The following is a 72,089-nucleotide window of genomic DNA, read 5'->3' as shown; positions in this document are numbered from 1 at the left end:
ACTGCACCGGCTCCGCCGGGGCCAGGCCGAAGGGGCAGGGAAGCAGACGCCACCCGTCTCGCAGCCGCCCAGAACCCGTGAAAGGCTTCAAAGCGCCCTTGAGATGGGCGACCCAGGGACAACGAAACCCGCTGTGCTGGAGCTGGTAAGCAGATCTTCATCTTTTTGTTACCTTTTGCATTTAATTGCGCTGCATGCCCAAGTGGCTGCAGTACTCAAGAGCTCAGCAAGAGTGGTTTCCTTGTTCCCTGGGTCACGTATCCGGTGTGTATGGCTGGCATCATGACCACCGTCCACCACTCCATTTGGCAGGTTGGCGCTCCAGCGGCGGTCTCCCGCCCTGAGTGCCCAGCTGTGGCACAAATCCGCCCCCGATGTGACAGTCTCCACGGGTCACGAGGACAGGCCTCTTCCCCCCCATCCCAGGCTGTTCCGGGGGTGGTCACAAGGAGCCAGGTAAGTGCTTCGATGTCCTCGGACTCAGCACGGCCACGACGTGATGTGGCACCTCGAGCTCCGCCCCGCCGCGAGGCCCCACCTGCCGGTACATCCGATGACATTGTCCCTTTGGTCCTCCTTGCGCAGAACTTGGACGCATGGCTTGCGCCTTCCAGTCCGTCACGAGGGCTGGTCAGGACCGTCTGACTCGGCTGCGCGATTCACTTCCCTGGGCATCCGCCCAGGTTCAGCGGTGTCCACTTCACCTTGGTGAAAGACGAAAATGCTGCTACCTTGCGCGGAGATCGCTACCCTCCTACGGAAGGACGCGATAGAACCTGTCCCTCCAGCCGAGATGAAGAAAGGGTTTTACAGCCCCTACTTCATTGTACCGGAAAAAGCCGGTGGGTTGCGGCCAATCTTGGACCTGCGAGTACTGAACCGGGCTTTATACAGACTCCTGTTCAAGATGCTGACGCAAAGACGCATTCTAGCGAGCGTCCAGCATCAAGATTGGTTTGCGGCGGTAGACCCGGAGGATGCGTACTTTCACGTCTCGATCCTTCCTCGACACAGACCCTACCTGGGGTTCGCGTTTGAGGGTCAGGTGTATCAGTACAAAGTCCTCCCTTTCGGCCTGTCCCTGTCTCCTCGCGTCTTTACGAAGATTGCGGAGGCTGCCCTTGCCCCATTAAGGGAGGTGGGCATTCGCATTCTCAACTATCTCAACGACTGGCTAATCTTAGCTCACTCTCGAGACGTGTTGTGCGCACACAGGGACCTGGTGCTCTCACACCTCAGCCGACTAGGGCTTCGGGTCGACTGGGAAAAGAGCAAGCTCCTCCCGGTTCAGAGCATCTCTTTTCTCAGTTTGGAGTTGGACTCAGTCTCCTTGACGGCGCGCCTTACGAACGATCGCGCCCAGTCGGTGCTGGCCTGTTTGAAGGCGTTCAAACAGAAAACAGTGGTTCCACTGAAACTTTTTCAGAGGCTCCTGGGGCATATGGCATCCTCGGCGGTGGCCACCCCGCTCGGGTTGATGCATATGAGGCCGCTTCAGCACTGGCTCCAGACTCGAGTCCCGAGACAGGCATGGCGCCACGGGACACCACGTGGCCATTACGTCAGTCTGTCACCGTCTTTTCAGCCCTTGGACCGACCTCTCGTTTCTACGAGCAGGTGTTCCCCTAGAACTGGTCTCCAGGCACGTCGTGGTCATGACAGACGCCTCCAAAACGGGCTGGGGCGCTGTTTGCAACGGGCACGCAGCCGCCGGCCTCTGGACGGGTCCACGGCTGCGTTGGCACATCAACTGCCTCGAGTTACTGGCAATTCTGCTCGCCCTACGGAGGTTCCGGCCATTGATCCAGGGCAAGCACGTGCTAGTTTGGACGGACAGCACGGCAGCGGTAGCATATGTCAACTGCCAAGGCGGTCTGCACTCCCCCTGTATGTCACAACTCGCCCGCCGTCTCCTCCAACGGAGTCAGCAGCACCTCAAGTCGCTGCGAGCCACTCACATCCCGGGCAACCTCAACACTACGGCGGACACGCCGTCACAACAGGTTACCCTCAAGGGAGAGTGGAGACTCCACCTTCAGGTGGTCCAGCTGATTTGGAGTCGATTCGACAGGCACAGGTGCACCTGTTCACCTCCCAAGAATCCTCCCCACTGCCCGCTCTGGTACGCCCTGACCGAGACCTTCCTTGGCGTAGACGCGCTGGCACACAGCTGGTCCCCTGGCATTCGCAAATATGCATTTTCCCCCAGTGAGCCTGCTTGAACAGACCCTGTGCAAAGTCAGGGAGGACGAGGAGAAGGTCGTCCTGGTAAGCACCCTACTGTCCCGCCCAGACATGGTGCTCGGACCTCACGCTCCTCGCGACAGCTCCCCCCGGGCAAATTCCCCTGAGGAAGGACCTTCTTTCTCAGGGAAGGGGCACCATCCGGCACCCACGCCCTGAACTCTGGAATCTCCATGTCTGGCCCCTGGACGGGACGCGGAAGACCTAAGCTGTCTCCCACCTGCGATGGTAGACACGTTCACTCAGGCTAGGGCTCCCTCTATGAGGCGCCTGTATGCCTTTAAGTGGCGTCTGTTCACTAAGCGGTGTTCTTCCCGTCGGGAAGACCCCCAGAGATGCGCAGTCAGATCAGTGCTTTCCTTCCTGCAAGAGAGGTTGGAAGGGAGGCTGTCCCCTGTTCCCTGGTTGACTTCCTCCGAGCCCTGTGGCAGTCGAGTTTTCGGAGAGACTCGCTGCCGGCCCAGTACACGTGCTAAGAGCCCGGTTCTGGGGTAGGTGCTCCGCATGTGGCGGTTCCCTGTAAGGCTAACCCCATGCGATCTATATCTTCCGCTAATTCATTCCCTGCTGGCAAACTGCATCTTCCTTGGGCAGAGCCCCTCTGCCCCAGTCTCCATGTTGTAGTAACTCCTCCCTCATTGGGCAGGATCTACCTTGAAGGCTCTCCACATGGTTGGAAAGACCATGTGATGTATTCTTCCACTTAAATATCCCCCCCCCTCTCTTGGGGCGAGGTGTGGTCTCCGCGGTGTCCTCCCCTTGGGAGGGACACCCCCCGACTAGACCTGGTGGCCCAGTCGGATAATCCCCCTTCTTTTTTAGGGAGTGGAAAAAGAGAATGGGGAAAGAGGCCACCACTGGGTTAAGCCTGTCTCTATCTTTGGGTAGTCGACTTGTCCCCAAAAAGGGCCGTTCGACACTCATAACTGTGTTGGGGGAGGTTACGTGTCGACCTGGTGTGCTGGCTATGAGGCACACAGCAAGTCTGCCCACAGCACACTGCCAGTTCACGTAACACCGTTCAGCCTTGTGGCATTTTGTATAGGGACCCCTAGTGTCACTACATCGACACCAATGTCGAGTGAGTGACAGATAGGGAACGTCATGGTTACTGGTGTATCCTCCGTTCCCTGATGGAGGGAACGAGACGTTGGTCCCTCCTGCCAAAACGCTGAACTACCCGCTGAAATGGCCGGACCTTATATCGGCTCCTCAGCGTAAAACCTGAAAGAGTGGTTGCATACCAGCTCCTTTTATACCCGTATGTTCGGGGGAGTGGCATGCAAATACCACTTGCCAATTTTCATTGGCCTTTTATCAAAGACCAGAGGTGTCTCGGGCTCCCAAGAGTGACCCCTAGTGTCACTACATCGACACCAACGTCTCGTTCCCTCCATCAGGGAACGGAGGTTACACCAGTAACCATGACGTTTCTATACACAATTTGTGAGACAGGATTACATAACAGAAGAAAATCTATAAAACAAACAACATCCAATAGGCAGAATAAACACAACGAACATGTAGATTCATCTGCATAACTGTCCCGAAGGTGCTCCAGCCTCTAGCGGTACCATCATATACACAAAAAACCCCCCACAAAAAACATTCAGTTTCCTCGGACAGTCAAACGAATGTTCAGTGAGCCGGCTGTTCATGAGTGCAGCAGATGACCTAATCCTTCCAATGTCCTGCAAAAAATACTCCCCAAAACAAACTCCAGCCAATAGAAGATATAAACCCAAAGAACGTTCAGATTCATCCACACATTTCCGAAGGAGCGTCACTCCACAAAACAAACTCCAGCCGCTAGGTGGAACCAACACAAAAAGAAACAAAAAAGGCGCCCAGTTTCCTCAGACAGTCAAGTGAATTTTCAGTGAGTCTAGCTCACTTGCTGCAACGTGAGAATCACATAATAGCTTACTCATTCCATTGACTTTATGAAGGACAATTCTTGCTGTGGGCATGTAAATATTTTTCGACCATCCTTAGTATCTATTCTCAATTTGGCTGGGAACATCAGTGCAAAAGCAACCTTCCGCTGATGTAAGAGTTTCTTGCATTCCTTGAATCGATCACGTTTCTCACTTGTTGAATTCACAAAGTCTGTGAACAAGAACATTTTGTGGTTCTTCCAAGAAAGCCTTCCTTTACTCCTCGCCTCGCGTAACACGAGATCTTTATCGGATGATCTCAGAAATTTGGCCAGAATTGATCGGGGCCTGTCTCCCTCAGTGGATCTCTGAGCCGGAACCCTGTGAGCTCGCTCGATTTCCAGCTTATGGCCTGCTATGTCAAGCAGACTCGGAAAGAGCTCATCTAGGAATTTAACCATATCTCTGCCTTCTTCGTTCTCAGGAATTCCAACAATTCGGACGTTGTTTCGCCGATTACAATTTTCAAGGTCTTCCATTTTTTCCCAAAAGTGTTCCAAATCTATCTTGGTCGCTAGCATGTTAGCAGCTAATTCCCTCTCCAATGACTCCAGATAATCTGTTTCTCGACGTCCCCTATTCTTGTAACCATATCAATGAGTTTCGTCTCCACGGAAGTGATCGATCGACATATTACAGCAAGATCCTCCAAGTCTGCTATGACCTTCCTCAGCACCACCGACATGCTGGACAGTTGACGCTAAATCTCTCCTGCCGCACCGTCCAAACCGAGTCCTTGGTCTGTAGCCCTGTCTGGGGTATCAGCTTGAGCACGTAAGTGTCTTTTAATGTCTCCAGAGCCCGAGGATTTTGAATTCTTTGGCATATTGTCTTCATAGAACAGTTATGGAACAGGGTGTATAGAATCTCTCCGGTATATGACACAAAAAGTATTAAAAACTAGCAAAGTGCGCAAAGCTCACCATTCACACGTCCGACCCTCGCATGGTACCACACAACTCTCAGTGGCACTTTTACTAAATGTACAATTATCTTCCACTCTAACTTTAAGTCGTTGTACCACAAGTGTCTTGACTGGGTATGCTTGATGTACATGATATATGAAACCTCCTTTACTTTGTTTGTAATACAATACTTGTGAGGAGTCAACCATATTGTACTCCAATCAAACAGTTTTTTTAAACAGAAAGTTCCATTTAGCTGTAACAGCAAGTATACCTTTTGTTTGAAAAAGGGAACGTAAAATAAAAATATTATTACACCCATAACTTAAAAAATCTTTGCCGTGCAACCTAATGCAGTAAGTAAACTCTTCAACTGATTCTAATAAAAGATTATTGTCATACTAAAAGTCTGTCATCCTAGTGTTTGTTTGGATAGGGAACCTAAGGCCACCATTACTCTCTGAGCTTTTTTCCATTTCTGATGACCGATCGGAGCCAAAATCTAACATTTTAGCTGCTTCTTTCAATGGATCTATGCAAAAACACTACAGTCTAGCTAGATTTGAGTACTTTGGAATAAATTCCATGCAGTTTTGAGGAGGAATAAATGCCAAACCAGCAGGAGCGCATATTCTGTGTTTGGACTCATAACAGCTATAGGGCTAAAGATAAATGCACAGGTGCTGATCAGTGTGAATGAATGGGCTCTTTGGATCATTTATTATTTTATTTAGTGGTGTAAATAAACTATTACATAATTTATGGCAGAAAAATATGATATGTTTGTTAGAAATGAGAATAATTACTGGCTTCCACTGATAACAATTCTAATAGTGTAACCATGCATTATAAATATAATTATAATAATTATAATCTGTAATGAATTTTATATAATGTTTTGCAATAAAATAATGTGTCCTCATATGTGGTTTGAGTGGTGTTTCTGAAATGAGTTTTGCATAAAAAATTCTGAAATTAGTTTTATTTACTCCTGCACCAGTGGAGTTATGATTTCATCCTGTGACCACTTTTGGTACTGCACCTAGTAAATATTTGATAAATATGGTTATTAAATATAAAAATTATTAGTTGACTGCCACATAATGTATGATAGGCATACGGTGTCGTATTCATTGTGAAACTGTGTTTTCTTAATGGCATGAATCGCACTGAAGGCCTAGACTTAAAATGCACGGGCCACCACTGACCAAGCCTATACCATGTCATATATATATACAGGTGCATCTCAATAAATTAGAATGTCGTGGAAAAGTTAATTTATTTCAGTAATTCAACTCAAATTGTGAAACTCGTGTATTAAATAAATTCAATGCACACAGACTGAAGTAGTTTAAGTCTTTGGTTCTTTTAATTGTGATGATTTTGGCTCACATTTAACAAAAACCCACCAATTCACTATCTCAAAAAATTAGAATATGGTGACATGCCAATCAGCTAATCAACTCAAAACACCTGCAAAGGTTTCCTGAGCCTTCAAAATGGTCTCTCAGTTTGGTTCACTAGGCTACACAATCATGGGGAAGACTGCTGATCTGACAGTTGTCCAGAAGACAATCATTGACACCCTTCACAAGGAGGATAAGCCACAAACATTCATTGCCAAAGAAGCTGGCTGTTCACAGAGTGCTGTATCCAAGAATGTTAACAGGAAGTTGAGTGGAAGGAAAAAGTGTGGAAGAAAAAGATGCACAACCAACCGAGAGAACCACAGCCTTATGAGGATTGTCAAGTAAAATCGATTCAAGAATTTGGGTGAACTTCACAAGGAATGGACTGAGGCTGGGGTCAAGGCATCAAGAGCCACCACACACAGACGTGTCAAGGAATTTGGCTACAGTATTCCTCTTGTTAAGCCACTCCTGAACCACAGACAACGTCAGAGGTGTCTTACCTGGGCTAAGGAGAAGAAGAACTGGACTGTTGCCCAGTGGTCCAAAGTCCTCTTTTCAGATGAGAGCAAGTTTTGTATTTCATTTGGAAACCAAGGTCCTAGAGTCTGGAGGAAGGGTGGAGAAGTTCATAGCCCAAATTGCTTGAAGTTCAGTGTTAAGTTTCCACAGTCTGTGATGATTTGGGGTGCAATGTCATCTGCTGGTGTTGGTCCATTGTGTTTTTTGAAAACCAAAGTCACTGCACCCGTTTACCAAGAAATTTTAGAGCACTTCTTGCTTCCTTCTGCTGACCAGCTTTTTAAAGATGCTGATTTCATTTTCTAGCAGGATTTGGCACCTGCCCACACTGCCAAAAGCACCAAAAGTTGGTTAAATGACCATGGTGTTGGTGTGCTTGACTGGCCAGCAAACTCACCAGACCTGAACCCCATAGAGAATCTATGGGGTATTGTCAAGAGGAAAATGAGAAACAAGAGACCAAAAAATGCAGATGAGCTGAAGGCCACTGTCAAAGAAACCTGGGCTTCCATACCACCTCAGCAGTGCCACAAACTGATCACCTCCATGCCACGCCGAATTGTGGCAGTAATTAAAGCAAAAGGAGCCCCTACCAAGTATTGAGTACATATACAGTAAATGAACATACTTTCCTGAAGGCCAACAATTCACTAAAAATGTTTTTTTTTTATTGGTCTTATGATGTATTCTAATTTTTTGAGATAGTGAATTGGTGGGTTTTTGTTAAATGTGAGCCAAAATCATCACAATTAAAAGAACCAAAGACTTAAACTACTTCAGTCTGTGTGCATTGAATTTATTTAATACACGAGTTTCACAATTTGAGTTGAATTACTGAAATAAATGAACTTTTCCACGACATTCTAATTTATTGAGATGCACCTGTATATATATAGAGAGAGAGAGAGAGAATAAAAAATATAAGTTATACTACTCTTCTCTTTAAATCACTTTTAAATGATGGAATGAGTATCCACATCTCTTGACTTTTTTTGTATTGGACCTTCGAACCTGTGTTCTTTCTTTTGATTGGGTTAGTATTTTCTCTGTGTATAATAACAGGCTGGTGTAGTCAGCTTTCTTATTGGTATTCCCAAAAAGATAAAGATTTGCATTAGCATTCTCCATCCCCCGCTACTGCTTTATGCTTTCTCCTTTCTTCAGCTTTCTCCCTCTCTCTCTTCTCTCTGCACTTCACTACAAATAGAAAAGGAAAATCCCAAATTAGATCTCTTTTATGTCTCAATTGGTTGTTCTTGACATCAATAAGATTAAATTGATTGCAAGTGGAGAGTTTTGTTTAAGTCTCCTGTTTCTCAGATGTTTCTCCTTTGAAAAAGACCCTAGTAATCTCACAAGTCTCCTCTAGAATTTCAGAAAATTCCTCAATGTCTCAAACGTCTCATATCAAAGTGTGCAATAAAAAATGTAAGAATTCCATATGAACTCAAACATTTCTCTTCTTCAAAGACCAAAACATTTGGGCTATGCTATTCATATTAATTTCATAGCTCTATACACTTAGCATGCCTACAATTGTCATATTAGTGCCTATTTGTATTTCTCATCAGGAATTTTAGTAGAAACAACTGAAAACTCCTTTAAATGTGCTGAGATTTGAAAGAGCATATCTGAGCAATAAAATTGTCAAATAAATATTCACATGAAACTTTTGACAAATTTCTGCACTCTCTCTGTATGTGTTCAGAAAAGACTTGCAGACCCAAAGTCATTACTGATGTTTTCAATACACACTTATTACAGAGACTATAGAAAGGGAGGAGGCAGCATCAGAGAATTCGATGAATATCTATCACAAACTGTAGCAGATTAAAGGCACTTTATTCAGTAGAACAGCTTATGCAATGAGAATGAGATTTAACTGCACATATCATACACACTGCATTGTACTGCACCACACTGCACAGAAATGCAATTTCTATTGAAAGATTTCACATTGTAAATTAGCTGAAAGCACAAGATTTTCACAAAGAAGCTTAGGATGTCAAACCTGAAGCCCTCCGGTGACCAAACATAAGGACAAAGCATTAAGGAAAAAATGCCATAAAAAACCTTGAGAGTAACAGCCAAAGTTGACAAATATGAAACATTTTTGAGCCTGAAGCAAGGTTGTCTGCCTAGAATGATTACTGTTTCAAACTGCAGTAATCTCCAAAAAAAGAAACAAATCAAAAAGCATTGCATCATATAAAATGGACCATTGGGGGTGTAATAATCACAAAAACATGTTTCCACTAGGAAGTCAAAATGGTTTCATTTGCTTCAAGTGCCTCCCACCAGGGAATACTAATAAAAATCCTATCTGTATTAAATTCTGAATTAATAGCTCATTGTCAAAGTCCATATCACCTAATTAAAATGTTTGAACCTAATGCCACTGGAAGTCAAGTGGGGTCAGAAGGAAGTGCCTGCTGAAGTTCATTTATGGCTCTTGGTATACTTTGCTCTGATTCAAACTCTTATAAAACAGTTTGTGATCTTTTGGGCACAACATCATGAAGAGAATCCAAAAGAAAAAAAATGGGCTCCTCGGGATGACAGGCAAACACCAAAAATACAGTATATTCACATAAAAAAAAAAAAAGGGTAATAGAATTTCATCACCAAATAAAAACAGTGCTAACGTGTTAAGAATGTTTTGCTTATTTTCAGTTCTGCCACAAAGAAACCAGCCAGGAGGCAACCTAGAAACCACAATGGCCTGAATCCCAAACTCAACAAGCAAGTTTATGAATATATCGGAGACAGCGAGGTGACACGAAGGAGCTAAATTTATCTTGCAACTAACACCCTATTTTGCATAGAGCCCATCTCAAAGCCTTTGCACACAGCGCCCAGTAGTAACATTCAGCTCTGTGTGGCTCCACCTAACACGAAAGAAAAAGAAGGGAAACAGTCGACACAATGATCATTCCCTTTTTCACAGGCTTATTTTAGAACTCACTTTTGTGTCCCTCAGCCATGCAATGAGGGATAACCTTTGGGTTCCCGCAGGATCCAAAATAAAGATGCCAATTCTCATTACTGTCACACAGAGTCACACAGCAAGACACTTCTTTAAAATCTGTTGTGTAGGTTTATTTACTGTAGAAAATCGGCACCAGGTGTTCTGGGCTTCTCTTGCTAATTAACGGTGTGCTGATGTTTTTTTTTTTATTATTGTTTTACATTTATTTAATTACCAACCTCACCTTTTTAATTGAATCTCATTAGTGATTGGGCCAGATCCTCTGGATTTTGGTTATAAGCAGCTCATTACCTGTTGTTGACAGGTAAACAGGCAGGAAAGACTGGTGTTTGTTGTTTACATTGGAAAATAAATAAATTAATAAATACATATAGAAAGCCAAAGGGGATTCCTTGTGTTATAATCAGACTGATCTCACAGTGAAATCGAAAACAGTGGGTTGACTTTTCTTTAGGTCAAATTGGTCTGTACTTGCCAAAATTCGAAACGCTGCCCCCAGTGGCCAAAGCAGTAAGTGTTGTTGGGCGTATGGGCACGTGTCATCTCCGTTTTCTGGGAGAAATGTCCACGGAGGGGCGGCAAATACTAGTTATGAGTGGAAAGGAATACATATTTTATAAACTATACCCACCAACCCAAACACCAAACCTAAACCATCAGGGGAGTAAAAATGTCATGTTAGAGGGAAAAATGCAACCTCTGAATCATGATCATCACTGATTATGTGAACGCGATTACTTCCTGGTTTCAATGCAGTATCTTAAACCAAGGTCTCCCACGTTGCTGACGCAACATGCTTCCAGTTGCGCCACAGGGGAAGTTAAACACACTGGAGCCGATGCACACAAGTCGGCATAATGTGGTCGATCTTAGTAACGGAAGTATTAGAAACAACATGCCGACCTCCCGTGTGATCATGTTGCAATAATCAACACACCATTGTGTTGGCACTCATATTCCTTTAGGTGAACTCTAATAAATTCCACATAAATTTCCCAATAAACTCCACATAAACCCCATATACCAGTATGATTTTCTTTCTTATGAGGAACACAAAAGAGGTTTTAGCCTGCCACTCAGTGTCGGCACTACAGGGGGGCACCCGGGGAGCCATGCCCCCCACTTTGACCACTGTCGTTTTAGTGTAGTAGGTGGAACTTTCAGGACGGTCCCTTCAGACGCACCATAGGCGAATACACAATGAACTTCAAACATAAAACTACCCTGCATAGAATTAACGGTCAGTCCATGAAAAAGTCTCGTTAATAGAAGCAAAAAAAGAAAAGGAAAACAGATGAAAATAGTGTCATACAGTACAAAGGGTTAAGATAATCAAATCACAAAATAAGATGTGCCCCATGTGCATACAGTCTTCATACACTTACATGCAATTTCTCACTCCTAAAAACAAGCTCCTTGAGCTCTTTATCACTCTGTAGCGAAGTTCACACCAGCAGAAGCCGTGTAAGTAAATTATATTTGTTTATTAAGCTATATTTAGCCTAAAATGTACAAAGTATCAATCCTCTTTGTCTTCGATTTTCCTGAATTTTTTGTTTGTTTGTTTATCTAATTTTATTTTAGTCTATTTTAACAGAAGACAAAAGAATATTCAAATAAAATGGCTAATAGCCTATTAACTGCTTGTCTTCATTACAAGGGAAAAGAGGTGATGTTAATTTCAGAGCTAAAAGGAAATTGTTGTCCAGAGGCCACCCAAAATATGATTTAAAAGAACTTTTCACTTAGTAAGGAAAGATCATTTTGCTGTCATCGGTGGCTAATTTCTGATTTCAGTAGATAAGAGGTGAACGTATCGACTTTTATAATGTATTTGCGGAAATTCTCAAGGCGGGACACATAGAATTAGTGTTCAAGTAACGGTGGGAATACATTAAAAAATATGTGTTAAGGACTATAGGTCATAGCAGTTGCATCGCATTATTCCTGATTAGTCTGATATGTGGGTATGATTTGGTGAACTGAATTGACTGCTGTGATGGATTACATAGGCTAGTTACTGTATATGGTGCATTTAGGATTTTGACTCCTAAACTATTTTGCAAAAGGCTCTGGACTGATCTGGGTCCCAATAATGAAATCTTGATCTTAGTTTTTAAGAGCATTTTCTATGATAAATTTTACAAAGGTTAGTTATTTTTTACGTGCCTTTTCCCATAAACATGCAAGGACGTGCTTTAAGTGCTTCTTGAGTTGCTGTCCGTGTGCGAGGTTCTGAAATGCTGCTGCTCGTCAGTGTAACTTAATTATATTTGTGCGTAACTTTATAAACATTTGTAATTGTGCGTAACTTTATAAACATTTGTAATTTACCTTGCCGGAAATGTTTATACACATTTAACCTAATTAATTGCACAATTACATATTGTTTTGCAATAATTTTGTGTAGAACGATCTATTTATTTTACACAATCACTACTGCATCAGTTGTGCTTTTTTAATATTTCGTTTCCACAAATTGCTCTGTTGGCCGAGATGAAAGTTTCCAGGATCAGTGAAGACAGCAGAGGCCCTGTGTATGGTCAAGCATTAATTGAATATAACGAGGTTCACCGTTATTGCGGAGCGCAAAATAAGGAGACGTGTGGAAGCTGTGACATTCACCAATAAAAGGGACTGCTCTTCACTCCCAAAAGTGATAACGGTAACAGCAACACAATATGTGTGATACTACACAATGCGTGGTGTGGGCGAGAGCGCCCTTGGCTGTCAGAGATGAAGAGGAGACAAGGATGAAGAGCCAATATACAGACGATTTTCGAGCACGGCAGCAAGTTACTGACATTTTCCTTCTCTCTCTGACATATGTATAATGATATTAAATGATCATACAGTTTAGCTATCACAGAGTCTGCTTTAAATAAATAATTAAGGGGTGCGGAGTATCAGATACTGTATATCTATATGCATTTATATGCACTTTGTTCGCCCAGTGAAAAGCATTGTTCGTTGTTGGTTGCTTCAAAATGTGGCCCCCTCTGAAATTCCACATGCCCCCCCATATATTTCATCCTGGCACCGACTCTGCTGCCACTGTGAACAAATTTCTCTCACTCATGAATGTGCAATGAACGTCAAGGTTTTAAAGGAAAAATTACTTCAATTCCAGGTAGTTTTCACAAAAACCTATTTTTATTGTAATTTTGGGTGCTTTTTTAAGCTGTAAAGTGAGGCACAATCCAATGCCATAAAAAGATGGGGGCAGATCTTCTTTAAAATATCTCCTTTTGTGTTCCACAGAAAGACATACAGGTTTGGAACAACATAAAGTTTAATTAATAGAGTAAATTATAACAGGTTTTTAATTTTTGGGTGAGCAATTCCTACGAATTTAGAGGCGTTGTAGCTTTGTGGTTATGTTTCTGCTGTGTTCTCTGAATCATTCTTACAGGGTGTTGCTTAAATTCATGCATTGTACATTACTTTAAATCAATGTTAATAATAATTTTAAAAACCATGGGTGACTGGCTGAATATTACACAAACCTCTCCATTCTGCATTGGGGTGGCTGATAAAGTCTGAGCAGGACAGTTATCAAGAGCACTGAATGAGTCGGCAATTACAGTGATTAGCAATGAACTGCCAGCCATTTACTTCCAATTAGTTGAAAATCTGTGTGTAATGAGAGAGACAATGTAGAAAAATTATACAAATTGTGAATATTAATGCCAATTTGAGACTGTACTATATATACACCGCTCAAAAAAACTAAGGGCACGTAATTATCACAGTATAACACCAAGTCAGTTAAACTTCAGGAAAATCAATCTGTCCAGTTAGGAAGCCTAAGCGATTGTGAATCAGTGTCACCTGATTTGTTGCAAATGAAAGTGACAACACGTGCACTGGAGAGGCAAAAGCAAGACAACCCCCAAAAAGGGATGGTTTTGCAGGTAGTGGCCACAGACAATTGCTCTCCCCTTATCCTTCCTGACTGATTCTTCTCTAGTTTTGCATTTTGCTAGTGTTCTTGTCACTACTGGTAGCATGAGGCGGTACCTGCAGCCCATTCAGGTTGCACAGGTAGTCCAGCTCCTCCAGGATGGCATATCCATATGTGCCGTCGCAAGAAGGTTTGCTGTGTCTCCCAGTACAGTCTCAAGAGCATGGAGGAGATACCAAGAGATGGGCCGTTACACAAGGAGAGCTGAACAGGACCGTAGAAGGGCATCAACCCAGCAGCAGGACCGGTATCTGCTCCTTTGTACGAGAAGGAACAGGAGGAGCACTGCCAGAGCCCTACAAAATGACCTCCAGCGGGCTACTGGTGTGCATGTTTCTGACCAAACTGTCAGAAATAGACTCCATGAGGGTGGCATGAGGGCCCGACGTCCTCTAGTGGGACCTGTGCTCACAACCCAGCACCGTGCAGCTCGATTGGCATTCACCAGAGAACACCAGAATTGGCAGGTCTGCCATTGGTGCCCCGTTCTCTTCACAGATGAGAGCAGGTTCACACTGAGCACATGTGACAGACATGAAAGAGTCTGGAGATGTCATGGTGAACATTATGCTGCCTGCAACATCATCCAGCATGACCGGTTTGGCAGTGGGTCAGTGATGGTCTGGGGAGGCATATCCTTGGAGGGTCGCACAGACCTCCACGTTCTAGCCAATGGTACCCTGACTGCTGTTAGGTACTGGGATGAAATCCTCAGACCCACTGTCAGACCTTACGCTGGTGCAGTGGGCCCTGGGTCCCTCCTGGTGCAGGACAATGCCCGGCCTCATGTGGCCAGAGTGAGTAGGCAGTTCCTGGATGACGAAGGCAAGTTGGAACACCCTGTGATTTCAAATGTTTACTTTGATTTTTGTGTGAGTTTGAATCCAGCCCTCAATCGGTTGGTGATTTTGGTTTCCATTGACCATTGTTGCGTCATTTTGTTCTCAATGAATTACTCAATGTACAGTAAAGATTTTGATCTTCAATATATTTCGTTCATCGAGATCCGATGACGACATCGAGCTTTACACTGATAGCGTAATTTGTTTCATCAGAACGTGCGTAGAGGACGTGATTCCGACCAGAACAATACGGATCTATCCGAATCAGAAACCATGGATTAATAGTGATGTTCGCACGGCACTTAATGTGCGGACCTCCGCTTTTAATTCCGGGAACGCGGAGGAGCATAAACAAGCCTGCAAACGCCAGTACAGGAGCAAGATTGAAGGACAGTTTAACACCACCAACTCTAGAAGCATGTGGCAGGGAATTAACATCATCACGGACTTTAAAGGGAATAAAAACTCTGCCATGAACACCGCTGCCTCTCTACCGGATGAGCTAAATACTTTTTATGCTCGTTTCGAGGGAAATAACACCGCCCTCGCGGAGAGAGTTCTCGCGGCTGAAGCTACAGAGGTTAGTTCACTCTCCGTCTCTGTAGCGGATGTAACCTGATCCTTCTGAAGGGTGAATATCCGCAAAGCCGTGGACCCAGACGGCATTCCGGGCCGCGTCATCAGAGCGTGCGCGAACCAGCTGGCTGGTGTTTTTACGGACATTTTCAACCTTTCCCTCTCTTTGTCTGTAGTCCCCACATGCTTTAAAACATCCACCATTGTGCCTGTTCCAAAACAATCAAAAATCACTTGCTTAAATGACTGGTGTCCTGTTGCTCTGACCCCCATCATCAGCAAATGCTTTGAGAGACTAATCAGAGATTACATCTGCTCTGTATTGCCTCTCTCTCTTGACCCGCTGCAGTTTGCTTACCGCAACAACCGTTCCACTGATGATGCCATTGCATCTACAATACACACTTCTCTCTCCCACCTGGAAAAAAGGAACACTTATGTGAGAATGCTGTTTGTAGACTACAGCTCAGCATTCAACACCATAGTGCCCTCAAAGCTAGATGAGAAACTCTGGGCTCTGGGCTTAAACAGCTCGCTGTGCAGCTGGATCCTGGACTTCCTGTCAAGCAGATGCCAGGTGGTTAGAATAGGCAGCAACATCTCCTCATCACTGACCCTCAACACTGGAGCCCCACAGGGCTGTGTTCTCAGCCCACTCCTGTATTCCCTGTACACACATGACTGTGTGGCAATACATAGCTCCAATGCCATCATTAAGTTTGCTGATGATACGACGGTGGTAGGTCTGATCACTGACAATGATGAAACAGCCTACAGAGAGGAGGTGCACACTCTGACACACTGGTGTCAGGAGCACAACCTCTCCCTCAACGTCAGTAAGACAAAAGAGCTTATGGTGGATTTCAGAAGAAAAGACAGAGAACACAGTCCCATCACCATCAATGGAGCACCAGTGGAGAGAGTCAGCAGCTTCAAGTTCCTAGGTGTCCACATCACTGAGGAACTCACATGGTCCATCCACACTGAAGTCATTGTGAAGAAGGCTCATCAGCACCTCTTCTTCCTGAGATGGCTGAGGAAGTTTGGAATGAACAGCCACATCCTCACATGGTTCTACACCTGCACTGTAGAGAGCATCCTGACTAGCTGCATCTCCGCCTGGTACGGCAATAGCACCGCCCACAACTGCAAAGCACTGCAAAGGGTGGTGCGAACTGCCAGACACATCATCGGAGGTGAGCTTCCCTCCCTCCAGGAAATATATACAAGGCGGTGTGTGAAAAAAGCTCGGAGGATCATCAGAGACTCCAGCCACCCGAGCCATGGGCTGTTCTCACTGCTACCATCAGGTAGGTGGTATCGCAGCATCAGGACTCGCACCAGCCGACTCCATGATAGCTTCTTCCCACAAGCAATCAGACTTTTGAACTCTTGATCTCCCACAATCAAATACATCAGCACTGCACTTTATTACCCTTACTCTTATATCTCACACCGGACTGTCATAAATTATATTATTATTATATTATATTATCTTATATCTTATATCTACTTATATTATATTATAACAACTGACTATCAACCGACAGCCTGAATGTCAATACAGTACAATACTGTACATTCTATATATATATACTTTTTTATATATTTTTATTTTTTATTTTTATTGAATAATGTGTATCTATGATGTGTATTGTATACTGTACAGTGTATGTTATTATTTGTATATTGTTGAGTGTAATTATGTGTATATCAGATGTTTAAATTGTGCTGTGTTAATTTGATGTTATTGTAGATTGGTATACGTCTCATCACTGTCACGACTGCTATGTTGATCGGAACTGCACCCAAGAATTTCACACACCATTGCACTTGTGTATATGGCTGTGTGACAATAAAGTGATTTGATTTGATTTTATTTGAAGTTCTCTCCCATGTGAAAGTAGCTAGAGGAATTTAGGACAGTCATTCACCTGTGGGGGAATATTCTTCTAATTAATGTCGAGATTGCTGATCACTTACAAAACTCTGCTGCAGGGTGCAGTTCTTAGATGCTTAATTTCAAATAAATGGAGAGCAAATTAAGGAGAATCTTTAAATACTTCAGTGTGTTAAACACTATCATTTGTGTAACGTCACTTACACACTGATTGTCTTTTTAAAGCTATAAATCAGCATCTAACACACAAATCAACTGCAATCTAAAATGCCACACTATATAATATTGATTAACTCATGAATAAATTGACCCCTCAATGTTTTTATCACAAATTGATTACAATTAAACCATATACTGCATATAGACCATATCTCACAGTTTTGTTGCTCATAGTATTGAATATTGTACATTGTGTTGTATTGTTTTGTGTATTGTATTGCATTGTTTCTCACAATATGCATAGTTGCACATTCACACTCTCTTTTTTATGTCCTACATACTGTACATGCTGTATACTACAATTGCCACCAGTTTCGTCATTCTATTTTCTTTTTTATTCTATTATAGTGCCAAAAATAAATAAATAACTATGCCAAGTTGCCAACACTGAAACTGAGAAAAACGACTTCAAAGTGTTTTAATTGTTTGGCCAAATGTGTTGTATGTACACATATGTAATGTATTGATTACGTCTGTTCATAAATTTGAGTATAGCTAAGCCAAACCTGTTGGTCACAGGACAGATTATAGTCTAAAAGACTATGTTACTATGTTTTGCCTTTGAACTGCTGTATTCTATTCTATCTATTCTATTCTAAATGCAAGTGATGCAATAAACTTCTTTTTATCTTTTTTGCTCCAGATGTAGATTCGCTTTTCAAATAAAACATCATACACAGTCTTTTGGGCTCTGCATTGAAGAGTAAAGATCTGTTCTTTAAAGCACACCTTTTCAGATGAGTGTTGCTATTTTTCTCTCTGACAATCATAATGTAGCAAAAAGCGAGTATGGAGGGAAAAGAGCAAGCTGTTATTGCTGGGTGTTTCCCGAGACCAGAATCATCACTGAATTCCTCTGCTGAGATGTGTTTGGCATTTTTTACATAGATGTCTGCAGACTAATTGTTCAACATTTAAAGGAATAAAACACCCACACAGAAAACCCCCAACAAAAGTCAAAGGCATTGTGATGGCTTCTCAGCATACCAGAAATCTTAAAAATTAAAATTCTGTCATCATTTACTTACCTTCAGAAACCATTCACTGAATGGAAAAAGATGGAATGAAGGTAAATGGTGACTGAGGCTGTCATTATGCCAAACATCAACTTTTGGGTTCCATGTAAGAAAGAAAGTCAGTATGAGTTTGAAACAGCATGAAGTTAAATTACAGAATTCTAATTTTTGGGAGAAATATCCTTTTAACACAGGTTGATAATTGCTTGATAATGTGGCTTCAACCTAGCCTAATATTATGGGGCTTTTCCACTGCACAGTACAGCTCGACTCGTCTCTGCTCGCTTTTTTGCGGGTTTTCCACTGTGAATAGTACCTGGTACTTTTTTTAGTACCACCTCGATCGAGGTTCAAAGCGAGCCGAGCCAATAATAAATGTGATGTCAAAACCCTGCAGATCACTGATTGGTCAGTGAAAATCATCATTGCTATCATTGCTATAAGCTAGATGGCAGGTTAGCTTACCCTCATGCTAACACAGTGATGTCCTCGTCTGCGCTTTGGTGTATGATTTCCCAAACTCTCCTGTTTTTTTTAGCGGTATATTGTCTTGCTGCCGTCAGCCAATTTTGAAACAAAGTTTGTTGTCTTGCTGTGAAAAACAGCCACATGCCGAGAATCAAGAACACCTTTCTTTCGATATCCCCCATTGCTCCTTTGTTGTGTGTTTGTTTCGTGTTTAAGATGATGTCAGTAGAGGTGGCGCAACTATGACGATCAGCCTATAATCCCACCCACGTTGAGGCTGCACTACACTGCAGTGGAAAAGCAAGCTCAGAAAAGTAAAGCGAGCAGAGTCGAGTCGAGTCGAACCGTAACATGCAGTGGAAAAATGCCATTAGAGCCATGAGGTTGTTTTCTCAGTGGTATGCGAGAGAGAGTTTTGAATGGTTGAATTTGTTTAAATTAACGTTTGCTTGTCCACACTTTGCAAACATTGCAGGACTGAACTGCTGCGAGACTTAGCATTGCACTCAGATGTCCTCCACTCAATAACAGGCATCAATACCACCAATGTGTGCTAATGAAGTCTCCGTGAGACACTAAAGATTTGACCCTTTACTTTTTATTTAAGTTTTCTAGTATTAATGGCACTCTCGCAGCATGCTGCTCTCCCTCACTTGGAAATAAAACCTTTCGAGCTTGTTATGGTCAGGAAACTGGTCACTACGTAGAGGATCTGTTGTTATGGCAACACTTATCACTTCCATAACGACACAGTGCTCTCCATTATTGGTGGGGGTTCAACAAATTAAATGGTTATAAAGAGTAATACAATATGTGCAGCTTTCCACTAGGGCGGAACCAACAGGATAATGTTGAATAAATATCTGTTATGTTCACAAAATCTCTGCCTCTGTCTCCTGAGTAAAAAAGAAAAAAAGAAAAAGAAAAAAAAAGAATCACCCACACACGACCATCATCAATTTCACTTATAATGCCATGCCTATATTAGGAAGAGAGAAACAGAGAAAGAGGAACAAATGAAAGAAAGAGACATGTACCTCTGACCTTTTTTCTTCTTCTTTTTCTTTCCCCTCTCTCCTCTCAGACTTTCCAATATCAGGCCTGTTTCACCCAATTGAAAGAACAGGAAATTAATGCACCTATATCACAGGCTAATAACACAAAAACAGTGATAGCAGCCTGGCCAAAATAGTCCATTTAGACGGCACCGAGTCAAGCCACTACAAGCTCTCTCACACTCAGAACATTCACGTCCTGGCCCACCTCACATTCAGCTAGGTGAGCTTTCTTCCTTTTTAACAGATATACAGTAAATAGAGGTATTTGTGCAGAGCTTATCCTGGCTAGCTTTAATTAAAAAATATATAAAAAGCACCATTTTGAAAAATGGTTCTCAACTGGTTTTGCTTTAGGACAGCGGTCACCAAGTGGCCACCCTACTCATTCCAAAAATTGTGCATCACAGAACAGTAAACAGAAATGCCTCTTAAATCATACATTAAAATGTATTAATGTAACCTTTTTCAAGGATGAGGGTGTGTCATGAAACCAGTTGTCAGTGCCGGGCGGATTACTTGTGAATTGTAATCTGATACTGATTACAAATTCCATGACAAAAAATGCAATCAGTAACGTAACCTAGTAGATTACATTCTTGGGTTAATTTTAAATGCATAAAACAATAGCAACATTACGAACATTAATGACCAAAAAATCAACAGCAATGACTTTTCTAGGTCAAAGCTTTCATCTAAACACACTAAAGACTTTTAACCCTTACTGCTTACTTATAGTCCATCACCTATTCCAAAGCTAAAAGATATTATCTTTTGAACACAGAAAAGTTCTACGTAGTCACACAGGAACATTTGTGTCACATTTTATGTCAAGTTTAATGCAGTGAACTCCACTGCATCAGCAGCAACTGTATAGCGATGTGCTTTGTTCCATATTGCTGCACATTTTGCAGTTGAACTACTTTGTACCCTGCTTGCAGGACCCTTAGAGATGGCATCAACTAGATCCTTTGAAGCAATTATGTTCAATGTGTGAGGTTGGGATACAGAAGTTTTTCAAGGTTAAATGATCAGATATACAGTATGCAGCAGGCTGACAAACATATGAACATAGTTAACCCTGACCCAACCATGCCATCTAGTGCACATCCAGCAATGTTACGAATTTTGTGCTGTAAAGTCTTTGCTGATGCATATCACCTCACTTGGTTATTTAGAATTTAGCATATGGTGTTTTTTTTTTTTTTTTTTGTTTTTTACTATATCAATTTATATTGTTTTTACTATATGCTCTCCTACCATTCTGATGCTTTTCCTAAAGGCGCAAAGGTGGTAAAGGACGTGAGTAACTAGTTTGTGGATTGCAACTTTGGGTTACCAGCCCAGATCTTTAACCATCATGACCACCACTTGACTACCTCCTCCTCATTTATCACCTTTAAAAAAGCCAAGTCAAACCCATGTGATGTAAGTATTAGAATGATTGAACTATATTGTAACTACATTACATATTTAGTCCATTCATTGAAATAACTAGTAATGTACAGAAAATCTTCTCAAAACCTGTAATTAAGAGCAAATGCAATTTTATCTACTATCTGCAGATACTGCAGGACTAAACCACTGAAACTGGGCACAAGGGCTAAACTCAGCACAGAATAATCCATTCGAATCAGATCTATGTTCTTCAATGGCACTTTGCATGAATTGGATAAAAAATAGGGCCTGAAATTCTTAAAAAAAAAATCACCATTTGTGCAGCAAATGTTGAAAGGAGATCTATTACTAAGTATGGGTTAGCTAGTTTAGGGCCAAATTTGGGCTGTATAATGAAAACTGAAAAATAATTGTTTTTATAATATTATATATATATATATATATATATATATATATATATATATATATATATATATATATATATTTCTAATTGTTGTTACAATAATTTTAGTAACAGGGTTAAATGGTCGAGCATTACAATGTTCTGCCTTTTTATTTTGGAAATATGTTACAATCTCAAATTTGAATAAAAACTGGGAAAATAAGATTATTTACTTATCTTCACTGCATTCTGTGGAAAGAGTTTTTCTGTGGGTGTCACAGAAATTGCACTGTGGGAAAATCATGCAGTAACCGGGTTGTACACATGGGATTTGTACATGGGAAACTAATGCTAAAAAAAAAAAGGTAATGGGATACCAGAGTGCATCCTGTTCCTGGAAAGTGCCCACTTACAAGCATCAGTGCCACAAATGTGTGCTAATAAAGCCTCAGCGAGCCAGTAAATATTTGACACTTCGCTTTCCTTTAAATTGTCCATTACTAATGGCACTTTAGAAGCAAACACCTCTCCTATGCTTGGAAATAAAACTTTTTATACTTGTCACAAGGCCAGTTGCAATGAAAACTGCTGCTGTTATAGCAACACAAGGAGACAGCAATACAATGTAAAATTTCTTTAATATTATAAACCAGCATAGCATTTATTACAGAAAATATACAAGTCATAAACTATAACTCTCAATATATTATACTAAAAATAAACAAAGCTTCAACAAAGCTATGCATTTTACAGGTAGACATGGCACCTGAGATCACAAATGGTCTCTGTCTATATATCTGTTAGACATTTCTTTAGCAGTCATGATATCTTTAAACATGTTTTAAAACCATGAGCTTCTTTATCTGTTCAGAGTTTTGGCCACAGAAACTATGGTAAATCAGCATTACAAAGAGCACAGATGACAAGAACATATCCTAACTTCACATTTATCCGAAAAATTAAACTATTTAAATTCTAGTTCATCTTTTACACAACCTGAGACAATTAAAGTATATGTTGAAGAAAAAAACTGTAACAGTCCCTGAATAACAATAAAACCAATTTGATCTCCAGATTCTAAGACTTTAAATTTAAATTCAAATGTAAGCATTTGGTCCTTTGAACATCGGCATAACAGGGTTTCCTGAAGTCTAAAGCACAAAACTATTCATTACACAATAAGACCATTTAACAAATACCTGATTAAAAAAAGAATAGCCCGAAGTTAAAAACTTCTATTATGCACAACCTTTTTCCAGAAGATCTTACTCGTTACCAATAAATCCCTCTTTGATTTTTCACGTTATTGTTAGAAAACAAAATCTTAATGAGTTTGTTTTATCAGCCTTGTATCATCACGCATCATCATCTGAGAATTTACATTTAGCGTATACAATAAGCATAACCACAGACTTGACCACACACAAGGAGCCAACCACTAAATAAGCGATGCCCAAGAAATTGTTCTTCCCTCCCATCCAGGACACTATGCTGAAGACCACCTTCTTATGTCCATCAAAGCTCAGTACTGGGTAGTCTGGAAATGACTTGGTTAAGGAATAAAACATGCTTTACTTATTCATGCTACACATTTAAGTGTTAAACAAAGCCAAGACAACCACTTCTATTGCAGCATGAAAAGAGACAGTGAGGTTTTCTCAATATTTGCATAGCAGCTCCTTCTGAAATAAAGCTTTACCTAAAGATCTCAACAGCTCCTTTGACTGTCATGCCATTTCACCAATTCACCAAGATAAACACATGCAGAGATGTCATAACACTGTAGGACAGAGCTCTAGCCCTGCCGGAATTGAGAAACAGCCTAAGCATTATTAAACTTAATAAAAAGTTAAGTCAGAGCTTCTGCTTATGTTACTGCTGTTAAAGCATGTTGCTTTTGACTTGCTGAACGATTCTGAGGAATAGAGAATTCTGTACACAAAGTCAGCTGAAAAAGGAGGTCTTGATATGAAGTTAAGAAAAACTAATAATAGCCAGGGTTACTGATTACAGAATACATGCAGTAAAATGTCATTTGTAACGTATTTCATTAGATTACTCAAGGTCAGTAACATATTCTAAATACTTTGGATTACTTCTTCAGCACTGGTAGATTTTTTCACATGTTTTGACTATAAAAACTCTGCCAGTACAGTAAGACAAAATACACGTTAAAAATATATTCTCTGAAAAACCTAAATATCTTATGCAGTGTTGTTTCTAAAACAAGATTAATCTAATTGATCTTGTTTTAAGGATTTTTAGATATTTTTACAGGAAAACAATACAAAAATTATTATCAAGAATACAATTTTTGCCCTAATATCAAAGGTCTTACTAGGAAAAAGAAATTATGATCCAACGTGAATTTTCTTGATAAAAGAAATATGATCCTGCCTGGTAACTTGTGCATGTAAAATGGCTAGAAATAGCATTTTAGATAGATAGATAGATAGATAGATAATTTATTTGTCCTCAACGAGGAAAATTTGTTTCCACTGAAACAAATTTAGCTTAGCATAAAGCTGACAATTTACACAAGGTTTATTTCTATTTCTTCTGCTCCAAACTTACTTCAAACTTATTTCTCTGTCTGCTTTATGAATGTAACACATAAAGTGTTTCACCGCTGTTTAAATTAACTTTGGATCGCATCATTTATATGTATAAATGTTTTCCATCTGAAAGGACTAAATATTAAATGAAACAAATGACAATAAAATGCAAAGTAATCTCTTCAGTAATCAAAATACTTTCTGAATGTAACTGTATTCTAAATACCAATGATTTAAATTGTAACTGTAGTGGAATACAGTTACTTATATTTTGTATTTTAAATACGTATTCCCATTACATGCATTTCGTTACTCCCCAACCCTGACAATAGCTATTATTTTTTATTTAAGGAACAGAAATGTCCCACCTTCGTGTCATTACAAACCAGCGTAACTTTCTCCTGTGGAACACAGAAGTTAAATTTGTGAGGAATATCCTGGCCACTATTTTTCATATAATGAAAGTGAATGAAGACTGGGCCAGTCAAGCTCCAAAATTACAATAAAGCACCATAAAAGTGGTCCATATGATTCCATTTCCCACTACATTCCAAGTCTTATAGGATAGTGATTATGAGAAATGCTGAAGTTTTGTTTTTTGTTCTTTTGTACTGAAGCTTGACAGCCTCAGTCCTCACTCAGGATATTCTTTAAAAATATACCTTTTTCTGTTCGATAGAAATTGGGGCGTAAATAATGACATCATTTTTATTTTGGGTGAACTACTCCTTCAAAGATGATAATTCGATTTTTACTCTTAAATGAGTTTTGATTTTTATATGAAGGATACTGTAATGGATTGTCAGAGTAGTCCTCTGCAAGGAGGCCTGCAGCATAGTCACCTTCTGTAATTCGCTGGTAGAGCTTCCTGGACTGAGGGAGCACTGCCTTCCTCATCCACACAAGAAAGTCCTGGTTCAGGAAGCGGGTATTGTTCGGGTCTACAAGGTCCAGTGCATACGCCACCTTGGGCCAGTTCATGGGCTTCACTGTACCTGTAAATCAGTATTAATAAAGACAAAGAATCCAAGTTCCAGTCCAAAAAGGGCATAACTACTTTTGCATTATTGCTAAATGTAAGAATACTTACCATCAAAAGCACTTGAAAAGTACTTGTTCACGGGCGAAGGGTTCATGTACTTTATATTGTAATCCATCCACCAGGAGATTCCTTTCCAATTAAGTGGCACCTCCTTCTTTGTACCATTGATTAATTGGTAAAGCTCAAATGGATCTTTCCACAAACAATAAAATATTAATAATGCCAGAGTAGGGGGCCTGGGTAGCTCAGTGAGTATTGACGCTGACTATCACCCCTGGAGTCGCGAGTTCGAATCCAGGGTGTGCTGAGTGACTCCAGCCAGGTCTCCTAAGCAACCAAATTGTGCATGGTGATTGTGGAAAGTAGCATGTGGTGTCATGCACAGCGGTGTCATGCACAGCGAGCCACGTGATAAGATGCGTGGACTGACTGTCTCAGAAGTGGAGGCAACTGAGGCCTGTCTTCCGCCACCTGGATTAAGGTGAGTAACCGCGCCACCACGAGGACCTACTAAGTAGTGGGAATTGGGCATTCCAAATTGGGAGAAAAGAGGATAAAAAAAATAAAATAAAATAAAAAAAATAATAATAATGCCAGGGTAAATTTTACATAAGACCATGAATGAGCATTAAATAGATACATTAAGGCTCAATTTACACCTGTTTTTAACATTTATCTTTGGCGATCTGGTCACAAGGCACTGGGCGAGACAGCTTGTCGTTTATACCTGGTTTATTTACATGTGTCTCAAATGCATCTGCTTTGGCCACTTGTAATTGGATTTCAAGGGAGGCATCTCTGAATTTGTGACTACTTTTAATCTCACTGCAAAAAATTTTTTTTTTTTAAATTTAAATGTTTAAGTGGAATGCTATTTTTTTTTATCTTAGTCACATTGATGTTAGTCAGGCAAACTAAAAAAGTTCAGTGAAGTCTTGTGCATGTACAGTAGATATGTGCTTTTCTAAATTTGTCATATCTGATGGTGCTTTTAACCAAGACATGGTAGCACTTTATTTTACAGTACTGTTTTACATTTGAGTACTATATAATTAAAAAACTACAGTAATTACTAGGTACTAACCATAAACCTAACCCCAAACCTAACCTTAACCCACATTAGGTACATGTAGTTAACTAATATTACACAGTACTTTCTTTGGTAAGTACACTGTAAATATACTGAAAATACATGTACTGTAAAATAAATTGAAACCCAAGACACTTTTCGGTAGCACTTTATTTTACAGTACTGTTCCAAATTTACGTACTATATAATTGGAACAACTATAGTAATTTCTACCTGCTTTACCAAAGTACTCCAGAGTGCAGTCTGTACGATGGGGCGTGGCGACACATTGGGGCGGGGAAACACGTGTAGCTCCGCCCACCTCTGATTTAATTGGTTTATCCACCTTATTCCTGAACATAGAAGAGTTCCAAGGTTCACCTGTTTTCAATTTCCAGTCTCCAGTGTTTTCACCCACATCAGCATTTTTTCTTAGCAGAAAAAGTATTACATTTGAATAAATTGTCAAAAAACATGTGACTCTATAGCGCCTATACTTCACAGAGTCGAATTTGTTTTGTTTTTTTTGACAGTGCCTCACCTTAATAGATGACATGAAGCAATGGTCCGAGGTTAGTTACGTTAATATCATTAGCTACTTTGAGTTATGACAGCCAACAACTGTACAAGTTGAGCGTGAAATTCATATTTACACCAAATAACACTTAAATGGTTGTTGTTCTCCATCTGGATCACTCGTTTCGGTTAGTTTTACATTGCGTCTCGAGACCAGAAACAGAAAACAGGCGATTAGAATCATAATGGCGCTGCCCATTGGTTTCTCAGGAAAACTGTGGATACAGCAGAGCTTTTTGGTGTATGGAGTTGAGAAGTGTCATGCTTTTAAGCTAAGCATACACAAAAGGAGACTAGAGTCTGGTTTTACATAAATCATTACGTCGGTGTATTACTGAATGATAATAAAGAGCAAAAAGAAAAAGAAGAGAAAGCGCTAATAACCAGCACAGTTTCTCTTAATTATAAGCAAATGTGACATTCAGAGCAGAATTCAAGTTATTTCAGTGCAGTATCTGTAACTGAGATTCTAATGTGCATGCATGCCTCTCATATCTGTGTCCCTCATGTTGATATCAGACACACTGAATAATTTCGTGAAGTTCTTGTGCATGTTCATGCATTCGCTTTTTAAAATGTTTCGATTGTGCGCTTATACTCACGTAACCGCCAAACCGTAAATGCTTGTTGTTGTTGTTTTTTTGGTTTTTTTTTATGCAGCGCTCCGCTGCTGTGGCACAACGAGCCCAATGCTGAATGTGTTTGAAGTGGACAAATCTAAAAACAGTTTGGACCCCGTTACAGCTGTCTTTAGTGTCGTCCCGTTTCAAACGGATCGCCCCAAAACACATCTTAAAATTACGATAACGAAATTAATTCACAAACTGTCAACAAACATGAAAAGGCTTGTGCCCGTTTTTGCGCTTATCTGCACCATTTGCAAAAGGTAAAAAAAATAAAAATAAATAAGAAAAACAGCTGAAAACAATAAAGATGGAGGTAGGGAGATGTGGGTGATGTTTTTATTATTATTTTTGCCTTCTCCTACCCAAAACATTGCTCCCCCCCTTAGGCATATTGACTCACCTCAATCTGGGTGGCAGAGAACAAATCTCAGTTGCCTCTGCATCTGAGACCGTCAATCTGCACATTTTATCATGCGGCTTGTTGAGCATCATTACTGCGGAGACCTAGCGTGTGTGGAGGCTTCACGCTATTCTCTGCGGCATCCACGCACAACTCACCACACACCCCACTGAGAGCAAGGACCACATTATAGTGACCACCAGGAGGTTAACCCAACATGACTCTACCCACTCTAGCAACCAGTCCAATTGGTTCACTCAGCACACCCTGGATTTGAACTTGCGACTCCAGGTGTAGTAGTCAGTGTCTTTACTTGCTGAGCTACCCAGGTCCCAAACTAATTGGATTTTTAATGCCTAAGGTCAGATAACAAATAAGTGTCATAAGGTTATTTAACAACAAAAGCTTAAAAATGAAATTAAAATAACCAACATGCTGGCCCACATACATATTGTATTAAAAGGTGAATGAGGGACACATGGGATGAGTTATGCCATAACTTTTTATTAGCACTTATTCTGCAATGAAAGTGAATTGTATTATTTTATTTGGCTTGCAATGTAGTGGACAACTTCTAATATGTCTCTTGCTGCTTCTTGAGAAAGAAAGAAAGAAATAAAGAAAGAAAGAAAAAGACTGATAAGACAGTATGGTGCTTCATATTTGCTGTGAATAACACTTAGCTAATCTATTAATATATTAACTAACACCTTGTGCAACGACAACGTCCACATATTCCCACTCCTCCTAAATCATTCCACTGTTTTAAGTTTGAACAGCCCTTTATTGTGCCGGAGCTATTCGGTATTTAGGGGCCATCTTCCAAACTGCAATCTGGGGCTGCTAGCTTTACCTGTACCGCACACACTTTTCCGCTTTGCACATGCTCCTCCCACCACTCAGATGTAATAGGTCTGATGCCGAAAAGGAAACCTGAGATGGCTACTGAGGAAATACCGTCAGTGAGTATTTATCTGAGCTAACATGGAAACTTAAAACTGCGGATGCGAGAATGTTTATTAATGTTTTTTATGCGTTTTATTCATCTTAACCAAAGCTCACAGATTACTTAAAATTAATTCAAATAAATGTAATGTATATTAATTAAGAATTATTATTATGGACAAATGTGTTTTCATTTTGCATACAGGTGAACACTGGATAAAGAAAATTTGCATAAATTGAACCTGTTTAACTGAAACAGTTGATCGATGAGATTTTCACCCAATTACCTCACTGGACAGTTTAGATCCCGCCTTCTTTACACTTGTCGTCCACTCTGATTGGCTGCATAACTCCGGCAGGGACAGGCTTTGTGTTTGGCTCTCCACAGCTGCGAGGAGGTAAATATAAATATTATTTTGATAAACAGTGCACATTATGATAACGTAATACTAATACGTATCACATTATGCACGTTTAACGTTTCAAAGTAGCGCTTTGAGTTCGTTGTAGTTTGATAATGAAGATAAAGATCTCGTGCCGCTAGCAATAGCATATTAGCTAACGAGCGTATGACCACATCAGTTATTCTCTTATCTCTTTACTGTTTGGAAATTATTAATAGTTCAGCTGCTCAATATTTGAGACAATTTATCCTTTGATGTTTTTGTACTATAATCCTTTGTTATTTCCGCTAATGAATTTGTGCAGCATTATTGTGGTTAGGTGCTAGCGCCAATAACACAATTAAACTTACAAAAATGCAGCCAGGAAACTGCTTTCTTATATTCCTTCCTGATTAAAAAAAAAAAAAAAGCTCGATCGCTTAAAATAAGGCTAGTATTAGCTTTAGTGCTTCTGAATTTGTTAGCATTTTGTGGCAGCGGTCTGATCATGATCCGTTAGTGATTGATTTAATAAAGAGAAATTGGGTATAATAGGCATATTTGGTGATTAATGTACAGTCAACGTAAATATACATAATTCACACACATCTCTCAGCTCATAGCTTAATATTTGGAGGGTCTTCATTCCTGTTGTTGAGAGCAGGTGCACACCAGTGTGAATACACCTCTGTTAACTCAGGTGCCCTAGGATAGCAGGCCATTCATTACTCTGGTATAAACTGCAAAGTCCTTGTGTGGAAAGAGTACCAGATGATGAATATGTGCATTTAATAAAATACAATATGCTCATAATTATAAAACTTGGGAATCATTTAAAGAAAGCGCACATTATGTCATTGTTTAGAATGCAGTTTCATATGTGCTGGTTTTCTTTTTGTCTTGTGGTTAAGACAGAAGATGGTTTAATTTTTAGGGTTCAGGACTTGTGCTGGCCAGGTGTCTCTCCTGTGGGTTTCTTTTGGTTCCATTACATGCTGTTTGCTTCCTATGTTCTGTGTTCACACCAGTACGGTGTTTGATTTGACATGATCAACACACATTTCTCTCACTCTGTGTCTGTGGCGTTTTTACCTCTACTAAGCTCTCCTCTACCTTCCTCATTTCAGGAGAAGTCCTTGTCATCATCTGTGATGCTGTCCATTAAGAAGTCAGACCCAGGCTCTTCCTCTTCTTCAGGGAGTAGCGGCGGTGACCGTGCCCCTGAAACCCTCTCTGCCCCTCAGGCGGGTGCAGCCGGTTCCTCTGGTCCAGGTTCTGCAGATGTGAAAAAGAAAGAGAGATCCTCACCGAGTGGAGAACCAGGCGGACCTCCTCTCTCACATCCTCCTGGACCAGGAGGGATTGATCAGGACTCTGCAGAGGGACGCAGGACCAGTCGCCGCAAGCGAGCAAAGGTAAACATCTCTGTTAGCTTGAGCTGCAGGGGAAGCCACTTTTTTTTTTCTCAAAATGTGATAAAATAGCCCTTTTTTTAGGCAAAGCGAGAACACTGCCTTGCAGTTACTGAGGAACTGTCATCACACTAAAGGCCTAGTTATACCTCTGCGTCCCTATGCAACGCATAGCTATGACGGTTATGGCGAAGCCTAAGCCGTAGCCTGATGTGCACCTCTCCAAAAATGTAATTGCGCATTGTGTTAACGCAGACCACAACAACTGTGATTGGTCTGTTTTGTGACCAGAGACCGTCCCCCAGCATGACAAAAGAAATCTGAGGTAGAGGCACATTTTGTCGAATATTATTTTAAAATCTATGCATCGCATGTATCTACTGATCTGTGATCGTGTCACACTGTAGTTGGACTTGTTTTGTTTTTCGGGAACATCTGCTGTTTTTATATTCTGTTTGAGTTTCATGAAGTTACAAGTGAAAAGACACAGCTGTTTACAACTTATAAACTCTATACTTTTTTCCCCTGGGGCTTTTACTCTATATATTTGATACGTAAGTGAAACAATATTTGTTGTATTCTACTCGAGACCTTTCCGATCTGCATGATGGTTTGACCGTATGTTTGACAGTATGGAATATAGTAAACAATCATATTTCATAAATTATGGAAATGGAACACTTCTAATTTGTCAACAAATTAAAAAGCACCTGTTAAGAGTCGCTTTGGATAAGTATCTGCTAAATGAATGAATGTAAATGTAATATTGCCTATATTTAAAATCCAGCTTTAAAACGGCACGCATTTTGTGTTGGTCAAGCGAGCAGTTATTTATTCATTTGAATGGGTTTATTTCTTCAGCACGGAGCATCAAAGAATGCCAAACTATTTGTTATTATTTAAGCGACTTAAGAGCAAGCGTACAGTGTATGACTGATTTATTTTCAATCTACATGGCAGGAAACATGTACAGTACCTAAATACAATATATTTTGATGAACTCGTTTTTAAAGATGCAGTGATTTAATACATACTTTTGAATCAATGAATGACATTGCTTATGTTTATTTATGAAATGTATAATTTTTTCAGAGATTAAGAAATTTTCTGCTAGCACTTGGCTGTTTACTTGCAGAACAATGCAGACACATCAGTGCAAAACTATAAATGCAAACCACTGCATTGGTCACCACATGGAGCATACGTTGTAAGTTCAACGCAGAAGTATAAATCGGCCTTAACGTGATTGAAAATAATTTGTGTTAAAGTTGCATCCAGTCCCCCTACTGTAAGGAGACAACAAGAATAACGCCACCCGTTAGCATGAACTTTGACCACTTAAAGGAATATTCCAGGTTCAATACAAGTTAAGCTCAGTCGACAGCAGTGACAATGTTGATTACCACAAAAATGGATTTCGACGTGTCCCTCTTTTTCTAAAAAAATAAATTAAAACAAATCTAGGTTATAGTGAAGCACTTACAATCGAATGAATGGGTTCAATTTTTGGAGGGTTTAAAGGCAGAAATGTCAAGATAATAATTTGATAATACATTTATTCTTTTTCAAAAAACATTTTTTTTTTTTTAGCTGTAAATTTGTTTAAATGAAAATTTTACAGTAATTTTAGGGTTTTAGTATTTGTTGACATTACATTGTCATGGCTATAACTTTGTATATCCAATTGTAACAACTGGATATAACTTTACACTGAAAAGTTAGTAAGTGATTTTATTACATTCATGATAAAAAACCTCTTATACTCTGCAGGATTTTTGGGCTGCTGCCTGAAAAGTTTCACACTCAAATTTAAAAGCTCCCTATTCACACATACAGTGGACTAATTTAATAAAAATTTTATAATTTTATAGATAACCCCCAATATTTTAAGAAATTATTGCAGTAATTAATAAATAACATTGTATATGTTTACAATTTTATGATAATTAAAATATATATATTATGTCTGAATTTTAAAAGCATTCTATTTCATTTCTGTGTCCTGTGCTCAAGCAAAAAGTCTTATTTCATTCCACTGGATGGCAGCAAGTACTGGAAAAATAATTTTTCCTCTATCACCTTCCATCACATTATACTGATCTTAAATGTAGGTGGTGCTCTTATGCATTTTAGCCTTCACCCATAGACAACAAGTCTTTTTTTGAAGTGCTGAGTGCTTCCATACTGTTTTATTGAATATCTTGGCTTCTGATTGTCATTGGAAAGCAGAGAATCCCAGCTTTAAACTTATGTGTAACATTTAATCTTCTATAGATGGGAATCGATTTTGCTGCTGATTTGTTTCTTATACTTTTTCTACTGGACTTCATATTTTGTACTACATTTTTTTGACAACATTGAATTATTCACCCAAGCAAGCTAACAAACAAGTAATTTATTTAACTCATTTTAAAGCTAATAACTCAAGGTAAGATTTGATATAAAGTTTGAGGCTATTTGGGGCTTACAGATCAGTGGTCAGCACAGAAAAGAGACATTTGTATTTTATGCCTTACCGAAATAAAATTTCACTATATGATATTTTTGAAAATAATTTAAACTGTGGTATTATGGCAACAAAATAAAGTCACCTACAGTCTTCAGTCACCTTCCTGAGAATGAGTGCTTTCATTTGATATATGATATGTCTATTTAAGTGCTATGTGAAGAAATTTTATTTTCATTTTAAAATTAAACTTAACCTCTAGGTTGGGGCAAATTGCGACACAAATGTTTCCAGGCCTTATTTTGTTATTTTATGTAACTAACTGCAAAAGTGATGGGGTTCTCTGAAAAGTTTAGATCCTAAGCTTTCAAATGATACCACATATGCCTAACTTATGCATCCAGGGACTTCAGTATTTTAAGTGATAAAACGGCTTGCCATATAGCGCCTCCCCTTCGCAGAGTTTAAGAGGTTACCCCAAAAAAGAAGGAATTTGGTCCAAAATTAGATGCGAGATTCTGCCTGAGTAATAAATAATGTCTCCTGTTTCACCCCAGCTGAAGTAGAACTTGGTTTTAATGGAGCTTTTATTGTGCCTCCTGCTGCAGGTGGAGTACAGGGAGATGGACGAGAGTCTTGCAAATCTTTCGGAGGACGAGTATTACTCAGAGGAGGAGAGGAACGCTAAAGCCGAGAAAGAGCGAAAGCAGGTGATTCCTCCACCTGCCCCACCAGTAGAGGAGGAGAACGACAGCGAGCCTGAGGAACCATCAGGTTTGGAGTGAACATAAGCAGCTGTGAATGTGGTTTTTGTCAAAGAATCTTTATATATTCACATGAATTTTAAGGGCTCAGATCTCTGTGTGTACGTGTACCTGTGAGCCTGGCGTCTCAATGTGTTCTCAGGTGTGGAGGGTGCCGCCTTCCAGAGCCGTCTCCCACATGACCGTATGACATCACAGGAAGCTGCATGTTTTCCTGACATCATCAATGGACCACAGCATACGCAGAAAGTATTCCTTTACATCCGGAACCGCACGGTGAGTTCACAGAGGAGTTTGACTTTTGGAGACATCAGGAATGAGTTTGTGCTACTACACAGAAGCATTTGGATGAAATTGTATAAAGCCAATTAAATTAGCAGGATCAAAGCAGACAAGTTGATACCCTGATTATAGCATAAATATTTCTTCCATAGTGGGTATTGGCAGAGATATTGTGACATTAAATATGGTGGCTATAGGAAAATCTTATATCTTTTCCAGGGTTCCCGTGGATCCTTAAAAGCCTTAAAATGTCTACATTCTGCTTTCCAAAATTTAAGGTCATAAAAAGTCTTAAATATCTTAAATGATACAACAAATGTCTTAATTTTTATTTAAAAAGGTCTTAAATTTGGGGGCGGAAAAACAGGAATCGTGATATGACCTAATGTGATTATCAAACTTCTAAAGAATACGATTTAAATAAATGCATGCGCTGCATCCTTCAGAGTGAAACATGGCACTGTTGTATTTTCTCCAAGCACGCAGGGGCTTGCGAGTGTTTTCAGCTGTTGCAGAGCAGTTCACAATCATTAAGCCATATCGGAAATATATGACAAGCTATCACTAAAGATCAACTGTTGATAATGATGATGTAGTGTTGATGAAATATGACAATGTTTACTTTTAATTGTTTATATTGTAATACGTTGTAGGTAGGGCTGGGTGTTTTTTCAGATTTTTCAGATTAATTCGAATTTGCATTTTGACAGGATTTTATTTATTTTTTTAAATCAAGAAATTGAGATACAGACCGTGCAGCAGCAAGTTATTCAGACCAGTCAAGGGGAAAGCAGCAGCACAGCATGATGAGTGATGATTCAGATAGATTGCTAATTATTGTTTGTTCTGTGATGTGTTTCAAGTGTACTGCATCTATAGACAACGTTTGGCAAGCGATCATTTTCACAAACTTTGCTAGTTGAATTGTAATGATAAATTATATCATATTGCTGCGTTGCTCAATGTGAACCTCTAGAGGGCGTGTCATTATCTGCAATAAGGTCTTAAAAAGTCTTAAATATGATTTTAAAAACTCTGCAGCAACACTGTTTTCTCTAATGTTCAGCTTCAGCTCTGGTTGGACAACCCCAAAGTCCAGCTGACTTTCGAGGCCAGCGTGCAGCAGCTAGAAGCACCATACAACAGTAAGTTTCTTTCTTTCTTTTTTAAAAAAAATAATAATTAAAAAAAACATTATTACATTTACAGACCATATGCATTTACAGAATTGTATTTGTTAAAGTAACTGCATATGTAGAGTATATGCATACTTTAACTTGGTAGTGTCATGTGTTTCTCACCACAGGTGATGCTGTCCTGGTGCACCGTATACACAGCTACCTGGAGAGACATGGGTTTATCAACTTCGGCATCTACAAGAGAGTAAAGCCTCTGCCAAGTAAATGCAATGAGCTATTATAACAGAAGTTCTCTAGAGATTTTAATATTCAAACTCTTAGCCCAAAGCCATTGCAGATAACAGGATGGCAGCAGTACAAATTCTTTCAACCATGTTTCATTTATTGGCATACAGGAGATGGCAGCCTGTTTACAACATTTTAAATAAGCTAAGGACGCATGCAAAGACAGACAGGATAGCCACTCCAAACAAGACAAGCTTTTAATGTACTCTATTTTTCTGTGTCCTAATTATACACTTTTATGTTATTGTAGCAAAGAAGACAGGAAAGGTGATAGTAATTGGAGGCGGGGTGTCAGGGTTGGCAGCCGCACGACAACTGCAGAGTTTTGGAATGGATGTAACTGTTCTGGAGTCGAGAGTGAGTACTAACTGCAAAGATATACACTGATGCATTCAACACAGCTGAGACTGAAGTTTTAATTTCTTTTACAAACCTTGATCTTTGTAGGATCGTGTTGGAGGACGAGTGGCCACTTTCCGAAAAGGGAACTATGTAGCTGACCTGGGTGCTATGGTGGTGACTGGTCTAGGTTAGAAATATCATATCTTCTCCCCAGGAGGTGGCACTGTTTACCATGTTAAAGAGTCATTTGTTGAGCCAAGTATGTGTCCGCAGCATTATGAAACTCCTTTGTGTGTATGTGTCTCTCAGGTGGAAACCCGATGGCAGTAATCAGCAAACAGGTCAACATGGAGCTGGCCAAGATCAAACAGAAGTGTCCGCTCTATGAGGCCAATGGACAGGCTGTGAGTACACCTGGAACGTATATGAAACTCAAATAGAGACGCATCACTTTTGGTTCATGCACAGAACTGATGCATGTACTCAAATATTCTGATCTTATACATACAGGAATATAGTCAACTATATTAACGGTGTCATATTTTGATCTTCATATTTGTAGATGTGTATGTGTGCTTGCATGATATACAAATGCAGGTGTCTTATAGACCACATTAGACAATCTTTCAATTAAGTATACTTTATAAATCTCATTTATAATAGATTGTTTTGCTAAATCCTCCCATTCTCTTCTAATTGGCATCCCAACAGTGTTTAAAGTCAAACTTTAATAGAAATAAATAAATAAAGAAAAAATCTAATACTCTCTTTTATTTCCCTCACCCCCTTGATGGATTGCCCTGGTTATAAAGGGAGAGCGCTGCACAAGTGTAAGTACCTGTTTATAATACAATATATCATGTGTAATAAGAGAAATTGTCGTAATGGAGTTATCTGTTTTTAAGCACATATTTGGAGGAAACCCCCAATAATAAGAGTGTATTCAAAAGAAGTTTGTGGCTGCATATATTTTTTTTTAATATAGGGCACTTTACAGTTGGATAACAACAGCTCATCCTGGAAATAAATACCTGTTGAACTGTGCTTTCGTAATACATTCTATTCCTGTAAATGTGTGATGTCACCTGTCTGCATTGTTTGAAGATACAGCTAAATTTATGAATTATTGAACTCCATGTCAATTGGTGGCAGTTTTGTTTCTCAGGGAAAATGAGTCTCCATGTCTTTTTTCAGTCTCATATTGTTATTTTTGGTTTGCTGACATGTGCACTGAAATATACTTACCCTCATGTTCATTCATTCATTTTGCAGTGAAAGAGGATACTTCAAAAACACTATACTATAAAAGTCGTCCGTAGGACTTGTGCACTATAATACACGTCTTTTAAAGCCATGCAAGAGCAGTGTGTGAGGAACCGAATTAAATGTAATGTTCACTAAAAAAAATTTTTTTTTAATATAGTCAATGAAAAAATTTTTCACTTCTTCCTAAGATGAACACCAAGAAATATTAAACTAAACATAAATATGGGCTTTTTCTTTTTTTAATAATGGCATTTAAAGGGATAGTTCACCCAAAAATGAAAACTCTCTCATTATTTACTCTTTGATATCCCAGGTGTGTATGAATTTCTTTCTTCACCAGAACACATTTGAAGAAAAATAGAAAAATATCTTAGTTCAGTAGGTCCTTAAGATGCAAGTGAATGGAGATTTCTCTTTTGATGCTCCAATAAATCACAGACAGTCAGCATAAACGTCATCCATGCGACATCAGCTGTTACATTAATGTCTTTTTTGATGCGAAAAATATAAATATTTAAGTACTTTTCTGGGTGAACTATCCTTTTAAACAATGAGTGTAGTTTTGTGGAGGATTATCATCCACGCTGATTTTATGAATGAACTCTGATTGGTGCTCACTGAATGTTTGTAACACTGCTGAAGGTCCCTAAAGAGAAGGATGAGATGGTAGAGCAGGAGTTTAATCGTCTGTTAGAGGCCACATCGTACCTCAGCCACCAGCTCGACTTCAACTTTCTCAACAACAAACCTGTGTCTCTGGGACAAGCCCTGGAAGTTGTCATTCAGTGAGTTGAATAGAGTGTGAATCAGAGTATTGGAGAACTGAATCTCAGTCAATAAGCAATACTAGTAATTTAAAACAAAAGAAAATTAGTTGATAGTTGGGTATAACAGTGTGGCATTAACATACTGCTCTTATGCTTTGTTCAGGCTGCAGGAGAAACATGTGAAAGACGAACAGATTGAACACTGGAAGAAAATTGTGAAGACTCAAGAGGAGCTCAGAGATCTTCTCAACAAGGTAATCATTAAGAGTACTCTTTCCATTTTTCTCATCTCACTTATAGGAAGGGTCCCAAAGTTATGGAATCTATAAATATTAGGGAATTTTTAAATCGTAATTACCAGTCATTGAAAAGTAACCAAAATAAGTAAAATATTACTAATTTCATGGAAAGGTCGTGGTACTTTTTATAGTAGATATAATGTTTTATAATTCTGCTCTAAAATACTTAATTGGCTAGATATTGGTCTTTGTTAGTGCTTGTGTAAAGTAAAACATGCTTCCAAGCAAGCTAGCATGATAACATCAGTCTGTTCTAACATCATATGTACACTAAAAGTAATCATTTAAATTTATTAATTCAAACAATTGTTACCTGACATACAAATAGAAATATGCCCAGCAATCTCTGTAAAATAATTTCTAAAATGGTCCTTATCCAGAAACCATGAACGAACATGGGTGGGAACCCTGTACCAAGGTTATAATGGTTTTACATTTGTAATTTATTTTTTATTTCTATTTCATTTTAAATTTTACGCTCCAATTTAGTTTAGTTTTCTTTTTGTTTGTTAGTTCTTTGTTAGTTTTAGTTTTTTAATATTTTAGTTTAGTTTTAGTTTTTCATTACATTTAGTTTTTATTTGAGTTTTTATATCAAGTGATACATATAGAATGGGGAAATATAGCTGGACACCATAATGTACAGTTTGTAAATAATACTTATTAAAAATCTTCATATTAATAAGACCAACTGAATTTCGTTACTGATATTACAGTAGAAGAAAACCGCAAAGTCCACTTTAATGGATTTGACATGAGAAAGTAAGTCTTGTCGCAACTCTGAAAACTGAATATCAAACAAAACTCTATACCAATTCCAAATGAAATGTAAAACAAATCATTTATTGACGGTTAAGACTGAATGAGTGAAAAGACTGTGTGTGAGAGCGAGCGAGCGAGAGAGAAAGTTAGAATAAATTATTGGATATTATATTGTATCTGTTCTCTTTGTTTTAACATCATGCAATGGCAACACAACGAACAGTCATATCCAACTGGGACACCTGGGGGTTTGCGGTGTGTGTGTGTGTGTGTGTGTGTGTGTGTGTGTGTGTGTGTGTGTATGTATATATATATATATATATACACAAACACACATGCATGTATCGCAAACCCCCCAGGCTTCTTTCAGCTTGTTGAACATGCATTTTCATTTGGGCATTTATAATTTAGTTGGATGATGACAGAGCGCCAAGCGTGTGAGTCGTTGTCATGGTACCCAGATAGATTCTGAGCGGACTGATAGAATGAAAGTATCGTTAAATCATCGTGCAATGCAATAAAATATTTTCCCTTCCCTGCAATCAATACCTGACACGATACCAAGAAGGATGTTGAGGATATTTAATTTCAAAGAAAACAAATCAGTGAGCCTAATAGCTGAAACCGGGGCATTATTAAATTTTTTAGAGAAATGACGGGACACCGGCACACACCTCGTAAAACCGAGACCGACTTCTGATCACCTTAGTTTTCTACCTGCTTTGCTTCTCTCCATGATGTACCGTAGCGATTCCCACCCGCTCTGTCTTTGCTAATGTAATGAGGGCAATAGGCCATCTTCTAATGCTATTGCTGCCTAGTGGCATCTTCATGTTAAGGTGATGGTGGGGTTAAAGGTTTAAAAACCTTTTGCAACTAAAACTAAATATTTTTTACGATTATTTTTATTTTAGTTTAGTTTTTTCAGAGCCATGAAAATGTATTTTAGTTTCAGTTCTTCTAATTATGTATCTAATTTTTATTTCAGTTTACGAAAATGTTTTTTTTACATTTAGTTTTCGTTTTCTTATTAGTTTATGATAATGAAAAAGTACAAGGATGAACTAAATTTTCTGCATGGCTGTTAATACTCTCATCAGATGGTGGCTTCTAAGGAGAAAGTGAAGGAGCTGCATCAGCAGTATAAAGAGGCCAGTGAGGTAAAGCCACCTAGAGACATCACAGCTGAGTTCCTGGTGAAGAGCAAACACAGAGACCTGCAAGCACTCTGCAAGGTAATAAAGCAAACTTTCCACATTGACCAAACAAACATGCTGCACGCTTACACATAGAAACTCTCGCACCAACTGATAGTCAGATAGATACACCGATCAGCCACAACATTAAAACCACCTTCTTAATATTGTGAAGGTCCCCCTCGTGCCACCAAAACAGTGCCAACCCGCATCTCAGAATAGCATTCTGAGATGATATTCTTCTAACCACAATTGTACTGAGTGATTATCTGAGTTACCATAGACTTTGTCAGTTCGAACCAGTCTGGGCATTCTCTGTTGAACATTCTCATCAAAGCGTTTCCGTCTGCAGAACTGCCACTCACTGGATGTTTTTTGTTTATGGGACCATTCGGAATAAATTCTAGAGACTGTTGTGTGTGAAAATCCCAGGAGATCAGCAGTTACAGAAATACTCAAACCAGCCAGTCTGGCACCAACAATCATCCATGCGATTATATAATCAGCCAATCGTGTGGCAGCAGTGCATAAAATCATCCAGATACGGGTCAGGAGCTTCAGTTAATGTTCACATCAACCATCAGAACGGGGAAAAATGTGAGCTCAGTGATTTGGAGCATGGCATGATTTTTGGTGCCAGACGGGCTGGTTTGAGTATTTCTGTAACTGCTGATGTCCTGGGATTTTCACGCATAACAGTCTCTAGAATTTTCCAAATTGCAGCCTAATACTGTCGGGACTCTCTTTTTAGCACCTACAGAGCAGAAAGTTGAATTCCTAACTGAAGTGGTCTTCACTGGTGTGATTTTAGCATGTTTATTCACATAATCACTCTCAATTTGTTTCTAGCTGCAATTGTAGCCTATTACAGGTGCTCTAACCATTTATGGTTGAAATATGAATTTCAGCACCCATTTACTCCCACCAGGGTTTGACAAGATTTTAAACATTTAATAGAGATTTTAATTTTCTTGTCTGATTGAAGCCTTGAGCATTTGCTTTCAGGTTTAATGCACCTGTAGTATTCAAAATGAAACAGCTTTATTAACGTTTTTATATAGGTAACATTGAAAGTGTACTTACCTCTCAGTAGTAAATGTTACCATTTAAAAAACAATAAAAAGGGCCACACTCAGTTGTTTTTTTTTTTTGTGTTTTTCTTTTCTTAATATACAAATGAGCACAGGCTCGCCAAAACTGGACAGATAAAGATGGCAGGCCCACTGCAGCCTCAGCTTTCTGTTCTTGGCTGACATTGGCTGTTTTTTGTTTTTGGCACCATTTTGTTTTTATGAGTAAACTCTAGAGACTGTTGTGTGTGAAAATGACATGAGATTAGCAGTTACAGAAATACTCAAACCAGCCCGGCACCAAAAATCATGCCACGAAATCAATGAGATCACATTTTTTTTCCCCATTCTGATGGTTGATGTGAACATTAACTGAAGCTTCTGACCCATATCTGAATGATTGTATGCACTGCTCTCACTGCTGCCACACGATTGACTCATTAGATAATCACATGAATAAGCAGGTGTACAGATGTACCTAATAAAGTGGTCGGTGAACGTATAGCTGCATCAGAAAACAGGAAAATGCTGCCTTCAGAGGCTGTATTTGGAGGCGGGATGAAAATAAGGTGCTTTTCAAACAGCTGTCAGTTAAGCCATTAAATGATTAAGTAGCAAGTCAGCTGCCTACATTTCAGATGCAGCCATTGTCTCTTTTAAAGAAGTAATGAAAGCAACAGAAATGTATACCTACATGTGTAATTTCCGTTCACCTTGGTGAAAGTGCATCCAGGAGCTTTGTGTGGGCAAATAATACAAGCTATTGTGTGTAACTGTGCTTGCTGTGGACTTCGTGTGATTTAAAAACTGGTTCCTGCAGACTATGTTAACTGACACACAGAGAAACCATGGCAGGATATTTTAGAGCTGTGTGATGTGGCTGAAGGGGAGGATTTTACTTTAAATAGTCCTGGGTAGCTGAGTGAAAGGCTTATCCATTTAGAGGGATGACTCTGCCCTCTGGGACGAAACCACCACTACTGCTGCCCTCAGCCGTTCAGGGAAAGGGTGCACACATCTGGAAACCTCACACTCAGGTGCTGGCAAGAAAGAGTCAAGTCTGAACTATCTACCTTTATTTTAAGTTTTGTACATTTGCCTGATGATAATTCATCTGCAGGTGATTTCATACATTTGCATCCTTTGTTTAAATGCATCTAGATATGTAAGCTTGAATTTGGGAGTTATTGCATTCCAAAATGTTAGGCCACAATTCATAACTCAGCATGTACATGTTGCATTCTCAGTGCTTCCACTGTAAGAGGCGCTATAGTCTCTGATGATAGTTTGAAGAGAATCCTGCTGAGCAATTTAGTTGAAGCCAATATTTTCATATAGCTAGCTATCTGAATAACACATCCGTTTCAATGACAGACAATTTAAAAGTAACTCTGTAGCCCCCTTTGAGTACTGTGGTAATGCATGAGTGCACATTAAGAACATTAAACTGGACTGCATGCTTGCAATGCCATGGCTATGCATTCACGTTTACGTGCTTGGCTTACTAAGTTTACAAATACGTTACAACTTTGGACTATCTCCTGTTGAACAAATCACTAATATCCTCTATAAAACATGCATGCAAGTGCTCTGATCTCTCTGGTGCCTTTCTTCCTGTGCAGGAGTATGATGAGCTGGTGGAGATGCAGGTCAAACTAGAGGAGAGACTGCAAGAGCTGGAAGCCAACCCACCCAGGTAAGCAAATAAAACCCATTCAGGTTAACAAACACAGTGATTACTGTGATAACATAAACATACTGTCCCTGTCTAGCCTCCCAAATGGAATACAACAACATTCTTGTTCTCTTTCTTACTTTCTTTCTTAGTGATGTATATCTGTCTTCGAGAGACAGACAGATTCTTGACTGGCACTTCGCCAACTTGGAGTTTGCCAATGCCACTCCTCTCTCCACGCTCTCACTCAAACACTGGGATCAGGTACATCACATCCACATTAAAAGGCAGATTTGTTGTGTCTCAAAGAATTAATAGTAAGATACCTTGAATGTATGAAGTCATAATTACAAAAAAATCTTGATTCTACAATTTGTATTTGTTACAGTTAAACTGTGGGCATCTATGCAGTCAGCTTAACTGCCTCTTTTCTCTCTGTTTGTGCAGGATGATGATTTTGAGTTCACTGGGAGTCACCTAACTGTGCGGAACGGATACTCATGTGTTCCTGTGTCACTGGCCGAGGGCTTGGACATTAAACTCAATACTGCAGTTAGGCAGGTCCGATACACATCCTCTGGTGAGTCAGTCACGCCAACAACTCCTGTATGTGTGGATTTGTTCATGTTTGTTTATCTACGTTTATGACCATAATTCTTCTCCATCTCAGGTTGTGAGGTGATAGCGGTAAATACTCGCTCTACCACTCAGACGTTCATTTATAAGTGTGATGCTGTGTTGTGCACTCTTCCTCTGGGAGTGATGAAGCAGCAGCCGCCAGCCGTACAGTTTGTGCCCCCCCTGCCTGAATGGAAAACTGCTGCCATCCAGAGAATGGGCTTTGGGAACCTGAACAAGGTGTGAATAATTCCTATTTATTCCTTTTGTGGACTCAGACAGGAGGCTGTTGATGTAATGATTAGTGATCAACCAATATGGGTTTTTTAATGGCTGATGCCAATATCCAGAGAGCAGGGTGGCCGATAAGCCGGTACAATGCCGATATAGCACACAATTTAATACAGTAAATAACAAAACTTTAACTTAGTAAAAAATAATATAAAAATAATATTGTATTTGAAATAGAAGATGGCAGTTTCTTCTGATTTCTGTTTAGTCATCAAATTTTAATAATTAATTTGCCCCTGAAAAAATTGTTAATGTATTAGGAAGAAGGAAATAACAGTACACACTGTAGTCTAGCAACCATGGATGGCATATGCGCATTAACAATCGCATTTTCTCAAAAAATACCGAATCAAATCAATTGTACATACACAGTGAATAAGACATTTACTTATAGCACACCACGTGAAGCGCTTTTACTTTGAAGTTGCATTCATGTGATCGTGCCAATTCAGCATGAGCAGCAATCTCCTGACACTTTAAACTGCTTGGATTGCCTGCTTGGATTGCCTGCTTGGATTGTCACGGAGGGACCGTCATGATTTATGAATTAGAGGATCTTTTGATCCTGATCCTGAAGTTTTGATTCTGGCTGATAGAATACGCGTTTTAGAGGTAAATAAATGAGCGCTCCACAGGATACTGGATCTGCTCAAGTTGTGTGAGGTTGGTTTATTATATCTGTTTAAACGAGATATATGCATATTTGCAGACGGTATATGATATTAGTTTTATTGATATTTGCCTTTTTATCATTAGACAAGACAGTTAAAAGTTACAGGGAACTGTTGAGGAGAGAGATGGAAAATGAAACAGACAAGCACTTTAACATTATGAGCTCAAATGCGTCTGCTGCGGCTCTGATATGCGGACCATTTAAATGAGACTGTGTTGCACACCGGTCTATTATTGTAGTAACACGATGGCACATAACAACAAAACATAACTGGTTGTTTACATGTCTCAGTTGCTTCATATGCAAGCAGCCGATTCTCAGTGCCCTCAAGAAACAAACCGGCCAAATGGGAAAATGTATCGGCCAATGACGATAATGAAAAAATTCAGAATATCGGCCAATTTATCGGTCGACCACTAGCAATGATGATAACTCTAACTTGCGCTAGCACAGAGTATTTTTATGTACTAATAAATTTAAAAATATCAGCTTTTGTGATTGCTCAAAACATGCTATTGGAGATTTGCTTGGTAGGATGCAAAGCAACAAAAACACAACATGCAAACTGCATTTGATTAAATACAAATGGAGTGTGCTAGTTATCGAGTTAACTTGAAATCTCAATCTTCTTCATCAAACTCGAAAAAGGTCTAAGCCAGCCACAGGAGTTGGGTTGGTAAGGTGAGGTCACATCTGATTTTTACATGTTGGTGTGTGTTTAATTGGTAAGTCTTAACCCCCAACCCCACACATTAAATGTCCTGGATGTGGCATCCTCCTCCTGCACTCTTTCTCCCCTTACTATCTCTCTTAGTTTAGCTGCAGCAAAAACTACTGCAGTATTATGCAATTATCATGTTCCACTTCCCCATTTCTGTCACAAGAGGGCACAGTGGGGTATTGGTTTCATTCAGAACACTGCTGTATCAGAAACAGCCGTCTGTATACAATACCCTGCACATGTTGCCTTTTTATTTGACTTGTATATGGCAAGTCAACATGTTTATGTATTAGTTTACTAGCAACAAGATGAGTGTTGCATTTAATAATGCTTTAGACTTCTCCTTGGCTTTTGAGCGCTGAGCATTGTATTTTCCTAGCTACCGGTCCTTGTAATTGCCATTGAACATGATTTGTGCACTGCATTTTAAGTCACTTTGCATAGTAAGCATCTGATAAAAGCATACATGTAATTGAGGATTTCCATTTATTGTGTTATTGCAATTTATAGGGATTAGTCTAAGTGGACTTAATATTTTAGCCCATTGGTGCAGAGCATTAGAATGCAAGTGTTATAATGGGATGTATTTACTATCCTCCATTGACCATGAGGTCAGACTAAAGCACTTTCATAGAGAGGCCTATTCTGCAGTACTAATCTGTTTCCTTCATGTCTCTAGGTGGTGCTGTGTTTTGATAGAGTGTTCTGGGACCCCAGTGTTAACCTCTTTGGACATGTGGGAAGTACGACAGCCAGTCGAGGGGAACTGTTTCTCTTCTGGAACCTCTATAAAGGTGATAATCATTTAATTGTTATTTATTTAAAGTGGTGAATCATAACTGAATTTTTGTTGATACTCAGCAGAGAATTCTTGGATTAGAGTATTTTAACGTCTGTATATAAGAGCACTGAAATTCAATAACTAAGATTCTTTAATAATAAGATAACGTGCCATTTAGAGTGAAGTCATGAACCATGGATCTTGAAACTGACCTTTTCGTGCCCTCTCAGCTCCCATACTGTTGGCTCTGATGGCGGGAGAGGCTGCTGGTATTATGGAGAATATTAGTGATGACGTCATTGTTGGCCGTTGTCTGGCAATCCTCAAGGGAATCTTTGGAAGCAGTGCAGTACCTCAGGTAAGTTCGGAATACACTAGATTAGCTTGCTTGATTATTTTTCATGTATTTCCATTCTGTTCAACAAATTCCTGTTTGAACAATAGTCGTGAGGGAAATTATCAGCCTAAATATAATGTAAAGAGTTCAGTCCTCTCTACCAATAGACATGATAAACCGGTAGAAATTTGGCAACTGTACATTTTGGATTATCGTCTATATCACGGTTATGCAAAACCGCCACCGTACGCGGTACACGTTCTGTCTGAGAAATGGAGGAGGAAGGTTGAGCAGCTTTACATGAGACAGAGAATTGAAGAAACTGGGTTTTTCAGGTACTGACCATTTTTCGTGGCCGCCCAAGCAAAATTTTGAGCTGCTGAAACAAATTACATTACATTAATTTCATGTTCTGAATATGCTTCTCATCAGACACACGCAGCTGTGTTTCACGTGACTTTCGAGTCCAGCAGGCTTCCAGATTGGACTCCACTGACACTTGCACTATTCAACCCGGTTTCTCTCTATCACGGCACAAACTTAAAAACTTGCGTGACCCATTTCAGTTCTACTGAGTTTTGAGGGGGTTTTTTTAACCTTAAAGCCCTATGGAGGAAGTCCAACATCTCAACTATATCGTTATCGTGATATAAAATTAGTGATATCGTGAAATAAGATTTTGGTCATATCGCCCACCCCTAGTCCTCTCATACCTCACTCAAACTCTCACGCGCTGAGACTCTGCAGCTCATTCCAGTGGCATGGAGTGTCTGGCTCTGCTCCAATGACAACAAACTGAGTATGTGTTCTGTGTCTTTCTTCATGGTAGCCGAAGGAGACAGTGGTGACTCGCTGGCGTGCTGACCCCTGGGCTCGTGGGTCTTACTCGTATGTAGCAGCTGGCTCGTCTGGCAATGACTATGATCTCATGGCCCAACCTATCACACCTGGTCCTGCGATACCTGGAGCTTCACAGGTGAGACAAAGTATTATTGTCATTGCTCATCAACTCTTTCCTCAAAGATGCTTGTTACGGAAACAGATGCGCTTTGAGTTTCACCATAGCTCTGTTCCAAAACCTAGTGAGCTGCCTCCCTGCCTACATGAGCTTCTAAGGCAGCTTTGTAACTGTCATGGAACCTCATAAGCAACCGATTTGGCTCTCTGCATGATAGACTCGACTCGAATTAATTTCAGTATAGTTTAACATTAGCATGTTTCCAAGCTAAAGACGTAAAGTATTACTTATTTATACAGTAAGTATAAGTCAGTCTTTAGGAGGCAGCATAATCAAGGTGCCTTCCTTTTGAAACAGCCTATAATGTGCCTATAATGTTTAAAAAGGCTGCCTCTGTAGGCAGTCTCAAGATGGAGTAATTTCAAATGTTGATTAATGTTAGGTTTAAGATTGAGGTATATGAATTGTACTAATTGTGTGTGTTTTGCAGCCTGTTCCACGTCTGTTCTTCGCGGGTGAACACACAATCAGGAACTACCCTGCTACAGTGCATGGCGCTTTGCTGAGTGGGCTGAGGGAGGCAGGGAGGATTGCTGATCAGTTCCTGGGGGCCATGTACACTATGCCACGGCAAGCCACTGCCAACCCAAACCCACAGCCCTCCCCCAGCATCTAATACACCTCTAAATCCAACTCATGATGCAGGTAGAGAGAGAGTGATTAGGGATAGTCAGTGAAAACGTGTCTTGGTAGATAAAGAAGGGGAGGGTCAAGTGAGGACACTGGGTGACTCCTTAGACTGGGAATGTGTGTGCAAGTGTGTGTTTATGGGAGTTTGTCTACGTGTAAGAACATGCCTTTGGGAAAATCATTCACTAATCTGAAAGCTGGATCTGGGATTTAAAGGAACCTTTTATTTAGTTCCCTCCTGCTTGGTATTGCTTCACTGGCTTAAGTCTGGGTCAACTATAGTGTAAAAGGACAAGTGGATTGTCACAGAAGAATTTCCAAGAATGTCGGAATTTGCATGGAATGTTCGTCTGGTTTGCTCCCCAGTAAGACACAAAAGGACAGAGAATATTATTTATACTCGACTCATCTGCACTCTTGACCTTAGTCACAATGTATCATATGTTTCAAGTCAGAGCATTAAAATGATAACAGTTTGAAGAGGCTCCTTGGTGAAGGACTCAGCTGGCCAGGAGATGGACAAGAATATGTCAATTGAAATCCAGTTATTTTGATGCATGCTGTCAATCCATTCTCTTTTATTTTTTCAAAATAAAACAAAAGATGAAAAAAAAAAAGACATTGTCATAATTGTGACTTTACGTTGTCCTTTACATCAGAGTAGGTATCATAGCTTGCCTTTATTTAGCTTTTGTTGCTTGAATGCTTTTTTTCTTTCTTTTTTTTTAAGGAAAACTGTATTAGCTGGACTGGTCTGTTTTGGTTTAAATGTTAGAACAGATTTGTTTTTTGTTTTTTTAGCATTCTAAAGTTTTATTTGTTTAATTATGATCATTTCGATCCTTTTTATATATATATTTTTTTTTAATTAAAATTATTATGAACTCTGTTGCTTGCACCTTATCTTGGTCTTTATGTCCTATGGTTCTTTATTTGTGGTGTACTCTTGAATAAGAATGTGTTCTGCATGAGTGAGGTGAGGTCAGAGGTTAACACTCTGGATGACTCATTTACTCTCTCATGTGATTGTTTCTGCCTTTTAATGTTTTTTATCCTCTCATGCTGATGTTGATATTGTCTTTTCACTAACCTGCTTACTTTTAACTGCTTGTCTTTGTCCCATTTTTAAGCTTTTTCTTTAGTTGTCACGGACATGGCCCTCTCTATGTCTACTTGCCAATTTTATCCTTAGTTTCTTCAGTGTCTTCACATCATACTGGCCCTGAGGGCTTCTTGGCTCCTCTTCCATGCTCTGTTGTTGCTATAATCTCTCCAGGCCTCTGGCCTTGGCCCCAGTTTATGTGGTGTGGGTCCTGGCAGCTGCAATATTGTGGGAGTCTGAGGGACCAGAGCTGATATTAGCCCCAGCAGTTTGGTTTGTGATTAGAGCCTTGTGCAGCCTACACCATAACCATATTCTAGTTTATAAAGCTGCAGTTGTCCAGTATGGTTTTGATAATAGGAGCATTAAGTTAGTTTACCACCAAGCCGAATCTCCCCCGATCACATGTATTTCATATTATGGTATTTAGTGAATGCTTTTATCTTAAGCTGTTAACTGCAGGCAAATTCAGAACCCTCAAGTCCCCCCAGAGTTCAAGATTTAGTGACTTTCCTAGAGCCACAACATTAACTGCTAGAGCAGGAAATTGTGTGAGCTACACAGCCACAGGACAGACTTCAGAATCTGTGTGAAATCTGAAATCAAAATTTATTTTATCGCCTTGACAATTACAACTTGCAATTGATCTCTTATTCAGAATTTTAACACCTTTGACATTCCATAACATTTTCAAACATTCCTGGATGCCCGTAAGTTAGGGATCTTTGATGAATATTTCATTCTGGGTATCATACTTGATTTCTGATGTACGGAAGCCCCGGATTGTTTTTTTTTTTTTTTTTTCTTCTGTTGCACAAAAAGTTGTGCGAGTTGTTTTATGTCTCTGAAATGAAAACAATTAAATACATTTTTTTTTTTTAATTCTCTGCACAAAAATGATTTCATGGCTTCTGATAGTGGCACCTGGTGGCTGAAGTTGGTATAATGCTAAATATTATATCTATATATATATATATATATATATATATATATATATATATATATATATAAAAATGCTAAGGCTCAGAAAGGCACTAAGAAACGTACATTTTCACCTTGCGGTACAGGGCTTCCTTACTGATGCACAGGTATTGCTGTAACTCTGATTTGAGTAGGTATGAGCAAACTCAACCCTGACTCACTCTGTTCACAGGCAGATGTTACGCTTTATCACCTACACACTAAATCAAATGAATATGCCCTTCACACAGAAACCCACACACATGGAGATATACACAGACTTCACATGGAATTAAGTTCCCACATATATAAATACAGATGCTCTTATACAACACCCCCACACTAAAGCACTCAAAGTAAATAAAAAATTTAAAAAAAAAATTATTTCCCAGTGACCTTTTCTAACTTTTGCTTATGTTTTACACATCATGTGTTTTTAAAATGCTTAGATATCTCTTCATTTTTGCCGATACATTTTCTAGAAATGGAAAAAGGTAGTGACTTCACTGTCTAGACTTTTCTCAGATATCCAGTCTGTCAGAGAATTTGAATTTCAAAGAACTGTCCCATTAGGCTGAGACAATTTTCAGTCTTGGAACAGGATTAATGCTCTAGGGGCTGTTTCAGGGATTTTGACAAACTAAAGTCATTTCTAATCCCAAATGAACACACTTTAGTCTGGTTTAAAGAACCTTCATTTTTAAGAGTGCACACCTAACATAAAATGTATCCATTGTTGCTCATCTTGAATTTCTAACAGTGACAAGATTAATAAATCTGGCTTTACATTGAGAAAATGTTCTGGCAGTTTAGGAAATTTAAACTTAAAAGGTGTAATCCTTTAAGTAAAAATATTTTTCATGTTTTTTTCTGTCTACCATCTGTCAACTTATCAAAATACTTGATATTCAAATACATTTTAATATGCAAAAACACACAAAAAACTGTTAAAAACTGATTGCTTTTTATTTTTGCTGGAATACATATAGTCTGCAGTTCAGCCTTAAGAGATTTCTAGCTCCATGAATGAAAAATAAGCTGAAACATGCACAAATATTACAGTACAAAGGCGCAGGACTGAAACACAAAGTGTATTATTGCTGACACTGAGAGACAATGCATTGAGCACGTTCACCTGTGTCCTCAATGCAGGTTCATTTTATACCAGCTTGCCATTTACAAACACTGCTTTATCCACATAAAAACCCCCCTCACTTTCACGTGTTTGAAGGTGTAAACAAATATTAATGTACTTTAAGCTTGTTGAGTGTGTTACAGCAAGATGTGTTTGTATCGGTGTGCGTTTTAACGCCTGAAATCGGTCTTTGGCAGCGCTTTTAATACGGCACAGGAGATGAATGAACCTTGAATGAATAAGAGGGACAACAGAAAGCCACAGTCTGAGCGGATAATGAAAGATAAGGTGCTGTCAAGGAGTGATTATCCCAGCGGAACAGTACAGTACAGTACAGAACTTTACAGAGCCTCTGGCTCAACATACCCATCTATGCATGTTTTAAGAAACAAATCACACAAAGACTTCCCTTAAAATGGTGGGGAAAAAAACAGCTGTCAAATTTATGAAGCTGGTGCATTAACACATTTAACAGAGTCTGCTAACTTTAATAGTTTATCCAAACTAAAAAAAAAGAAAAAGGAAATTAATATTTCAAATTCACTCTCCAGGAGCCAAATAAAGTACACATCAACAAAACAAGCAAGCGATAAAGAAATAAATTGAAAGGAAAATAAATCTTAACATTTAAACACGGCCCACTTTACAAAATGACAAAATATTTTTTAAACAATACCTATCCAACTGTCGTTTTTGAAATAAGATTGTTATTCAAATGAAATAACATTGGCAGAAAAAGTAAAAAAAAGATCTTTACCCTTTTAATTTCATGCTTTTGCAAAGCGGTGCGTTTCATTGTAAACTGGAAAAATACCTTGGAATGATTTTTAGCTCATTACGTGTTGACTGAAAAAAATAAATAAAAAGAATGATTTAAATTCCAATAAAACACTTTATAGTCTTTACAAATCTGACAGTTTACCTCCCCACCAGAAAACTTGAGGAGTTGTCTCAAAATCACTATAATTTAACTTATTCTGTAATTTAATCTTGGCCAGTGCAAAAACACAATGTACATTTTATATATATATTCATATATTTTATGGCTGTTAATTCACTTAATTGGGGGGTTTTATTACACAAATCTGAGAAGACAAAATCCATAGAGGTCAAGGAAAGGGGCAAAAAACAAATTTAAATTAAGTGCTGGTTAAGTGCAGATTCTGGTGTGTGATATTTCATGACACCATTGCCCTTAATTTACAGCAGAGGCCTTTGAGCTCACACAGCAGGCATTCCACAGCAAAGCCTTAACATTTTCTCTTCTGTACACTATTGCTTAGAAATAACATTTATAAAATTATTACAACTAATTAATTTAATAAGGCTTTGAAAAATATACCTAAATATACCTAAAATGTACACAGAAGTGATCTTAAATGCATTTTCATGACTTGTTCGGTTTACCTTAGAGATAATTCGCTCAAAAAAGCTAATTCTATCATTTACTCACCCTCATGCTGTTCCAAACCCGACTATCTTTCGTGAAACACAATGGGAAATGTTAGGCAGAATGACAGCCTCAGTCACCATTGTGTGAACAAAAAAAAACAAAAAAAGATGCAATGAAAGTGAATGGTGTCTGAGGCTGTCATTCTGCCTGACATTTATTGTGTTCTATTACAGAAACAGGGTCATACGGGTTTGGAAGTACATTAGGGCAAATACATGATGACAGAATTTTCATTTTGGGGTGAACTATCCATTAACTAAACAATATGTAAAACCGGCTGACAAACAAGGCCGCACTGCGCTATATTGCCTTTGATCTGCTTGTATTTTCATAGAATCTGTTTCTGAGATGTGTAACCAAACCTCAGTGATTATTTCAACAGAGAGATGAAGCTACGGACAACAGTCGAGGAATGAAAATCAGACACACGTGTTGCACGGCACATTGACACATATTTGTAAATGGGGTTAAGAAAGGTGGAAGACTTCCTAGAGAATTGGGGGTACAGTGCTCTCTCTTTCTGAAACCTGACTCGAGCTACAGTTTCTGACAGCTTCAACTGCAGCAATGACCTCTGAACTGCAGCCAACCTGGGAGCCGTATATCAGGCCTGCTGCCGCTGCTTTAGCAGCCAATAAAACTGCTTTAAGGACCAGCGGATTGGATTACAACAGTCCAGAGCAATGGGGTATTCTGGGAAAACAAGGGTATAGATACAGGAGCCAGCATGTGCACTTCAACCCAAGACCTCTGAACAGGAAGTCAGAGGTGAAGTCTGGGATATGCATTTGGAGAGCATGATGATGACACACATTTGTTGCCTGAGTTTTACTGAGTAGAACAAAGCATAGCAGAGGCAACATTTGTGAAGTAAAAAGCCAAATTGCTGCCTCAAGTCAAATGAGTTATTGAACTTAGAGAAATGCATAGAAAATATAACAAATGCTGTACGACTAGCTTGAAAATGAAAATTATTTTGAGAAATATGGTTTAAAAGGTTAGTTCACCCAAAAATCTAAAAGTTGTTCCAAACCCATATTACTTTCTTTTGTGGAAAACAAAAAAGAGATGTTAGGCAGAATGTTAGCCTCAATCACCACTCAATTCCACTGTATAGAAAAAGATCTGAAAGTGAATGGCGACTGAGACTAACATTTCAGCCTAACATCTCCTTTTGTGTTCCACAGAAAAAACAAAGTCATATGGGTTACTCTCGTAAATTAATTATGACAATTTTCATTTGTGGGTAAACCATCTCTTTAAAGTTTTAGATTTATTGTTTGGCCACATCAATCATGTCTATTGTTTCTGTCTTCGAGTCATCATCCACACCAAAACAGAGTAAAACGTACAATAAATTCAAGGTTGTGAGGACCAAATATGACCCGTTTTTAAAATGATCTAGTCTGTTTTCATTTTACTTATAAGAGTGTTTTAATGATTTAAGTGCAATTACAAATTCAATAGAATGACTTAAATAAAAAGGAAATTAAGCAAAAGATATTTCACTTTTTTGTTTAAAAGAATCCATCCAGCCCAACCCAGAGGGGTGCATGACTATACAGGACATACAGGAGTGCAGGATCCAGAACTGACCGTGATGTTCTTTTCAAAGCTGTAAACGAGTGAGACACTGCAAAGATAGGAAACTTGACACCACATGAGCATCAAAACCCCCCGAAACAACATTACACATACAGCATCAGATTAAAACAAATACTAAAATATCTCACATTCCAATGAAATTGGAGATTGAAATAACTGATGATTGTGGTCAACATCAAAAAGAGCAGTTTCAACCATGACGCAGCATCAGATAAAAGAGATCAATACAAACTATAAAGAGCCGAGATATTGACTGTTAGAGGACAAGAGGAATCTGAGCCTGAATGAGAAAATAAATCATTGACTGCTTTTCAACAGTCTCTCAAATCCCATGAACCAAACCTGAAGTTTAAAAACTTTTACCTAATGGGAACAGTACAAGACATTTGAACTGCAGCAGTTCTATTTAATAATATTTCAGCAGGTTCTAAAGGCATGACAACAAAATGATGGGCATTCCAATTATTTTCTTTTCATTTCTGATAGTCAGGCCATTTATCCAGGCAGAGGCATTCCTAAGTGAAGCATTCTGGATCCTTTGTGGTGTCATGCTACCCACCCTCAAAGCTCAACAAGCTCTACAGCTGCAATAACATATGAAAATGCAACCAGTCTAGGGGTTGATTCACATTGCACATTACTCCACTGACTGACATGGACCTGCAAAATCCCAAACACTGGTTTTCTGTGACTGAGTGCTCAGCACACGCTAAGAGTTCAGATCAATGTCTTTCTGTGCAAAGTTTGCGAATAGTCACAAAGTGGCTATAAGGAGTCCACTCTGAAGATCCTCCAAAAATGTCCAGCATTTGGGCTAATCCCATTTAGCTACCCTGATGTTCTATACAAGGTCACCACCATGGACCAATGAGTTCTACATGATTTGATTCTTCTCCAATGGTTTAGAATCCAAAGTCAGCATCCCTTCGGAGCTTCTGATGCAGAGAAGGGAATGCATGCAGATGTGTTTCCCAGCTATTGAGAAGAAACTTTTGTCATATGGCACCCATTTAGATGATTCTGTGAACACATTATATGTGGGTGGTGGGGACCATCAAATCCAGTTAAAGAGAAAATGAAAAAGTATGAAAAAGAAAAACTACTGACAACAGATGAAATGAGAAAATATCAGAATTGATTTCATCAGATACAAGGAGCACATTGCAAATTAGACTAAATAAATTAAACAAAAAGGATGGAAGGATTTGGCATTTATATGTATACTAAACACCTCTAGTCCTAGCATGAACTCCTTAAATGTGGTTTGATTATGAAATTAGCACTACTGGCTCTTAGAACACAGCAAAAAATAATATGCATGCTGTGCATTTTAAATTATGTGTACACCACCGATCAGCCACAACATTAAAACCACCTGCCTAATATTGTGTAGGTCCCCCTCATGCCGGCAAAAGAGCGCCAACCCGCATCTCAGAATAGCATTCTGAGATGCTATTCTTCTCACCACAATTGTACAGAGTGGTTATCTGAGTTACTGTAGACTTTGTCAGTTCGAACCAGTCTGGCCATTCTCTGTTGACCTCTCTCATCAACAAAGCGTTTCCATCTGCAGAACTGTCGCTCACTGGATGTTTTTTGTTTCTGGCACCATCCTGAGTAAATTCTAGAGACTGTTGTTTGTGAAAATCCCAGGAGATCAGCAGTTACAGAAATACTCAAACCAGCCCATCTGGCACCAACAATCATCCATGCGATTATCCAATCAGTCAATCGTGTGGCAGCAGTGCAGTGCATAAAATCATGCAGATATGGGTCAGGAGCTTCAGTTAATGTTCACATCAACCATCAGAATGTGGAAAAAAAGTGAGCTCAGTGATTTGGACCGTGGCATGATTGTTGGTGCCAGATGGGCTGGTTTGAGTATTTCTATAACTGCTGATGTCCTGGGATGTTCACGCACAACAGTCTCTAGAATTTACTCAGAATGGTGCCAAAAACAAAGAAAATCCAGTGAGCGGCAGTTCTGCAGATGGAAACGCTTTGTTGATGAGAGAGGTCAACAGAGAATGCCCAGACTTGTTCAAACTGACAAAATCTACGGTAACTTAGATAACTGCTCCGTGCAATTGTGGTGAGAAGAATATTATCTCAGAATGCTATTCTTAGATGCGGGTTGGCGCTGTTTTGGTGGCACAAGGGGGACCTACACAATATTAGGCAGGTGGTTTTAATGTTGTGGCTGATCGGTATATGTATATTAGTGTTTGCAAGTTGATTCACTTGATACTCAATCAGTTTTGTGGAATAATCCCAATAATTTCCTGAATTAACAAACAAGTTGCAAAAAAAAAAAAAGAAGTACAAAAATAACTAAACATGAGACTGTCAAACTAAACGAAACACCATGAGCTGTTATTTGCTGCTTATGAAAACAAAACATGAAACAAAGTTTGGACATCTACCAAGACCTGTGGCCCCATAGAGGTCTTCGTAGGTTTCTCATAATGATGATAAATACCAACAGTAACCCACAACTGCCCTCCATGTCTTCCTGTGGTCAAACCAACACTAAGACAGTCACATGTCCCAGTGACTCTCCCTTGTCTTGTCTGACGACTTTACTACACTATGAGAAGCAGAAGAGGACTCATTGCTGTAAGAACATGTGACTTCTTTTCCCACCAGGAAGTGACAGCAGGAAGACAGTAAAGTCATACAGGTGTGGCTGGTGTAAGAGGGAAGGCTGGAGGTTCCAAGAGGTCACTTAGATCAACCTGGAAATCGTTCATGCTGATGAGTCTTTTTAAGGCATGGTGTAACGGATGGAAAAGACGAGGTGAGCTTCATTCCTTGTGCACAGGAGATGTTTTAAACACATACAAACACACTTTAGGTCAAGACTCATTAATATGAGAGTAATTAGTTTTCATATTGCTTAGTTCTGACACAGAATCCTCCAAGGTGTCTATAGCATTATATAATTTTAAATGAATAACGAACAGGCTAAAAGTCAAATCCACCGAAGTGAAGATTTCTACAAATAAACCACATACCTCTGTAGTTGGAATTGTGGGTAATCTGGGTCAGTTGTCTAAATGGCGGCTCGACCACGGTTGGCTTCCATCATCTGTGCGACCCCTACTGGACCACGCTCCTTGATTCCCAGACCTCTCGTACGGGTTCACTTCACCTGTGGGCTGTCTCCTCCATGAAGACGAAGCAGGCTCTCTATCATCTGCAGACTGAGTGAAAATACAAAATAAATAAATAATAAATACAAAAAATACCAAAAATGTTATTACAGTATACTGATTACTAGGAATGTCATAAAATATCAATACTTCGATTTTTTATGCGTTTTTTTATGCATCGATATATTAACATTAGCTGACATATAAATTAGAAGCCTAATTTGTTTGCTTTCCAATTCACTGGCAGTTGGCCTTCCGTTTAATGTAGTCTGACATAATAGGTTTGGGGGACCACAAGGGGGTGATATAACATTTTCTGTACATAATACTGAGCACATTAATGCAGTGCAAGTGGCAGTCCAAAGTTTTGAATCTAGTCACCAAACACACAAAAGTTACGAAGGCTTTTGTACTTCTTCAAGAATGAACAAAGTGACGTTGATGAGTTTGCAGTTTACTGTATAAAACTGGTGTAACTGTGCAACCTGAACAATTAGAAATGGCGATGTTTATTATGCAATTTATCTGTATGTAGCCTTGAATAGGTTTCATTCAAGCTGTCAAACCACAAAAATACATACTTGTAACTGTAAATACATTGTGTAGGCTATATGAAAGGTACATATACACAATATATCATACAGGGATGGCTAGAGAAAATAATCTATGTTTTTTGATAATGATATTGATAATGGGTCGAATTTAATTAACAACAATGCGAGTTGCGCACCTTGGTGCTTGAGAATTTTGAGCAGTCTCCGGAGTCATAGCTGGGCGCCACCAACAGACAGAAGAGACACTTCATAGAAAATAATTGTTTCTAATTTTAGAACATGCCATGTGTTCCGCCAGATGCGTCCGATATGCAACCTCCTTTAAGTTTCCCTGCCGCTCACACTTTACCAAAGTTGTGTTGAGTATGAAGATAGTTTGTAACGATTAGCTATATTTATGTGAAAATGCTAATATACAGCTCACTGAGCACTTTTTTGGGAACACTATATTAATACTGCGTAGGGCCTCCCTTTGCTCTCAAAACAGCCTCAATTCTTCGTGACATGGATTCAACAAGAAAAATTCCTTTGAGATGCTGATCCAAGTTGACATGATTGCATCACGAAATTTCTGCAGATTTGTCAGCTGAACACTCATGCTGCAAATCTCCCGTTCTACCTCATCCCAAAGGTGTTCTGTTGGATTCAGATCCGGTGACTGGGAAGGCAACTGAAGAACAGTGAACTCATTGTCATGTTCATGAAACCAGTTTGAGATGACTTTTGCTTTGTGACATGGTGCATTATCATGCTGGAATTAACCAATAGAAGATGGGTAAAGTGTGGCCATGAAGGGATGCACATGCTTAGCAACAATACTCAAATCGCCTGTGGCATTCAAGCGATGATTGATTGGTATTAAAGGGCCCAAAGTGTGCCAAGAAAACACTCCCCACATCATTACACCACTGCCACCAGACTGTACTGTTGACACAAGGTAGTTCGGTCCATGGATTCATGCTGTTGGCACCAAATTCAGACCCTATATCCGTGTGCCTCAGCAGAAATCGAGATTCATCAGCGCAGGGTATATTTTTCCAGTTTTCAACTGTCCAGTTTTGGTGAGCCTGTGCCCACTGCAGCCACAGCTTTCCTGCATCATTTTCATTTTCTACCAAAAATAGTTTTTCTATCATGTACAGACTAAGTTCTCTTTGTTATTTTTCATTAAATTTGAGCAGAAATTTAAGAATTAAACCAAAATCATATCAGACATATGAGAGGAGAGAAAATAGAAAGACCACAGAGCAAGTCCTTATATAGAACCACTATTGTCTCTTATTTTTTTAACCATGAATGTGGAGACTTTACACAGCCAACTTAATGGTTTATGACGTCAGTTAAAAAAGTTCCCAAATGAGGCAGCAGGATATGCCACACACTGCTTTGGAATTTCGTACACAGCAGACAGATGCTAATTGTCCATAATAGGGCTTGAGGCCTGCTGGGATACGAGAGGTGGGTGTACAGGAAGCCAGTTACGATGCCTAGACTGCCAAATGGGAAGGCGCAACCTTGCAACTTCCTGTGTCACTCAGGAAAAGGCAACGGGTGGAAACGACCCAAGCAAAATCTTAAAGAAAGATGTCAGGACGGAATGACGCAAGAAGTTGAAACCACATAATGTGAATATTAGTAGTGATTGTGCTGAAATGGCAAAAGCCTCTTGACAAAGTTTTTTTTATTTTTTTTTATAGGTAATGGATCAAATAGTTGTGTTCAAAACCAAGTGTAGAACAAGAGGCCTGGATAGAACATTCTGAAAAGGCTTTAATAAAAGCTAATACACTGAATTCCTTTAGCTTTTTCCAGTATAATTATGTAAATTAAGTGTGTACTGTATAAGTATGTGATTATGTGAATTAAGTATGTACAATACATTATATAAAATCCTTAATTTTTAGATCATTAACAATATATTGAGAACATTATATAAGAATACCACTGTGAGCAATCTTTAGTCCTTCTCCTTTGGTCAGTTTGTTTAGAAATGCATCTCTTTATTTTTAAACAGCATGCTGCACATCCTACAATCACAAAAACTACCAAACAGCACCATGGCAACAAATTCTTTGAAGTACACTGGAGTACCACTGGTAACATTAATATGGTAATCATTCAATAGCACGCTTTATCAAATTACAACAATTTGATAAAGCATGGTATTGAATGAAAAAAATGAATAAACCTTATATAATATATATATTATAAATAAATGTGGCAGTACTGTACAGTGATGATGTCATATTCTGTATTCTACACTAGCCACTAGCAAACCTAAACATGTGATAAAAACACAGACCACCATTAAATAAATTCAGCTGTTAAACAAAATATAGAATGAACCTGAGATAAAAATTCCTTCATAGATCACTCCAAATTTGTGTATTTTTATACGCAAGGATGAAAAGCCATTCCAGCTCTAAACATAGCATGACATCTGGCCGAACAGGATTATTTGACTTAGTTCTCTGCACCGCAGGAGTATTAATGACTTTACCACATATATTTGACTCATATAGGCTTTGTGTCAGAGACATTTAACAGATGACATTGATTTGCAGTGGACAGTGCTGCACATGTGCCTTCATTAATAATGAGAGAGATAAAACCTCTGCACCTGTCAGCACAACGACACAGCATCACTGATGGATGGATACAATCTCCCTCAAATCACTGTGCTATTGATCATATGCAAGACAGACTCTGGAAATCCGCTTGAAGGTTTAAATAAAGACTTCCACAGTCAAGCTATTCCACACACTGGGATTAAAAAGGAATCACGTGATCCTATCCACTGTGGTCCGATTAATGTGTATACATGCTGGATGAAGCCGAGGTTCTTTTCAGACCTAAAGCTAACAAACTCATTGACTATTTATACACAGACACTAATTGCAATTTAAAAGCCACAGGTGTGGGAAATTAACCTTTAATTGCCATTTAAACCTGTGTGTGTCACCTTGTGTGTCTATAACAAGGCCAAACATTCAAGGGTATGTAAACTTTTGATCAGGGCCATTTGGGTGATTTCAGTTATCATTATGATTTAAAAAGGAGCAATACAACTATGTGATAATAAATGGCTTCATATGACCACTATCCTTAAATAAAAGACAGTTTTTTTGCATGATCAGTCCTATTTTCCAAATCAATACCAAAATTTCACAATTTCTTCCAAGGTATATATATATATATATATACACGGGCTATTGGAAACTGTTAAATGATGGCCAAATATCTTTTAGGCATTGTTTTAGCAAGCATGCATTCAGGTCTGGCTGGACTCTAGGATGGAACAGCCAATTTTCACAATTCCATCAACTCCCAATGGATAAAAACAAGTCTTTTCTGGGATGGCTTAGGGTTAGTATATAGTGATAATAATAAGCTTTATTTTAAACCAGAAGTCATCTGTAGTATTTCCCCATTTAGATAGCCAAGTAAATGCATATGTGTGCAAGAGTGTCACAATCACAGTGATAACCCAGAGTGAGGTATTTATTGAGAAGATTACTCTAAATTCATGGAAAAAAAAAAATCACATGAGTTGGAGATAAAGTTGAATGCATGCCTGACCATGGCTGATTAGACAAATCCTTCCAAATGTACTCCAAATGTTGAGTGGGAATGGATGGAGATGGTTTTCAATCAGTTGTTGAGGCCTGTTAGAAAATGAGCATGTTTTACTCCCTTAACAACAAACCCTTTTCCCCTATTTTCTATTTCAAATGCTGTGGGTAGAAATGACATTTAACTCTTTAGATGGAAAGAGACTTTAAAGCTGAGCAAAATAAACGATTAATGATAAAAGATTAAAGAGAATCACGGACAGAGAGAAATAGGAGAGAATGAAGGATTGTGTGATCGCAATAGCAGTATATTAACTGCAGCAATGACAGCATGAAGAACCATCTGTAGTACACAAAGAACACCGGATGTCACTAAGTGATAGAGAGGAGGGGATAAGACAAATTATCTGACCTCTGTATGTGCAAGTGATAGAATTTACTTGTGCATAAATCTATCAGCTCTCTCAGATAAATGGACAGGCATTTGCTATCCATCGGGGCAGTGGACAAAGAAAACAAACATGGCATGAAATAGAATGTGAGAAAGTAGAGAGAGAGAGAGAGAGAGAGAGACAGAGAGATGTAAGGAAGGAGAGTTTTTGAAGTTGTGTGCCAGGAAGGGGCCATGCTTGAGGGACATCTCACTCATTTAATAAGGTCTTTGTTGCTTAATTTGGGGGTGTGGCTGTCCGAGATGCTTAATGAGAGGGTGATGGTAATTACTTTACTGATTGGATGCAGCACTAATCCTTTATTCATTTGTATTCTTTTGTAAGCAAAAAGAGTGTGAAAGCTGGTGAAAAGGGCCCATGTTCATTGTTTTGTTTTGACTGGTGGGGTGACGGCTGACTCAAATCGCTTTAGCTGCTGAGACAAGCACTGCCCGTGGCACTGACCTGACTAACAGCTTTGCTAAAATCAAAGCCATGACCTCTGACCTGCAAGTTATAAGCTTTCAACACCCTTCTCACATGTATCAATATCTTACACTAGTAGTAGAAAACATAACAACAGCTTTATCATTCAGCATATACTGTATAATATAAAAAAATCAAGTTAATTACTATAAAAAAATAAAAAAATAAATGAATAAAAAACAGAAACAAGAAATTTTAAATTATTATAGACTTGTACTTGTGATGAGGAGGAGGGCGGGGTCGGGCCGTGAGTCCACACGGCTGGCCCCCAATCGGGCTAATCAGCCGAGGAGAATGATAAGGCCGAGCTGGATGCGGCAGTTCGGGAGAGAGAGAGCCACACGCAGCTGCCGTGTGTGTGTTAGTGTTGTGTGTCTTTTTGTTCATTAAATATTACTTTGACTGTTGAGCCAGTTCCCACCTCCCCCTTGCACATTTTAAACCCTGTTACATTGGTGCCGGAATCCGGGAAGGAGGAGGGATGCGCTGTCGTGGAGTCCTCATCACTGCCGTCCACCCAAAGGAGCAGCAACGGCCGCCAGAATCCGGAGGGGTCGGAGACTCGCTCCGGTCCGCCTGGGGAGGAGCGGCTGTCGTCCACCAGAGGGTGGAGGAGTAGTCGAGGACCAGGCTATGGCGTGTCAAACCGGCAAGCAATTTTTTTTTTTGCAACAGGGTTTAAAATGGGCAAGGAGGAGGCGGGAACCAGCTGAACAGTCAAAGTAATACTTAATGAAACAAAAAAGACACATAGCACAAACACACACACGGCAGCTGCGTGTGGCTCTCTCTCGAACTACCGCATCCGGCTCGGCCTTATCCCTCTCCTCGGCTGATTAGCTCCACATTCTAGAAAATACTGAACTCAAGAAAAAAGATCAGAAAGCAGGTTTAATCTGTTAATATCAATAAAACCAAAGTCAAAAAGATCAAAGATTTAGACAAAATTTAGAAACAGATCCTGTTTTGTCTTTGTTGCACTACCAATCAAATGTAAGAACTGGTATCCTAAGCAATACAATCTAACTTTGGCACATAAAATATAAAATATACACTATATTGCCAAAAGTATTCGCTCATCTGCCTTTAGACGCATATGAACTTAAGTGACATCCCATTCTTAATCCATAGGGTTTAATATGACGTCGGCCCACCCTTTGCAGCTATAACAGCTTTAACTCTTCTGGGCAGGCTTTCCACAAGGTTTAGGAGTGTGTTTATGGGAATTTTTGACCATTCTTCCAGAAGCGCATTTGTGAGGTCAGACACTGATGTTGGACAAGAAGGCCTGGCTTGCAGTCTTCGCTCTAATTCATCCCAAAGGTGCTCTATCGGGTTGAGGTCAGGACTCTGTGCAGGCCAGTCAAGTTCTTCCACACCAAACTCGCTCATCCATGTCTTTATGGACCTTGCTTTGTGCACTGGTGCGCAGTCATGTTGGAACAGGAAGGGGCCATCCCCAAACTGTTCCCACAAAGTTGGGAGCATGGAATTGTCCAAAATCTCTTGGTATGCTGAAGCATTCAGAGTTCCTTTCACTGGAACTAAGGGGCCAAGCCCAGCTCCTGAAAAACAACCCCACACCATAATCCCCCCTCCACCAAACTTCACAGTTGGCACAATGCAGTCAGACAAGTACCGTTCTCCTGGCAACCGCCAAACCCAGATTCGTCCATCAGATTGCCAGATGGAGAAGCGTGATTCGTCACTCCAGAGAATGCGTCTCCACTGCTCTAGAGTCCAGTGGCGGCGTGCTTTACACCACTGCATCCGACGCTTTGCATTGCACTTGGTGATGTATGGCTTGGATGCAGCTGCTCGGCCATGGAAACCCATTCCATGAAGCTCTCTACGCACTGTTCTTGAGCTAATCTGAAGGCCACATGAACTTTGGAGGTCTGTAGCGATTGACTCTGCCGAAAGTTGGCGACCTCTGCGCACTATGCGCCTCAGCATCCGCTGACCCCGCTCTGTCATTTAACGTGGCCTACCACTTCGTGGCTGAGTTGCTGTCATTCCCAATCGCTTCCACTTTGTTATAATACCACTGACAGTTGACTGTGGAATATTTAGTAGCGAGGAAATTTCACGACTGGACTTGTTGCACAGGTGGCATCCTATCACAGTACCACGCTGGAATTCACTGAGCTCCTGAGAGCGGCCCATTCTTTCACAAATGTTTGTAGAAGCAGTCTGCATGCCTAGGTGCTTCATTTTATACACCTGTGGCCATGGAAGTGATTGGAACACCTGATTTAAATTATTTGGATGGGTGAGCGAATACTTTTGGCAATATAGTGTATGCTTTACATTTTAGATCCAGATAAATTAATCTAATGGCAAGGTGCTTTGAAAGTAAAGATTGTTAAATTCTAGCATGTAACCCAATACAGCTCTGTTAGTGTAAATAGAAAACAGTGCCAGTTTAAGAGCTTTAAAAAAACATTCAAAAAATAACTATAACCTATAGTGGGGTTATATTTTTGATAAAAATGTACTCTATCTCCATCTCTAAAATCTATAATTAAACATTTAGTAATGTGTGGCAAATTGTTTTCGTTTGGAGAACATCTCTATGTGGAGAATATGTCTGCCAAAATACATCACACTTTCTATTTTCTGCTTGTTTATTAGGTGTTGTTTATTTCTTCACACTTTAGCTTTGGTTTTTATTTACTTAATGTATTAAAATGATTCAAAACACATCAAGAACTGCACAGGTGACAACAACTGGAAAACAGTGTTTCCAGATAGGATTCCATTACAAGAATAAAGAATAGAAAGAGATTATTTTTCCTCTTTCAACAGATGGAGTAGGATCTAAACATTCTTCCTGCTTATAAAATATATGTCCCCTTTACCTTCTTCCAGATGCAGTAGTTTAAAACAAAGCACAGGACTTCCAAATCAAACAAAACCCTTAAGAAACAAATGTGTTGAATACCATGGCTAAGAAATATTAATCAAGACGGTGGGACTGAATTTGTGTGGATGTATCTGTCAGAATTAAAGGTTCTATGGGGATAATTAACAGGTGGTAAGATAAGTATAGGGAAAATAAGAGAAAACACACTGCAAATAGAAAAAACATACAGACTTTTCACAAAACTGAATACAAATGATCAGATGATTTGTGATGCATACTCTGAATCTCAGTTTTAATAGGATATTTTATGCTCTTGTTTTTAATTTGATTTCACTGATCTAAACTGACCACAGTGCAAAACAACAAGGTGGACTGAGCAAATCTCCTACAGTACAAAGGTTACAATTTGTATGAAATGTAATGCAACAGCACTAACCAACTAACATTTATCATTGCGAGAACACAAAGTAGTGTAAATCCATTTTTATGCTGAAAACAAAAATTGCTTAAAATGAGTAAACAAACTCTCAAGTTTGTGAAAGGAATCTATATCTTTTTAGTCATTATGGCCAAAAGTAAAAAGCTAGTACTCACCATAGGTTGTTTATGGCCTCTTGGTTGAAGTTGCTGGGCACTGACAGGTTCATGTGAAACAACCCTCTCTGGTGAAGGAGTCTTCTTGTTCCTTCGTCCTGGTTCAGGGACAGATGATGCTGCATTGTTAATCCTACGCATGTATACATCTGCTGGGCTTGGTTTACTTCCGTTATTAGCAGTGCTGGAGTTTGATGGAGTATCCAACACTGTAGTGGCCCTATATGCTCTCCAGGTTGTGGCAGACTCGCCCTCATCCTCTGAGCCATCTTGCCTTAGTGCTCGACCACATTCATCTGCAGAAGATGCCCCACGGCTTCTCCAAGTGCTTCTGACAGTGATGTTTCTCATTTCTGGCAAACTGTCATCGTAAGAGTGGTGGTTGTGTCTATGGCCTCTCCAGCTGGTCACAGTGGTACTGCTACTGCTGCTCTCAAACCCAGACTCAATGTCATTGCTGAAGTCTGAAGTTTCTGAAGACTGGAGGCTAAAGCTGCTTTGAGACAGGGGGGTTGCCTCCACAGGAGCAGTCTCGAGGAAACTGTGAGGTTCAGAGAAGTCTGAATCATTCTCAATTTGATGCAGAGTGATCTCACTCTTAGGGATGGATATTTCATAAGGTCTAGAGATGCTGCCCCTATGTTCACTGCTTGGGCCAATGACAATATTACTGGTGGAAGTGTGCCTTTCCTTGGAAGGGGGCTCACTTGATAGACTGCTGCTCCGACTGCTTGTTCGAGATGAGCTGGGGTCATTGGGATAGAAGGTGATACTGCTAGTCATCTTGCTGGTCACTACTGGCTTAGTGGAGATCTTGGGTTTCCCACTGGTGGTCAAAGGTTCTGTGATTCCACCTGACATGATTTCTTTCCTGTCAATCTCAACAATGGCTTGCTTGATGACAGCTTTTGACCGGAGGGCTTCACGAGGGCTGCATACCCTCCGGACCCCAATACCAGATGTGTTTTGTATGGTCTCTTCGGTATCCCGTTCTGCTTTAAGAGGCCTGTGTTGCTCCTCACTGAAGGAGCCCTTTGAGGAGCTATTAGAGTGAGAATCTTGCAGGCGTGTGTATCTAGGGTACTTTGATGATGTTTTTTCACTAGTATTTGACATCAAAGAAGCAGGGTCACTTTGTTCACCTGTTGATCGCTTAGAACCAGTGGATTCTGTTTCTGAGGCTGAGGAATGACCATCAGAACCATGATCAAGAGATGACGATACATGTGACCTGTAGGCAGTATAGGATCCATTTGCCTTTGAGAGACTCAGCATTGCAGATGAATCCTGCAAATTATCTAAACTCTCTGGTTCAGTTATTCCTTGCACGGGCGAAGCTATGCAAGCAGCCCTGGCTGAAAGTAAAAGTGCCCCATCAGAGCTGCTGGATTCACTATCGCTTCCAGGGTACCTGGAAATTTTGTCTGTTCGACTCTTCTTGCTATCACTGTCATTCTGTTTGACCAATGGCTTCCAAGACTTTTGGTCATTAGCAGCTGGAGGATAGCGACTAAGGACTGAAACTTTTTTACTCTCACTGAGTGTGCTTGATGAAGTCTGTGTAGCACTTCCAAGTTTTTCATCTTTCTTTCCATCTTTTGTCTCATTGTCAAAACTGGATGCAGCAGTCTTCAAACCTTTCCTGACACCATGTGCTGGACTAAGAGCCCTTCGTACAGTCTTTGGGGAGCTCTCTGTGGAGTGACATAGGTCTTTGTTCCTCAACTTGGTTTCTCGCCTCTGTTGAGGAGACGCATCTCTGCTTTTGTACCTAGAGGTTGATTCAGAAGCAGCAGGACTCCTATTTATCAATTTAGGTTTTTCCTGTCTGAAGCCTCCTCGTAAAATTATCTCCTCGTTTTCTGTCTTGCCATTCTCCAGGACCTTTGTGGCACAAGTAATTGCTGAGTTTCCATTAGTATTACTACAACCATTTAGCTGCATTTTCATCTGTTCAATCTGATCATGGAGAGCATGACTACGGCTCCTCTCCCGCTGGTACTTATCTATCAGCTCAGCATTCTTAGATTCCAGGTTCTTCAAGTCCTCCTCCACTAACACCATCTGCTTCAAACGATTCTTCAGCCTTTCCACTTCCTGACTGAGGTCCTTAACCTTATTATCTTCCTGCCCCTCTAAGCTATTTTTTTCATTCTCTGACTCATTTCTCAAATTTAATTCTTGTGAATGCTTCAAGTAGTCAAAACTCTTCTTTCTGGCCAGTTTGCAGGTAAGGCCTGCTGAAAATTCATCCTCAATTCGAAGGTCCCTAGAATCAAATTGGCTGTGGTCTGTTGTAACTAGTTTGTTTTTCTGATGCTCAAGTTTCTCGGTCAGTTTGAGTATGATTTTCTCGTCCTCTCTCTGCCTTTCCAGAAGCCTTTTGCGTTCATTCACAAATGTCTGAGTGAGACTTTTTAGCTTCTCCATATCCACAGCAAGAGATTTTTCTGCCCTGTCCAGTCGAGCTTCTGAGGATTCCACCTCCTTTATATGAGCCTTCAAGGCATCAAGCTCTGAGGAGAGCTTTTTGGTCAAGTTTTTCTCCTCATTCAGACTAAGGCACAACTGGGTACAGTCTAACTTGCTTTTTCCAAAAGCCTCTTCAAGCTTCTCAAGTTCAGTCATTCTGCGCTGAAGATGCTCAATCTCCACTTTAAGCTCCTTTGTAAGCTTCTCCTCCTGATCAAGTTTCTCCCTAACCTCACGACAAAGATCCTCTGCTTTCCTTACCTCCTCATCTTTGCCTTCAATTCTGAGCAATCTCTTCCGCATTGCCTCTACATCGGCGAGGAGTGCAGAATTGCTCCCCTCAGCCTGAATGATTTTGTCCTGAAGGTCAATAAGTTCATCCTCAGCTTTCTGCAGTTTGCTCTTGGCCTCTTCAAGCTCATCCAAACGTCGTCCTAAGCTCTGCAACTTGTGTCTCAGATGCCGATTCGTTGTGTCAGTCATTTTTATATCTGATACTAATCTACTTTGAGGTCTTTATGATTGTTTGATGGAGGGGTACACATTTGTATGGTGGTTTTGTATGTTTTCCGCTCCAACCTTCAGGAAGGTTTTTTTTTTCTTGTCTTTACTGTCACTGTTGATACATGTGAGTTTTGATCACCTGCAAGACAGAAAGAATGAAAAATAAAGCTTGAGTTTTTGCAGTAGAATTTGAAAAATATTTATTTGTGAAAGAAAAAATGTAGTAAGCAAATTTGTCAGTAATTGCCCAAGTGCTGTTACAGGATCCAACATCAACTATTACTGAACTAGGAAAACAAGGTTTTTTACAAGGTTCAATACAAGTTAGCTCAATCATTGACATTTGTGGCATATTTTTTTTTTTTAAATTATTTAAAAAACAAAAATCATGAATACAGTAAGGCACTTACAATTGTAGAATAGGGCATTAAAATAAAACTTTAAAATACACACTGTTACAAATGTATAGCCACAAGAAATAAACATTACAGATGTTAATATGATTTTAGTGTGAATCAGGGCTTTACTAGCATTACAGCATTTACCAGATTATGGAGTTTGCAAGTATTTGCCCTCATCACAGCCTATGATCACGCAGCATCAATTTCTTGCCAGGATTTTTGCTGACAGTAGCACAACTCACTGACCCTGGCCTCTGTCCACATGCCTGTCTCCATGGCAACATTCAGAGTAATAGCCATCCCTAATCGCACCCTCAGGATGTTGAATAAAATTTAGACTGCTTTACTGGCCAAGAACAGTTCCGGCCACAGCATCTTACCCTATAAGTAGCCTATAAGTCAGTGCAACTAAAATAAAAATAAAATTGGTATCACCATTTTTAATTACAGATTTGATGTTTTGACTGACTGTCTCTCACTATTATCAAAATCTTATGCAAATAACAAATTACACTAAAAAGGTAAGTCATTTTTATTTGTATAGTGCTTGTCACAACATACATCGTTTCAAAGCAGCTTTACAGGAAAATTATGCTTTAACGGAAAAAAAAGCTGTAATGTCTTCATCATTGTGCGGTTTGATAAAAACGTGACATACTAATTATGCCTAAATAACTAAATGCTATTTGTATTTAGACCCCCAGTGAGCAAGCCATGGGTGATTTTGGCAAGGAACAAAAACAAAAAACAAAACATAAGATGTTGGTTAATTGGGGAAAAATAACCTTTGAAGAAACAAGGCTCACTTTGGGAGCCTGTACACTTCTGGCTAAACAGCATGAATATAATACCAATATTCATGTCATGTTTTAAATTAGTAAACTAAGTAAATGTTAGGGGCCTAAGTTTTAACAAATGATTTTGTCTGAACAGTAAGATTAATGAGTAAAAGTCTTTGAAGTCCATCTTGAATTAACCGCAGAAGTGCACATAGATGCATTGTCCTTTGTTATTTGGCAATTCATCTATTGTCTATATATATTACGTTTAAAGAGATTGTAGTCTATTGTTTGACCAAAACGATATAAGTAACAGTCAGTGAGGTGTATCACAGTCCATCTGGAAGTCTAATGCAAAATATATTGAAAGCAGTTGTTCAAGGAACATAAATAACCCTCAGTATTTTTCTACTCTTGTTTGATAAAAACCTAAAGCATCACTAAATATTCCACTACATACAATGAAAGCAGTCACAGTAACAGCAGGTCCAGATGCAATAGAGCATTTTACACAACATATTCTAAAGTGAATTTCAATATGACTGTTGGATTGGCAGGCCCACCAACATGGAAACATGCCCAAATGAGTTGCTCTATGTGGATTGCAGGAATTCTGTCAAAATACTATCATAATCCCATAATTTTATGGTGTGTGAGCCTCAGGCAGCAGTATTTCTGAGTTTAGAAAGGAAACGAGTCATCCAGTATATGTACCAGCCAAGCAGGAAGGAGATCCATTACATCTAAGGCAGATTTCCATGACACTTGACATTCATAATCACTTTGCTAAGACTCCGCAGAGAGGTCAAAACCACACACACACACACACACACACACACACACACACACACACACACACACACAGGACAAAGATTCAGAAAGAGCATTGCCAAACACAAATACTGTATATGTGCAAACCAACTTGCTCAGTATAAGCATTTTCAATCCGCCACACTACAATGGGGATTCTGCAGTGGATTACTTCTGAAGTGCTAAGCTAATTTATTCAATGAATAAAAATTAACACGAGTTTGCTTGACACACTTCTTGTATTGCTGTGTCAGTGACACAGCTCAGTGTGGGGACTGACACAAACACACACAAAATGTGTAACTCTGTATTTAAATACATATACGTATGCCCCTCCCATATTAAAATTTGTCAAGTAAATTAAAATGCAGTGAACAAGTTTATGACTCTGTACATCAATAATGATTATTTTAAAGGCTCTGCAATGTAAGCATCACAAGGTGTAATATTAATGTACTATATGAATGTTCTAATAGACCAAGCTAAAAATTGACAAAATCCTTGTCTAGCTTCCTCCAAGCAAAGCACTTATAGGGCTCCAGACTGCGACTAAATGGTCACATTTTGCAACCGTTTTTCCTAACAGTGCGATTAAACTTTGCAAGAGGTCACACTGGTGAGACTACAAAGTTGGCCGACATGTGCGCTGTTGTTTTTTTGTTTTGTTTTTTTTGGCCGCATGAGAAATATCAAATGGCAAACGTTCCAAATGCAAGATCATCACAAACGGTGCTGCGAGAAGCATGGGTGCTATGCTGCTATCTTTTTCATGTTAATCAGAGTTTTTGTCATAACCAGCCGTGACAGGTCATTCTATTTTTCGAATGTTGTGTTTGAGGTCTCATTCTCTTCAACCTGAGCTCTGTCATAGACACACACATGGCGGCTCATTGACTTTCTCTCAGCTTCCCTGTCACATGGAGATCAATGAAATAACAACATGAACATGGTACAGTGTGAGTGCACGAACATTAAAAATGGCAACAGATGCGATTCATAAAGTAACTTTGCCCTGTG

At 39.5% G+C, this 72,089-nt stretch overlaps 2 protein-coding genes and 1 pseudogene across 3 annotated transcripts; 1 reads left to right on the top strand and 2 right to left on the bottom strand.

Moving 5' to 3' along the window:
* Nucleotides 1-22,479: 22,479 nt before the first annotated feature.
* Nucleotides 22,480-30,544, bottom strand: LOC127410821 (cell cycle control protein 50B-like; annotated as a pseudogene).
* kdm1a (lysine (K)-specific demethylase 1a) lies at nt 29,067-48,813 on the top strand. Of its 2 annotated transcripts, none has more exons than XM_051646975.1 (21): nt 29,067-29,437; nt 30,550-30,837; nt 33,886-34,054; nt 34,187-34,320; nt 35,393-35,471; nt 35,633-35,725; nt 36,001-36,107; nt 36,198-36,279; nt 36,402-36,496; nt 36,905-36,922; nt 38,001-38,143; nt 38,289-38,379; nt 40,287-40,421; nt 43,075-43,148; nt 43,280-43,391; nt 43,575-43,707; nt 43,798-43,985; nt 46,110-46,224; nt 46,442-46,569; nt 47,378-47,524; nt 47,997-48,813. In XM_051646975.1, the coding sequence occupies exons 2-21, from the start codon at nt 30,574-30,576 to the stop codon at nt 48,180-48,182; spliced, it is 2,493 nt and encodes an 830-aa protein (XP_051502935.1). In that variant the 5' UTR covers nt 29,067-29,437; nt 30,550-30,573; the 3' UTR covers nt 48,183-48,813. The 2 variants fall into 2 exon arrangements, with proteins under 2 accessions (XP_051502935.1, XP_051502936.1); XM_051646976.1 differs by having other exon boundaries at nt 29,071-29,437; nt 33,889-34,054.
* Nucleotides 48,814-56,637: 7,824 nt separating this feature from the next.
* luzp1 (leucine zipper protein 1) lies at nt 56,638-69,137 on the bottom strand. The gene is made up of 3 exons (XM_051646972.1): nt 66,107-69,137; nt 57,466-57,654; nt 56,638-57,261 (listed from the first exon to the last, which is right to left on the bottom strand). The coding sequence occupies exons 1-2, from the start codon at nt 69,059-69,061 to the stop codon at nt 57,496-57,498; spliced, it is 3,114 nt and encodes a 1,037-aa protein (XP_051502932.1). The 5' UTR covers nt 69,062-69,137; the 3' UTR covers nt 56,638-57,261; nt 57,466-57,495.
* Nucleotides 69,138-72,089: the final 2,952 nt, after the last annotated feature.

Source organism: Myxocyprinus asiaticus, chromosome 20, assembly GCF_019703515.2.
Source record: "Myxocyprinus asiaticus isolate MX2 ecotype Aquarium Trade chromosome 20, UBuf_Myxa_2, whole genome shotgun sequence".
NCBI classification, from domain to species: Eukaryota; Metazoa; Chordata; class Actinopteri; order Cypriniformes; family Catostomidae; genus Myxocyprinus; species Myxocyprinus asiaticus.
The sequence above is the reverse complement of the archived record's forward strand: the minus strand, read 5'-3'. Positions and strand labels throughout refer to the sequence as shown.

Bases quoted from the DNA above. Each gene is read 5' to 3' on its own strand.
- luzp1 (XM_051646972.1), bottom strand. From the start codon at position 69,061: ATGACTGACACAACGAATCGGCATCTGAGACACAAGTTGCAGAGCTTA. The intron at 57,655-66,106 runs GTGAGTACTAGC...ATTTTCACTCAG, and splicing joins GAGGCCATAAACAACCTATG to TCTGCAGATGATAGAGAGCC.
- kdm1a (XM_051646975.1), top strand. From the start codon at position 30,574: ATGCTGTCCATTAAGAAGTCAGACCCAGGCTCTTCCTCTTCTTCAGGG. The intron at 34,321-35,392 runs GTGAGTTCACAG...TCTAATGTTCAG, and splicing joins TTTACATCCGGAACCGCACG to CTTCAGCTCTGGTTGGACAA. The intron at 43,708-43,797 runs GTGAGTCAGTCA...TCTCCATCTCAG, and splicing joins GGTCCGATACACATCCTCTG to GTTGTGAGGTGATAGCGGTA.